This window comes from Capsicum annuum, chromosome 8, assembly GCF_002878395.1.
Source record: "Capsicum annuum cultivar UCD-10X-F1 chromosome 8, UCD10Xv1.1, whole genome shotgun sequence".
NCBI classification, from domain to species: domain Eukaryota; kingdom Viridiplantae; phylum Streptophyta; class Magnoliopsida; order Solanales; family Solanaceae; genus Capsicum; species Capsicum annuum.
Genome location: NC_061118.1, coordinates 147140743 through 147199074, shown reverse-complemented (window position 1 = coordinate 147199074; position 58332 = coordinate 147140743). Strand labels below are relative to the sequence as shown.

Genomic DNA, 58332 nt, shown 5'->3' with positions numbered 1-58332 from the left:
ACGGGTGATACATATGATATTAATGAGTGATACATATTGTATTATGGGGATTTATATGATAGATACAATTATTTATTTTAATTTTTGGGTGATTCATATGATATTAATGGGTGATATATATATCAATTATTTATTTTAATTTTTGGGTGATTCATATGATATTAATGGGTGATATATATGGTATTATAATGATTTATATGGTAAATACAATTATTTATTTCAATTATTGGGTGATTCATATATTTTGGTGATTCATATGGTAGATACAATTATTTATTTCAATTATTGAGTGATTCATATATATGATATTACGGTGATTCATATGGTAGATACAATTATTTATTTCAATTATTGGGCGATTCATATGATATTAATGGATGATATATATGGTATTATGGGCGATTCATATGTTATTAATGAAAAGTAATGGTGTAGTCAGTGTAGGAAACAAAAATAATAATATTTAAGAAAACACACTAAAAGCAGAATTGAAACATAATTAAAATTAAATCTAAAAAAGCAAACTAAAATTAAAGACCAAAAAGAGAAAAAAGACCCCCCAAAAACATATCTTTCATAATTAAAGACGAAAAAAGAGAAACATAATTAAAATACTTAAATTAAATCTAAAAAAGGAGAAAAATTAGATGTCTTTCCTTAAATAAAAGAATACAATGAATAAAAGATAATCTATTATTTCTTAAATAAATATCTTGTTAGTTTCAAATGTAGCATTTTTTTATATGTATCACCATATAACATATGTATCATATTTCAAAAAATTGAGATAAAATGTAATTAACAAAATAATCGAAATTTTATATAATATCACTTAAAGATTCAGGCATGTATGTAAGTTACCCTTAAATGAAAGGGCAAAATAGCCCCAATAGGTAGATGAGGAGGCATTTCCGGCCCAATAAGTATACGGAGGACATTTTTGCACCATTTCACATAGTTGAAGGGTATTTTAGGCCCCTTTTCAATTTATTTATTTATTTGGTTTAACTTGACACATTTCTTTATGATCAAATACTACTTCCTTTGTTTTAATTTATTTGTCTGATTCTTGACACATTTCTTTATGATCAAATACTCCCTAGTAATAATTCCATTGTTTTAATTTATTTGTCTGATTTAACTTGACACATTTGTTTAAGAAAGTAATGAAAAATTTTGAATTTCGTTGTTTTAAACTAAAAATATGTGAATCGGAATTATATCAAAATATCATTTAATTTTGTGATTTTAAATATATCAGGAGTAAATACTCCTTCCTCCCAATTTAAGTGAGTTACTATTCTTTAGTTTGTCACAAAAAGAAAGTTTCTTTCAATATTTAATAAATTTCTAACTTTGATATCATACATGTTTAAATCACAAGATTTAATAGACTACAGAATTAAAAAAATTCCCTTTATGTTTTAAAGTTCATCTAGTCAAAGTAAGACACTTAAATTGGGACCAGGAAGTAACATATTTTTAGCCAAATAATTGAATGCACTCCTCAAAAAAGGCATAAAACTAAATCACAACTTTGAAATGTGTAGGAATAGCAGCATTTCATAATCTATGTGTGTTAATTAACTGCCCATAAAATTAAGGCAACAATCCTTAAGCTTTCCTCTAACAATACAATATAAATAGTACTCTTTAGTCCTCCTTTTAACAATCAGAAAGTACAAAAAAAAAAACTATAGTCCAAACACCAGTTAAAAAAAAAATGTTGAAACTGATGTATACAGTGATCATTCTCTTGCTTGTTTTAGCAACACCAGCAATGGCAGCCAAGCCTTATTCTTATAAAACTGTTCAAAAAAGGCTAGCACCTTGTATTAAGTTCATTCAAGGGAAATATTATTCGATTAAGCCATCGGGGAGGTGCTGCAGAGGACTGATAGATATAAGTGACATGATGAAAATTGGCAGAAAGGATTATGTAACTGTTTGCAAGAATATTAAGAAAGCACTTTTACATATGAATTATGATCCAAATCTTATAAAAACTGGTTCACAGCAATGTAGAACAGGGTTTACTTTGCCTCCTGTTGGCCATACCACTAATTGTGCTTGAAGGCAGTGGAGTTAAACTCTATATGTAATTGATGGCATTTGAAAAAAATTGGATCTTTATACTAAGTTCTACTGAAACACACAAATTTAAAATAGTAGTGAGTGACTGTATTAGTACTAAATCGTATCACTCTTGCTGAGTAATCATTTATCCAAGGCATTTCAAGAAAAACAGGAAAATCCTAGTTAGATATTGTATTTTATTTTATTCCTTTTTGTTGTCATGTTGAATACTCCTATAAGAATTGTTGTCATGACTTGTGTATATAGCAAAATGAAGATATATACTCCCTCCCGTTTTTACTTGTCACAATTTTTTTAATTATATTTCAACTTTAACTAGTCATTTTTGACATATCAAGAAAAAATATTTTTTTTTTTTCTATTTTATCCTCACTATTTATTATTTTTTCTTTAAATTAATTTCAACACACAATGTAATCATCATTTAATAGGGATACTATGATAAAATAATTATTTTATCAATTATTTTTCTTAATGAATTTGTCAAATCAAATTATAACAAATAAAACCTAACGGAGGGAGTATTACAGAAGGCCAGTATTATTCCAACATCATCAACAACCTTGTTCACAATATATAAATGAAAAATGATAATGCAACTGCTAGAACTCGACAACTTAAACTACTTGTAGTCTCATCTTATAAAAGTAATTAATCTGTATGAATTTATTATGTCAGAATTCCTCAAGCTTCATGAATATAATTGACACCTGTTAAAACAATTGAATGTATCTCAAAAGGAAAGTGTCATCGACTACGAATATGTCCAGATTCATTCTTGGATGTGAGTGTGAGAGAAATGTCTACATTCAACCTTCTTTATATCATAATTACCATATTAAAGAGCCTTTGTCTCTACTTCCTCCCTGAGTTTTTACTTGTCACATTTTGACTTTTGACTTTGACACACTTAATTAAGAAAAACAATTAATAACATTATTATTTTATCATAATAGCCATATCATATGATGTTACATTGTGTGTTGAAATTAATTTGGAGAAAAAATAATTAATGCTAAGGGTAAAAAATAGGAAGAAAAAATTACCTTTTCTTGATACGTCAAAAATGACAAGCAAAAGTAAAAATACAATTAAAAAAATTGTGAAAAGTAAAAGCGAACGAGGAATAGTTACTAGCCGCTACTCACAAGGCTATGTAAGTCTTTTCACAATTGTGGCCAAATTTAAGCCAAAAAATTATGGTCATTTAGCACTTCCCTATTCACCTATTACTACTGAATAACAATATGTTCGGCTGCATTTGTTTTTTTTTAAGATTCAGAGGTCTGAAACTGAATGCACATCTGAATGATTAAGATGTTGTCTCTGAATCTGAAAGCTGAATGATTAAGACTGTTTGTTTTTCAATATCTGAATGTTCAAAAAAAAATTATTTGTGTATATAATAAAAAAAATACAATTCAAATAAAAAACTAATTATATATCAGAAAAGTATGTAATTTAATACAACAAAATTATTATTTGATTGAAAAAATATTATGTTTGTTAGTGATAGTAGAGATGGTTTATAATGGTAGTTGCAGTGACAATGATTGATGTTAGTAATTAGTAATGTTGGTGGTGATAGTTGTGATGGTTGGTATTGTAGTGACTGTTATGATGGTGGCGGTTGATAGTGGTGGTGGTGGTGTGATGTGACGTTGCTTGATGTTAGTAGTTGGAGGTGTTGATTGTGATGGCTGAAAAAGGAATGTATGATGGTTTGACAATGTGTTAGTTGTGATGATGGAGATGGTTGTTAGTAGAGATAAATTGTAGCGATGATAGTGGTTGAAGTGACAGTAGAGGTGGCATTACTAGTGAAAATGGTGGTGGCGGCCAAAGAATGTGTGGAGGTTGTGATGTATTAGTGGTAATTAGCGGTGGTGCTAATTGCGATAAATGAGTTGGTCGATAGTAGGGATTGGCCGATAGTGGTTGATGATGGTGGTGCTGTTGACGGCGGTGGTGGCGGTGAATATAATTAGAGTAATAGAGGTAGTAGGTGTGGTAGCGGTTGACAATAGTGGTTGGTAGCGATATCTGTTATCGATTGTGGTTGTGATGGTGGAGGTGTTTAGTGGCGGTTGACAATGATAGCGGTGATAGAGGTGGTTAGTGATGGTGATTGATGATTATGAATAGAGCGACGATGAATATTATCCAACACCAAAATTCCTTTTCAGACCTATTAAGACTTGATTCTTGATTTGAATGATTAACCCCTATTCAGACTTATTAAGAGCTGAAATCTTAATAAAAAACAAATGCACTTAATGATCTGAAGTCTGAACCATTCAGATTTAGACCTCCATTAAGTGCAAACAAATGAGCCCTAGTCACCATTACCTCTTAATACTCTTTAATTCCCTTTAATCTGACGCTGCTTTAATTAAGTGATTTAATGAATTGAAATTATACATTTATTAATCATGATTAAGTGCTAGTTGTGTATATCCCAACACATATCATACATTCATTAGTTTAGTGTAAACAACACGAACGGATAAGTTTTTACCCTTCTCGAAAATATTCTAATAACAACAATGGCAAATAAGTACTTCAACTTTGGGAGTGCACATTAGATGCCTCAACTCGTCCCGGCCTGTGTTAATTGAACATTGGCCAACTTACAAAATGATCTCGAGACACGTCCAAAATTTGTCATATCAGCATCGGGTGTCCACAAGACACAATGAAAATGATTTGGTGTTTGGTTGTCCGTTGAGACCAAGTTAAGGTGTCTAGATGTGCACTCTCAAAGTTAGAGTGATGAGACCAACTTTGAATGCTTGTTTACGTAGTATGCCTATTTATTTTGTAATATCTTTCTGTGTGACTTTCTAAAATTAGGTTAAATCTTTACTAACACTGCTAGATGTTCAACAGTTTATAAATTGTACGCCATTGTTCTACTAAAATCGACCTTGTCAAAATACAAAATACGATTTAAAACCCTTTTCTCAGTAGTATCAACTCACTGTTAATAAATGAAATGCCATATGGTTGCACGCGTTACAACAGTCATGATCAAATTTGTTCGAAATAATGTGTGTATCTTGATATTCGTGTATCAGGAAAATATATTGGACAAGTATAGATGAATCGGTAACAGACACTGCATTGGATTTAAAACAAATGACAATCAATGTATAGCACTCACAGAGAGTTAAAGATCATTCTAATTCCCTTATGTTCATATTATTGTGCTGGATTTTCTTCTATGATTCAATAACCTTTTTTTAGATTTTGATTTTTAATTTATATGAGAAGAGCTTGTTGATCCTGAAGAATACACATACACTGGATGAAATATTTTTAAGCACAGTTTCATCTGACATAACTCAAGCTATGAAAATTTCCTACAAGTATTTTCTGCAAGAATTTCCAGCAACACCTTGCCTCGGAATTTTAAAAAAGCGGAAGGAAAGATCCAAGCTCAGATAGCTGCTTGGTACTAAGGGAATGGTAAAATTAGTCAAAAACAAAAAGCAGATGCCTCTATTGCCCTCAATTGTTAAAAAAAGAAAAAATATCGACTCATTTTTTGTTGTCCCGTTTGTCAGATTTTGCTTCTCGACAGTTAAACTATTGGGGTTTTAAGGTGTAAATGGTACATAAATAAGAAAAGATATAGATACACCTTCTGAACTAATACCAAAAGGGCACCTTTTAAGTTGCACTTCACCACCTCACACTTTTATTGTTTATAAAATCATAAGCCTTGCCTCAGATTTTAGACATCAATACAATAATACTGAAATATGAATTCTTTCTCCCCTCTAAACTGTTCCCTGCAATTGCTTTCCAAAACAAAAGTGATTTGAATTTAGAGTTCTGTAATTTGCATTGTCGCTATTTCAGAACCCTTTTCCCGTTTTATCCTGTGATGATTTAGCCCATGTACTTTGACAACAGTGAGGGCTAAATTCCCTAAAGACATACAAGCAACTTGTGGGCTCGAAATCATTTTCTGCTTCTTATACAGTTTTGTTTAAGTATTTTCTATACCCAACTAACACCAAGTTGTGATCTTCAAGTTACTTAATCTTAATATATATTCGGAATCAAGCTCAAAGAATTGTGCTTTTAAGTCTGTTGTTAAGTGGAAATATGGTTGGAGCCTTTATGTGTTTTTAACTTATATTAAATGAGGTTAATATAAATTTTGTAATATTTCCTGATTTTTTAAATTTAATTGTTAAATTAAAAGGAGACATTTTCTCAATATTTTTTATAAATGAAAGTAGTTGACGGGAAGAGATTTAATGAAACAATAAGATGGGATGGATCGAGTTCTCTTTAAATCTGAAAATTGGGATAATTTTTTAGCCAAAGAGTTGCTATTTTTGTTCTTAAAGCATATATATTGAAAAAGATACTGTAAATCACCAGAGAATCCATTAGTAATATATCCATCGCCAAAAGACCTGAAATTCTACCCTGTAGCATTAGCAAAGTGAACGGCGGAGAGGTCTCATCACACTATGTTGTATGAAATATGACCTTATATCTTTCTCATCTAGACCACGTATTATTTTCACTTTAATTTGGTTAGTTACACAAACAACCAGGGTAATTTTAATCTTTAATTTGTATTCTGATCTAATATCGTGAGATACAAATTGATCATGAACAACAACCTAAAAAAATTACGTAATAAAATTTCTAGCAGTACTTCATGAGAATTGCATGTTATAACAGCTAGCTAATTAGGGGCAGAAAAATAGGTATATATGTCACTATTTTTCACATGCAAGAACTGGACACACACAGAGACACCCAAAAAAAAAAAAAAAGTGTTAGCTATGGCTCATTTTCTTGTGCCTCTCTGTTTAATCCTACTTATAAGTATCCAATATGTCTTGAGTGCTCCTTCCTGTCAAACAGTTACATCTCAGTTATCTCCATGTCTCCCATACATCAGAAATGACAGTGGTAATAAGGGAGGTAACAGTCCAACAGTACCTTGTTGTACAGGAGTGAATAACATTTACAAACTTCAAAAATCAAAAGGAGATAGAGTTGTTATCTGCAACTGTTTAAAAACGGTACTTATTAATCTGGGAAATATGGTCATTCCCTCTCGTGTTTCTGAACTTCCTAAGAAGTGTGGCGTTTCTTACAACATGCCTCCTATTGATAAAAACTACGACTGTAACAAGTAAGTGATTTATGTATTCAAATTTTATGTATGTAGCCAATTATTTGGTACTGCGGCCTATGCTTGCTTGTTTTATCTAATTTTTTTAAAATTTTATTACATGCAGGGTTTCTATGTACTGATGATGAAAGGGGTTGTGATTGATATCTAGAAAGCTGCTGGAACATGGATTGATCGATATAATTATGATTAATAAAATTTAATTAGAAGTGGTTATTGTAAAGCAAGATCGATTCGTTGTAATTTGTAAACCTAACTTCAAATATTTGAGTACGGTTGATTAATGTTAATGAATATATATATGATAATTTAAATTTGATTAGTGCTTCTGCTTTTAGTAGTTCTGGACCAGATCAAGTCTGTTGATTTATTCCAGAGAATGGGAGAAGCACATGGAATTTCTTTTTTAATTTGATATTGGGTGGAGGTGAGAGTTGATCCTAAAACATTTATCTGCGAGTATGTGATCATCTCATCTAAAAGTTTAAGTAACAATTAGAATAAAAAAGTATAATCAATTATTATATCATTTTTCTCTTAATTATAAATAAATAAACAAAATCATGGGGGGGGGGGGGGAGGGGGAGGGGGCAGATGCCCTACAAATCATGTTGAATACTCTTATACGAATTACTTATCAAGAAGTGCAAACTACATGCATGCATCAACTTGTGTAGCAAAATGAAGATATACAAGTCTAGTTTAATTTACAACCTCATCAACAAACTTCTTCACAAATCCAGTTTCAATGTGAATAATATATAGATGAAAAATGATAACGTAATTTAATTTCTAGAACTCGTCCAACCAGTCATGTAGTAATTAATCTGCGTGAAATTATACTTGCGTGGCTTACCAAATTTCTGAACTGTTGCACATTTCTCTTCAATAGTACTATCATTTCATTTGTTTTTGTTGTTAAAATTAACATTAAAATGGAAGAAAATGAATAGGCTATTATATGGAGCTTGGCTATAGTGTGTGATTACTTTAAGATCAACCACGTCTGTATATAGGGTATCTTCAATTCATGATATGTGTTGAATTAATTTTACATGAACCTTCACTTGGAATATGAAATCTTCATATAAAAAGCTATTGTTTGAAATACTATACTTGAATGACCTTCCATGAAATTTATTCATTCAACAGTTCAGTCAACTTACTTATTATTTACCCTACTACAACAAGTTGCGATCTTCAAGTTACTGAAACTTACTCAATATACATTCCGAATCAAGCTCAAGGAATTGTGCTTTAAGTCGATCGATCTGTTGTTAAGTAGAAATATGATTAGAGCCTTTATATCTCTTGAATTTATATTGAATGTCGTTAATATGTGATTTTTAATATTTTCTAATTCTTTTTATAATTGTCAATTAAAATGAGACATTTTCTCAATTTTTTATTATTTTTTTTATAAATGAAATTAAGTTGACTGGAAGAGATTTAGTGAAACAATCAGATAAAATGGATCGGCTCTTACATCTGAAAATTGGAATGATTTTTGAGCCAAAACTCAGGAATTTTATTATTAAAGCTTGAAAAAGATATTTATTGAAAAATTTTAATAGCTCAGTTGATTAACTATCTGAACTTTCAGCTTGTTGGTGAGGGTTTCATTCGCCTCTGTAATCCTCTCCTCATTTTTCCTTCCTTTTCCAGCTTAAAGAAAAAATATATTCATAACTTAGAATCATATTGTATAAGATTTTGAAAAAGAGCAATTAATTAAGTAAAACTATAACTTTTTATATTCTGTTAAAAGTTTCAAAAACATCAAAATTAGACGGCAAATTTTGTGTGGAGGGCTCTAAAACTATCACTATATTGTAGTAACATATATTTCAATCTAGACCACGGCATATATTTTTTTTGCTTTACTTCGTTCTGATATACATAATATCTTGTGAAGAGAAAATTAAATATTTTGTTGTGATTACATAAATTTTAAATATATTAGTTTAAATAAATATTGTGAGTTAATATAATTAAATTAATTATTTAACTCAAAATAAACATGAATTTAATTAAGGTTTGATTTTTATTGGGTTAGTCCATTGATGTGGGTTACAAATGACGAGCTCACTTTACTAAGTGCAAAGTATCATCTTATTCTATAGGCCCAATTTGGTGTCGCATGGCAAATGACGTGGCATGTCAGTCAAGGGAAGAAGTCATCCCTTATTTCAAAATGACGCAATATGCCCAATGAAATCAAAACTCATAAAAATGCGTCATGTGTACCAGTGACATGTTCCGATTAATTAAATGTCGTTATGTCACTTAAATCCGATTGGTCAAAAGAAGTTATCTTCACCTTTGACTCTTCACTGCTTACAAATATATAAAAAAATAGGGGTAATAAGAAACAAGAGAGAGCTCGTACATCAAACACCACAATTTCTTTACAAAGTTCAAACATTCAAATACATTCAAATACAGTTTATCAAGATTCAAAATCAAGATCACAAGATACAAGAACAAGCCAAAAGTTCTTGAATTCAAGTACAAGTCAAGATCAAATACCTTAAATTCACAAATCAAGTTCAATGATCATCAACAATAACCTAAAAAGATACGTAATTCAGTGGCCGTTTGACCATGAAAGCTAAAATTTTTAAAGTTGGAATTTGAGTTGGAATTGTGTTTGTCCATGAACATATTTGGAGTTATTTTAAAATTTTTGTGAGGGAAGAAAGATGGAAAAAGGTGAAAACAACCTTTTCTTGTTTTCTTTATTTTTCCAAATAAACTCTTAAGTTGCATTTGAAATTTTCATAGCCAAACATCAACTTGGAGTTGTATTTGAGAGCTAAAAGAATTTCCAGAAAAATGGAAAAGATCTCATGGCTTGGCCCCAAATTTCCAGTAGTACTTCATGAGAATTGAATGTTATAACAGATAGCTAATAAGAGGCTGAAAAGTAGGGTAGCTAATTAGAGGCTGAAAAATAGGATAATATATGTATATATGTCACTCATTTTTCACAAGAACTGGAGACAGTAGACACACAGAACACAAAATTATTAGCTATGGCTCATCATTTTCTTGTGTTTCTCTCTTTAGCTCTACTAATAAGTAGTCTCTCAATCCAATATGTGTTGGGTGCTGCTCCTCTCGATGATCCTGTTTCGACCTGTATAACAGTTGCTATCAAGCTAGATCCATGCCTCCAATACATTATAAAAGGTGATGGTCCAACAGAAGCTTGTTGTACTGGTGTAAGTGACGTATCCAAACTTGGACAATCAAAAAGAGATAGAGTTGTTATCTGCCTCTGCTTACAAAAGATGATCATTAATCTTGATAGTAAAGACATCCCCCCTCGTGTAGCTGAACTTCCTAACAAGTGTGGTGTTTCTTATAACATGCCTCCTATTGATAAAAACTACAACTGTAACAAGTAAGTGATTTTTTGTACTATTCAAATTTTAATTTCCAGCAGTCAATTATTTAATTTAGTAAATCTGATTGCTTGCTTGTTTCATCTGACGTTTTGTTTCTATTATATATGCAGTATGCCTATGACTGATGATGAAGGGGTACTAGTGATTAAGCTGCCGGAACCGGTGACGGAGCCAGAAATTTGACAAGGATGTATAAATTTTTATTCTGAACTATATTAAGAGTGTACAAAATTAAATATACACTCACAATAATTATTAACATTTAATTCCTAATCACCACATAATTTACCTACAAAGGGTGTGCATCTGACTACCCTTCGCTAAAGGTGGCTCCGCCCCTGGCCAGAACATTAAAATTATGAATAAAGTTATAACGATCTTAAAGCAAGATCGGCCCGTTGTCGTTTGTAAACTTAACTTCAAATGTTTGTGCATAGGTGAATGTTGAATATATATGTGTATAATAATATAAATTTGATTAGTGTCTCTTGGCTTTTAGTAGTTCTGGAACAGATAGAGTTTATTGATATATTGCAGAGCATGGCCAAACACGTAGATTTTTGTTTTTGTTTTTTGCTATATTAGTCTAGTGTACTTGTTTTGTATGTGTGTTATGTCGAACGAAAAATATTCTTTTTAAAAGTTTTTCAAAAGGCTAAAATAGGATTTATTTTGAGTGTTTTCGTTCAGATTGAATATCTGAATAATGAAAAGTTTGACATCACTCCATATCTGCCACCATAAATTTTGTGGTAACAATGTGCAATGGAATTTGAGTTACTGGGTTCAAAACTTAATATTTAGAAATTTAAGAGATATATAAACATTCAGTATTCCCTCGAACTATGACCAAAGTTGCTACGACACACTCCAACTTCACAGGGGTCCTATTACTCCTTTGACCTCAATTTTAGCGTATTTTTGTCACCCTTTTGTGTTAACGTGATACCTTTATTATATAAAATGGGATCCAGTCAAAGGCGGTACACGTCGGCTAAAAAGGTTGGCAAAAAGTGTCACGTCAGCTAAAAAAAATCACAAAAATACGCTAAAATTTAGTAGGAATAATAGGATCCCTATGAAATTGTAGTGAGCCGTAGCAAATTTGGCCATACTTCAATTGGACACTAGATGATTTACTCTAAGTTTAAGATAAAAATTACAAAATTGGGCTAAACTCCTAATTTCAATTGTACATTGATCCTCTCTTATATGCTTCTTTTCGTAAAACTTCTGCTAGTTGTTTGAAAGTGGCGACGATGTGGAGGATTGGAGGTGGTTAGGGGGAGGAGGGAAGTGGAGCTGAGGGGGTGAAGGACAGAGAAGGAGAAAAAATAATGGGAGGTTTGTATAAATAAAAAAAAAGTTTATGAATGTTTAAAAATATGTGTTATTATCACTAATTAAAAAGATATCTCTTTTACTACATTCTTATGAGTTATATCCTATTTTCTTTATTTCATTCTTGAGAATAAAAAGGGCCCGTCTTACGGTTCTTTATCATGAAGTCATTTGCTTGTGATCCTTTGAATTTGCCAATATACTCTCCAAGCAAGGATATTGATGCAAAACTATGAGATATTTTGATATTATTATTTTATTATATTAATTTTTTTATAATGTTTTATGTATTTTAGTTTATTTTATTTATGTGATGATTATTTATTTTATTTGATGTTGAGTAAAATTTAGATAACATTTTATTGAGACCTTTAGTCAAATTTATGTTTTTTAATGCTAACTTTTGTTGACTTTACTTTGTTTAACTAGTTACTCGTATGTTGATTATTAAACATTCATTGACATAATATTATATATTTTTAGTCAGAAAGATTCATTGATATATCGTAATAGTCATCTGAAATAATTGCTACGAGCGAGGGAATGCGAATGAATCAAAAGAACGTTGTCAAGCAGCCCCAACACATGACACTAATTAATAACTAGTTGACTAGCTCAATGTATGTATTTTAATGGGTGTTAACCGTGTAGTCCTCAAATTAATTTAAGTTTTTCTTTTTGTAATGTTAGAACCCAATAATGTTCCTTCAATTTATTTTCATTATTTATCATGTTATAAAGTAGCAACAACTAATTTCCTCATTAACACCAAAGTATGGCGCGTCTTACAATTCTTCATCACGAAGTCATTTGTTTGTAATTCTTCGAATTTGTCAATATACCCTCCAAGTTAGGATATTGATGCAAAACTGTGGGATATTTGTATATTATTATTTTATCAGATTAAATTTTTATAATATTTTATGTGGTTTCTATTTATTTTATTTTATTTTATTTAATTCGATGCTGTGAGAAATTTAGATGACATTTTTTTAAGAAATTTTAGTCAAGTTGATACTTTTTAATGCTAATTTTTGTTAACTCCACTTAATTTAAACAGTTATTCGTGTGTTGATTATTAAATATTTATTGACATAACATTATATATTTTTAATCGAAAAAATTCATTGATATATCATAATAGCCGTCTGAAATAATTGTAGCAAGTGAGGAAATGAGAATGGATAAAAAAAACGTCAAGCAGCTCCAACACGTGATACTAATTAATGTCAAGTTGGTTAACCATTTAGTCTTCAAATTAATTCAAGTATTCCTTTCTGCAATTTTAGAACCCAATAATGTTCCTCCAATGTGTTTTCATCATTTATCGTGTTATAAAGTAGCAACAACTTATTTCCTCATTAACACTAAAGTGTGGCCCGTCTTACCCTCCAAGCAAGGAAATATACAGTAAGGAAGAGATTTATTTTTCTAAAATTTTTATAAATAAAATAATATGTTGTCAAGATTGTGGGATTACAACGAATTTTAAAATTAAATATATAATATATTTATTTTCTAAACTATAATTAGAAATTTGTTTTAGTCATTAATTAAATCTAAACTTGTTAAATATAATTTATGCCACATGTCATTGATCTAAGCAATAACTTGGGGAAATGAAAGAAAGGAAAAGAAAAGGAGGTAAAGCCTCTCTATATAAGTCAGTCATTTTCCCACAGTACACACACAAAAACAAAAAGTATTAGTAATGGCTCGTTCTATTTTGTTTCTCTCTTTGGCCCTACTAATAAGTAGTCTTTCAATCCAATATGTGTTGAGTGATTCTCCTTCTTCGACCTGTATAGAAGCTGCTCTCAAGCTAGATCCATGCTTGCTATACATTATGAAGGGAGGTGATGGTCCAAGTCCAACAGATGCTTGTTGTACTGGTGTAGATATCCTATCCAAACTTGCAAAATCAAGAGTAGATAGAATTGTTCTCTGTTACTGCTTTAAGAAAATATTCTGGACTCTTGATAATGAAGACATTCACTCTCGCGTAGCTGGACTCCCTAACAAGTGTGGCATTTCTTATACCATGCCTCCTACTGATAAAACCTACAACTGTAACAAGTAACTGATTTATTTAATTTGTACTATATAATCAAATTCTCCAGCAGACAATTATTTAATTTGCTTGCTTGTTTCATCTGACGTTTTGTTTTTATTACATATATGCAGGATTTCTATGTTTTCTGATGATGAAGGGGTAGTACTGATCTAAGCTAGGAAGATGTTGGAACATCCAAATTATGAATAAAGCTTAGAATTCAAGCGTATAACGATCTTAAATAAAGTTTGATCCATTGTAATGTGTAAACCGTTTGCGCACGGTTGAATGTTATTATTGAATATATAATTTGTAATTTGGATCTAGCTCTGGACCACATCGAGTTTATTGATTTACTAATGAAATTGTCCGCACTTCGTGCGGTTATAAGAGGTCGTAAAGCATCATTATGCAATCAACAGACTTTCAATAAGGTCATAAGTGACTATTTTGAACCAAAAAAAATTATATACTTACTATAATTAGGAATTCATATAACATACAAAATAAAGAGAAATCATATGGAGAACATATAAAAAGATAAATAATGCAACGTCATTCTAATGACCTTAGTCATTAAAAGATAAAAGAAAAAAAATGAAATAAATGCACAATCGTTCGAGCTCTTGTCGACATTATTCGCTTCCATAAGCCGATCACCATTCAATAACTTTCATCTTATTCTGCAAGTCAAACTAAAGCATGAATATAATAAGCACCAAAAACATAATAGAAGTAACTTAAAAGACTGATACGTCATTTGTGCAAAATCTTTAAATGTCTTTGTTAATAGGACTATGATATGGCATACCAAAATAATGTCATGAATATTACAATTAATTATTTAAGTAATAAAAATAAAGATCATTAAATTTTACATTAAAGAATATGAATGGATAATTAATCGACATCTTTATTACTATTTTACAATAAAAATAGAGAAGTAGGAAACATTATCTTAAAAAAAAATAAGAAAATAAAATTCTTAACCAAAGATTATAATAAAGATGAGAAACTAACGAGACTCAAAACATTATTATTTAGATTTTTTAATATTCTTTGAAGCTTACGCAGAAGGATTTGTAATGAAAAATTCATGCAAAAAAATATATCTACACATTTTAAGTATATTAAAGGACAAAAAAAGGATAAAAAAAAATAATTACTTCCAACAAAGTTATAAGTTTTATTATTTTGAATCAGTAGAAATTAGAAAGTTACAAAAAAAAAAATCATATATAAAATATAAAATAAAGATGAAACATATGAAAAATAAAATATTTTTTTGGTTATTTTTGGTGATTGGTGAAAAAACTCAAATGACAAGATGCTCTTACAAAAATCCCTTCCAAGTCTCCTCTATACATGCATCGACAATCAGAGCACCTGTATAGAACAACATGTCAACTTACAAAAATAATCATAACTTTTTCTCAAAAGTAATTACCATATATCCTATGAACATTAAATTGTATTTAATACAGATATTCATATTATGAATTCTTTTATAATTTACACATTTCCAAAATAGAACAAACAATATATGAGAAAATATAACTCCGTTAATTTTCTCTATTGCCTAACTTTATATCGATATGTTCTCCGAAGTCATTTGCTATTTCAAAGTAATAATATACACTTGAGAGGATAAAATTTATTCCAATCAACGTTTAGATACAAATAAATTTTTATTATCACTATTTTGAACATCTAAAAAAAAGGATATAATTGTGACAAAAAAATTAAGTTTTTACCTGTACTTTGTTGTGTCTTTCTTTCTTTCGTTCCTCGAATTAATTTATCTGAGCATTTGGAGTAAAAACTGAATTATATTCTTGAAATTTCAAAAGATAAATATTAAATAGAGGATAAAGAAAGAATCTATAGAACTGAAAGAAGAAAGAAATGGAACTTTTTCTACATTAGGTTAATCACAATTGAGGAGAAGAGTTGCAAAATAAATATTTAGACTTCAAAAGTTGTAAATTCTTATTTTTACACAGTTAAGGAACATGAAACGATTGATTAATAATAAATGATAGTTATTGTGGTATTTGCTCATGCAACAATTGCATTGAACATGAGAAAGAAAAGAAGATAAAATAAATATATTGTATTAAAATGAGAAAATCTTTTTAAAAAATTGAGAAAAAAGATAAATATAAATGAAGTTCATAGAGGGTGCCACATCACCTCCTCTGTGATCTTCCTTTATATTATATATAGATTGGAGAGCATTAGCAAATCAAAATGAAATTTTTATTTATATTTTATAATGGATGGAAATGAGATTTGATCTTAAAACCTTTGTCCGCTCTGAGATCCTGTTAAAGTATGTGACTATTTCATTTAAAAGTTTAAGCGGTTAGAAAAAAATGCATTCTTATTATTTAATTATAATCTTAACAAAAGATTACATTATCAATTTTTCTTTATTATAAATAAATAGAACAAACAAAATGCAAATAGCAAAATCATGTGGAGGGAGGCAGTTTGGGAGGAGGCGGCACAGTATAATACTCTTCACATCAACACTAATCGATCGGTGATAATATGCAGTATTGTTCAGTTCATGATGATTAAAATGAAAGGGAAATGATGAGTAATGACAATCGAACCAATACTATATATTTTGGTAGATCCATTAATATCATTATATCATAGGACTTGGCCACATAGTTTAGACTTTAAAGAACGTCGTATTTTGTTTCTTTGATATCCTTTCCATCTCTTTTTGTTTGGGGTATGTACATTCTTATTTCATTTGGAGTGTTTGATATATAGAAGTCATTTTTCATAAAAATATATATTTTCTTTTCTTCTTCTTCTTCTTCTTTTTTTTTTTTGTGTGTGTGTTAGGCTCATGAGTTAATAATTTAATTGAAAATATTTGCCAGACGAAAGGTTGAATAATAACGTTAACAAATTGGAGAGTGTTCGGCTGAAATCTTTGAAAAAAAAAGTTATAATAATGTCTAAGTAATACTTGGAACGAATAATGTGAATTTAAAAGTTAAAAATTGTTACAAGGAAATAACTTTTGCCGTTAGTGAAAATTCATTTTCCACCTTATAATTAAAAAATAAAAACAATATTTTTAATGACTAGACATTGAAAATAATTTTCTGGAATTAACTTCTATCATATCGTAGTCCTCATGAGTATTGTTTCTCCCATGTTCGGCCAGCCAGGTATGGTAATTACTAATTAGTGGTTCTTGGTTTTATTCTTGAGTTGTCTTCTTCCAATTCTCTTTTTTTTTTTGAAAAAAAAAAAACCTTTTTCATAGTAATAATATTTTTTAGAATTCCATGGATAAAGATAGTTGTACTTAATCAATTTGTTATTTAAGGTATCATTCGAAAACAAGCATAAGATGACAACTTGATAGGACGAATTAGGTGGAGGATAAGCTCTTTTTAAATACACCATTCGATCTACTAACGTCTTTTAATTAAGGAAGAAATAATTTTCTAGCCTTTTATTACATTTTCATTCTTACATATGACATATCTAAATCTTTCAGACCTTTTTTTTTCTATATTCAAATTGTACGAATTAGCCATAAATATTTCATTTACACACGTGCATGAATTGTGAAATAAGTTACGTCAACCGCGTAAAGCATATATTACAAAAGAATACTTACTGTGACTTCATGGAATTTGGTTGTCAACATCGAATATATTGACCACTCCTTCCATAAATTAATTATTTTAATCGACAGATATTAATTATTATTACTGCTCTAATCACTCTTTAGTTTCTGTTATGATATATATCAATTATAGTGAATGTCTATCAAGATCTATTTGATGACTATGAGGAGGTGATGCATTTGTCTTTTAGTGTGAAACTAGGAGCAAATTTCCTCTATAAATAGAATGACTTCCTTTATTGTAAATCATCCCTCAAGAGAAGAAATAAGAATTACTCTCTTTTCTCTCTACTCTTCTTCTTTATTCTTTCTTGTTTTATAACACGTTATCAGCACGAGACTCTACCGTCTCAAATTTGAAGGTTAAGGCTCAAATTTGAAGGTTAAGGCTAAGATATGAATAATTTTCAAGAAGATGTTTATTTGATTGATTCCGGCACTACACATACGATATTCAAAGACAAGAAATATTTCTCTCATCTAAACATGGGCAAGATTAATGTTACTACAATTTTCGGTAGTACTAATTTGATTGAAGGCTTCGGAAAAATCATTATAATCTTGCCCAAGGGAACTAAATTCATCATAAATAATGTCATGTTTTCTCCTAAGTCTCGGAGAAACTTGATTAGTTTTAAAGATATCCGTGAAAATGGTTATCATATCAAGACAATTGATGAGATGAATCTTGAATATCTTGGTATCACCAAGAATGTCTCTGGGCAGACATGTGTTGTTGAAAAGTTTCCTGCTTTATCTTCTGGCCTGTATTAGACAAAGATTTGTGCAATGGAGACACATTCTATAGTAAACCGGAAGTTTACTGATTCCAATATTTTCGTACTTTGGCATGTCCAGGATCAATAATGATGAGACGAATCATAGAAAATTCAAATGGGCATCCATTAAAGAACTTGAAGGTTTTTTTAAATGGTGAATTTTCATGCAATGCTTGTTATCAAGGCAAGCTGATTATGAGGCCATCGCCAACAAAAGTTGGAATTGAGTCCCCGCGTTCTTGGAACGCATACATGAGGATATTTGTGGACCCATTCACCCACCTAGTGGGTCATTTAGATACTTTATGGTCCTAATAGATGCTTCATCTAGATGGTCTCATGTGTGCCTTTTGTCATCTCGTAACTTGGCATTTGCAAAATTATTGGCACAAATAATACGATTACGGGCACAATTTTCCGATAATCAAATTAAGTCTATTCGCCTTGATAATGCTTCAGAATTTTCATCCCAAGCATTTAATGACTATTGCTTATCGATTGGGATAAGAGTGGAACATCCCGTACCCCCATGTTCACACTCAAAATAGCCTTGCTGAGTCATTAATTAAACGTCTGCAATTGATAGCAAGACCATTGCTTATGAGAACTAAGTTGCCCACTTTTGTTTGGGGTCATGCAATTTTGTATGTTGTAACACTTGTTCGTCTTAGACCGACAAATTATCATAAATTTTTTCAGTTGTAATTGGTTTTGGGTCAAGAGTCTAATATATCTCATTTGAGAATTTTTGGGTGCAGTGTTTATGTGCCTATAGCACCACTAAATCGCACAAAGATGGCCCCCAAAGAAGGTTAGGAATTTATGTTGGGTTTGAATCACCCTCTATTATTCGTTATCTTGAACCATTAACGAGAGATATGTTCACTGCTCGATTTGCAGATTATCGGTTTGATGAGATAGTTTTTCCAAAATTAGGGGGAGAAGATAGTGACATCAAAAGAGAAATTTTGTGGAAAAATTCATCACTATCTCATCTTGATCCACGTGCTTCTAGTTGTGAGCAAGAAGTACAAAAGATTATTCATCTGAAGAGAATTGCAAATCAAATGTTGGACGCATTTACAAATTTGAAAGGATCACTAAATCACATATTCCTACAGAGAATGTCCCAATTTGAATTGATGTCTCTAAAGGACCATCCACTAGTGTCATAGCTAATGAATCTAAAGCACACTTGAAGCGTGGCAGATCATTAGGTTCTGAGGATCAAAATCCTAGAAAAAAAAATAAATGATCAAGATGACACTACGAAAGATCCTTATATGAAAACTCAAGATTTGAGCAATATTGATACCCCTGAAGGGATCAATAAGCCTGAAACTCAAGAAAATGAAGAAATATCTATAAATTCAAGTGATGTTGAAACTAATTTGAATCGATCTGAAATAGTAGTGGATCATGTCTTTGCATACAATGTTGCAACGAAAATCATGCAAGATAGCGATGATCTTGAAACTCGATCTGTCATAGAATGTCAATAAAGAAATGACTGGCCAAAATGGCAAGAAACAATTCAATCTAAATTGAATTCACTTGCCAAACGTGAAGTTTTTGGACCTATAACTCAAACACCTAATGGTGTTAAGCCTGTTTCCTATAAATGGGTATTTGTGTGAAAAAGAAATGAGAAAAATAAAATACAAAGGTATAAAGCACGCCTTATTGCACAAGAATTTTCACAATGGCCTGATGTCGATTATGATGAGACACATTCACCAGTTATGGACGCAATAACATTGCGTTATCTTATTAGTTTCATTATCCATAAGAGACTTGAAATGTATTTGATGGATGTGGTAACAGCCTATCTATATGGATCACTTGATAATGAGATGTACATGAAGATTTTCGAAGGATTTAAAATGCCGAAAGCATATAGTTCAAAGCCTCAGAAAATGCATTCCATTAGATTGAAAAGATAATTGTATGGTTTAAAGCAATCTGGACGCATGTGGTATAACCGTCTTAGTGAATATTTATCTAAAGAAGGTTATACGAATGATGAAATTTGCCCATGTGTTTTCATAAAGAAAACAACATCGGAGTTTGTTATACTTGCTATCTATGTCGATGACATAAACCTTATTGGAATACCAATAGAGCTTTAAAAGGCAATTAATTACCTAAAGAAAGAATTTGAGATGAAACATCTAGGAAAGACAAAGTTTTGCCTTGGTTTGTAAATTGAGCATTTGACAAACGGTATCTTTGTCCATCAATCTGCCTACACAGAAAAGGTGTTGAAACGATTCTATGTGGATGGAGCATATCTATTAAGTACTCCGATGGTTATTCGACCACTTGATGTGAATAAAGATCTATTCCGACCTCAAGAAAAGAATGAGGAACTCCTTGGTCCTGAAATACCATATCTTAGTGCAATTGGTGCACTAATGTATCTTGCAAATAATACAAGACCTGATATTGCCTTTTTAGTAAATTTGCTTGCAAGGTATAGGTCTTCTTTTACTAGGAGACATTGGAATGGGATCAAACACATATTACGATATCTAAAAGGGACTACCGATATGGACTTATTTTAGTCTAAAGATTGCAGTTCCGATCTTGTTGGTTATGTTGATGCTGGGTACTTATCTGACCCGCATAAAGCTCGATCTTAAACAGGCTATATATTCATATGTGGGGGTACTACCATATCTTGGAGATAAACAAAGCAGTTTATCGTAGCCACTTCATCTAATCATGCTGAGATTATAGCTATTCATGAAGCAAGCTGAGAGTGTGCATAGTTGAGGTCCATAATACATCTCATTCGAGAAAAATGTGTCTTGAAATGTGACAAAGTACCTACGATTTTATATGAAGATAATGCAACATGCATAGCACAACTTAAAAGAGGATTCATAAAAGGAGATAGAATAAAGCACATTTCGCTAAAGCTCTTCTATACACATGAGCTCCAAAAGAATGGTGATATTGATGTACAACAGATTCGTTCAAGTGACAATGTGGCTGACTTATTCACCAAGTCTTTTTCAACTGCAACTTTCAAGAAGATGGTGCACAAGATCGGAATGTAAAGGTTCAAGGAAGTTCTTATTAGGGGAAGCTAATACGCCCTGTACTCTTTTTTCCTTACGAGGTTTTGTCCCACTGGATTTTTCTTGTAAGATTTGTAATGAGGCAGCCTATATGCGTATTGTTAGACATTCAAGGGGAGTGTTATGATGTATATCAAATATAGTGAATGTCTATCAAGATCTATTTGATGTCTATCAGAATTTGATGTATTTATCTTTTAGTGTGAAACTAGGGCAAATTTTCCCTATAAATAGAAGGGTTTCCTTCATTGTAAATCATTTCTCAAAAGAAGAAATAAGAATTACTCTCTCTTTTCTCTCTACTCTTCTTCTTTATTCTTTCTTGTTTTATAATAGTTTCTCAGTATTTCACTATTTTATTTTACTAAACTAATAGTCTAATAATTAGATCCGTCGAACTTAGACTACTTTTGTCAGCATGGAAGCTATCACCAAAGGATGTGGTGCACAGGGGTGGCTCAAGCACATTGGTGGCCTAAAGCGAGAATTAAATAGAGGCTTTAAATTTTTAAGAAAAAATATTTTTGTTAATAAAGTTTATATTTTAAATTTTGAGATGCAAAGTTATAAATATTATAGACCATTCTATTAATAACTAGATAATGATGGGCCCGTAAATACTACAGTTTTAAATATATTTATCAGTATTTAGTTATTTTATCAAAAAAAATTAAATTAATATTTTTAACTAAATATGATAGAAAATGATAATAGAAATAACACTTTAAAAAAACTGTTTTAATTTTTATAAAATCAAATAATATCTAGCTTACAACTTATTTAAATTGTCCTAATTAAACTTAAAATATAATATGTTTCAATGCTTATTTTAACACCAGGTTAAACACATATTCTTGAATTAAGTAACTAATTTTAATATTTTTATTTTTCAATTTTATTTGAAAATTATACATGCGGGTAAATTAAAATTATAAGTTTCAGTATATTAACATTTTAAAAAAAAATCTTACGTGCAATATTTTCTTATAATATGATATTTTTACCTAATATACTATATAAATAAAAGCAAATAATGTGTTTATATTAAGGAGATAAGAGATTGTTCTTATCCATATAAATATATCAAATATTCATTTTCATAATAACATAATATGAAATAGATACGTTATTGATGGTTGAAAATTATCTATAATACAATAGAGCACAAATCAAATTAAGATAATATTGGTGGAGTTAAATTTTTTATTAAAGGTATTAAAAAAAATATATGTTACTTAATGTTAGTTTAAAGTTATTTTACATGCGGGTTAATTTATCTGTCATATCGCACTCTCTTTATTCCTTTTTATTTGCTCTCTTTGGGTTAGACACACATTTTAGTCTCTTATTCCTATAAAATTAAAAGCAATTTCACTAATATACCCCTAATTAAATTTTATATCTCTTTCCAAACCAATGATGATTACATTTATTGAACAAGGGCATTATAAAAAGATTTTGTTCAAACTATTCTTGAAAAATAAAGAACCAAATGTTGAGAAATATAAGCACAACTCAAATGGTGCAAATAAAAAGAAATGAACGTGAAGTATAATATATCTTATTTTGAAGATTACAAATCTCAATTTTTATGAAAGCTTACATATAAATATATTTATATAATATAGTAAAAGTTCTTTACACTGATATTTATATTTACTTAAAATATTACTTTGTAAATAATGTGATTAAATAAGTTGAAACTTGTAAGTAATGGTGTGCAAAAATCGAACCGACCGATAAACTGAACCGATAAAATTTTTATTGGTTTATTGTTATTGGGTTATTGGGTTAACGGTTTGTTAATAGTTTTATAAAAAAAAATTACTGGGTTATTGGTTCGGTGTGATTTTTTCTTTAATTACTGTGTGAGACTTATTATATAGTTCTCTTAATTTCTCTTTAATTTCTACCAATTAACAAACCTATTATTTCAATCATACAAACTCTTAATTTCTCCTAACAACATTTAGTTCAAACTTGAAGATTCTTTTAAATTAAAACACATTATGTAGGATTTTTGGTTGCAACTAAGATTCAATTTTTTTTCATGTTAGTTACTACTATTTCTATTTTATGAGTACTTTCTTATCGGTTAAACCGAAAATCGAACCGTTAAGGACTAAAATCGATAAACCAAAAACCGATAAAAAATATCTTATTGGTTTGGTTATTGGTTTAGCATATTTAAAAATCGAAAATCAATAAATCGAACCGATAATATATAAAATCAAACCGAACCGACCGATGCACACCCCTACTTGTAAGTAAAAATGTTGTTAGCCACATAAAGGATCCACTTAGAAAATATAGACAAATAACCTAGAAAAAAAAGTGGCTAATGGAGTTCATAATTGATATGACTATTGACTAATGGTTGTACCATTTAAATGTGAAATGACAAATATACCCTTCGTCGCTCTCCAACTCACTCTTCTATATAATATAATTTTTTTAGTTAATATAATTGATGCATCTAATTTTTATTGAGACATACTTTAAATATATCAAAATTCTTCTAATAATTTTTTACTTTTATATAAGAAGTTTCTTTTTGCTATAAATAATATTTAATAATTTTTTAATAAAAGGCTATAATTTATTATTGCTAAAAGAAATAAGACCCCTTAAATTTGGGGGCCTTAGGCGGTTACCTATTATTAAGAACCCGCAACCAAAATATGCCCTACAACTAAAAAAAAGTACCAATCTATGCCATAAAAAGAAGACACCAAAATAGGCTTTGTGCACTTAATAAGTGCACAATACCTTTACAATTTAACGGCAAAACTTTGGAAGGTGTTACAAAAGATCAAACTTAGATTGTGCACTAAATAAGTGCACAATCCATTTTTTATGGATTGTGCACTTATTTAGTGTATAATTCAATTTTTTATGAATTGTGCACTTATTTAGTGCACAATTTTTTTAAAAATAGATTGTGCACTTATTTAGTGTACAATCCATACAAAAATAAATTGTGCACTAAATAAGTGCACAATCTATTTATATACTATCCTCACGGCAATCTATTTATATACTACTTATAACTTTTGTATATCTAAATATTAATTTTAATGTACAAATCACATTGTTGTGACAATACTAAAATTTTAAATAACTACAAATTTCAAACAAGCTTAATCATGTTTAGATAAACTTCTACATGGTATAGAAATGAAAAAATTAAATTATACATGCTTAAAAAAATTAATTAGTAACATTATTCGAGGGTATATATTACTTACACAAATTTTTCTTACAACTAGAGATAGTTGAACAGAAGGAAATTTTTGGAAAAAAAAAATAATTTATATCACTATTGGCATTTGATAAACTGATATGCTTAAGACACATATTGAAGTCACGCGTTAGCATATGCAGGGGTGGCTCAAGTACATCGGTGGCCTAAGGCGAAAATCAAATAGAGGACTTAAATTTTTAAGAAAAATTATTTTTGTTAATAAAGTCTATATTTTAAATTTTGAGATGTTAAGTTGTAAATATTATAGATGATTCTTTTAATTATCTTTTTCGTTAATATAACTAATGCATTTAATTTTTATGAAGACATACTTTAAATACATCAAAATTCTTCTAATAATTCTTTACTTTTATATAAAAAGCATTTTTTTCTACAAATAATATTTAATATTTTTTTAATTAAAACTATGATATATTATTGCTAAAATAAAATGAGGCTCGTCAAAGTTGGGGGCCTTAGGCAGTTGCCTTTTTTTTTTAATTAGGTAGAATCGGCACTGAGTATATGTTGGTTAACAAAAAATAATATATTGTACACTTTTTTAAATAGCTTAAACTAATATAAATGACTTAAAAAATGAATTGCTGTGAGAATAGTATGTAAATAGATTGTGTACTTACATAGTGCACAATTCATTTTTTTATGGACTGTGCACTAAATAAGTGCACAATCTATTTTTAAGAGAATTATGCATTAAATAAGTGTATAATTCATAAAAAAGAATAAAAATTGTGCACTTATTTAGTGCACAATTCATAAAAAAATGAATAGTGCACTTATTTAGTACACAATCTAAGTTTGACCTTTTTTAACACCGTCCAAAAGTTTGTTGTTAAATTGTAAAGGTATTATGCACTTATTAAGTGCACAAAGCCTATTTTGATGTCTTTTCTTTTATATGGCATAGATTGGTACTTTTTTTAATTGTAGGACATATTTTGATTTCGGGTTCTTTTTTTAACTAGGTAGAGCCGTCCCTAGTGGTGCAGTGGATGAGGTTGTTCCTCCCTTAAGCAGAGGTCTCAGGTTCAAGCTTTGAGTATGAAAAAAAATTTGAATTTAGATTAGTCGGACTTCAATGCGGAAAAAAAATAAAAATGGAAGCTCCTTTATTAGGAAAATATATAATTAGAATTTTTTTTTTCTGACACTTGTTTTTTGTTTACTTTCCGTTTCTTCATAAACTTTGTCGTAATGGAGGACTAAATAAAAGCCAAAAGGTCCTTCTTTGACGATTAAGGTCAATTAAAACCTCTCACTCATTAAGGTCAATTAAACAACTGACCATGACACGGCTTCAAAAGGAATATACTACTAGCGTATTTGGCCTAATTAGTTTTTAAAATCAATTCGATGAGAAGCAGTTTGAGTTTGACTAATCATTTTACATGACATTTTTGAATAACTTTTGGTGTCTGGCCAAACTTTTAAAAGATGAATTTAAATGTATTTTCTCAAAAGTATGAAAAACTAGTTTTAGCCTTGAAAGAACAGTTTCTACTACTAATATTGTTAAAGAAATAATTACTTCTTACTCAAAACTAGGCCAACTCCTTACTTTTTTTCAAGTAAGTATTTTTGACTGACCAAAAGCTTGGCCAAAACAGGCCATATAAGTCTTCTCTGTATACATTTTCCTTCTAAAATTTTCAAAAGGTTCATTCACATTTCTTTTGAAAAAGTTAATTAGTAGTAATATATAAATAATGGGAGAGGTTGATGTAAGGGTTATCCATGAGGTATATTATATGTTGAAATAGGAAAGCATTTTTCCTTCTTAGCAGCTCTTCATTGACTTGCCACTACATTAGTCTTGAGAGTTTCTGCTGCAATGATTCAATTGTACTTTATTTATAGCAGCAATCTCCAGGAACCTTCTCTTCTATCACTTTCTTATATAAATATTCCCCTCACCAAAGTACATTATTTGTTTCTCTTCACTCCCACTTTTTCAAGGTGTCAACTTTTTATCTTTCTTTTACATATATATTTTCTTGAAATTTAGTATAGTATACTAATAAGGTATATGTTTTGAGTTGTTATGTTCATGTTGCATGATATTGCATTTGAGGTTTTATTCTTGGAGTTTGTTGAAATAAATGGCTGAACTAGCTTAAAGAATCATCTTATAGCCAGGGGAACTAGAACTCTAGTTACAGATTTGACAGAATCCAGCAGCTTTTGCCCTGTGTTTATGTTAAGAAATCCACTTAATTGTTTTGTTAACTAGTAATCAATGTGATACAATTGTTTTGTTCCTGGATAACCTGTCTCCGAAAAATTAATGGATTGTACTTATTCGAACTTAATCTCACTGTTGACCTTTGAAGTTCAAGTGTTCATAGTATTTAATTTTTTCTAAGCTGGTTTGCATTTTCTTTCAGTTGGAAGAGTTGAGCTTCATGCAAGGAAAGTAGTATAGTGGAAGTAAGGAATTGATCTTGTCTGAAGCTGAAAATGACGATTCTCAACGAAGAAAAATATGTGAGGTTAGTTTGATAATCAGCATCCTCTACCCTGTCTGTTGCAACCTTTGACAAAATGAATTGTGTTATCATAAGTAAATTGCATGATTTTCAAGATACCTCAGGATGAACTACTATCCTGAATGTAACTATTGTAGTGTTGTAGAATACCTAAGAACATCTGATATTGCTCTGCTATATTTGCTTTTGTTTGCCAACTTAAAGTTATTTCCATAGTACCTTTTGTATAAGTACTCTATATAATTAGATGGAAATATTTGTGCTTCAATCCTACAGCATTCTTTAAATTTTCTATCTAATATGACCTGTTCTACTCAGGTTTGAGGACTGCAAGTCAGAAGATAATTGGATGTTTTCAGTGAGAAAATCATCAATCAGCTCATGGATGGGTACTATTAAAAGAGGATTTGAGAGGGGTTCTGATAGAATAAGTGGCTTAATTTTAAAATCGCTGTGCATCGGTTCTCTAAGTGGCAGTCCAAGGAATAAAATTCTCGATCCTCAGGAACCATTTCTACAGTTCTGGAACAAAATATTTGTCTTGGCTTGTATAATTTCAGTGGCAATTGATCCATTGTTCTTCTACATTCCCGTCATTGATAGCAAGAGGAAGTGCCTTGATTTGGATCGTACATTAAAGATCCCTATTTCTATTCTTCGATCAGTCACCGATCTTTTCTATGTCTATCATATCATCTTGCAGTTTCGTACTGGATTTATTGCTCCTTCTTCTCGAGTATTTGGTAGGGGTGAGTTGATTGAGGACCCCTACCTTATAGCCAAGAGATACTTTTCATCTTATTTCTTCATTGACATCCTAGCTGTTCTTCCACTCCCACAGGTTTGTGTCTAATTCCACTGACATACAGTTAACTCGAGACAATATCATATGGAATGTATATATATTTACATGTACTTACTCGTATGTTGGTACAGATGGTGCTCTTTATAGTCGCTCCTTACATGAATCGTCCCATTTCTCTGGTGACAAAAAAGCAGTTGGTGATTGTTATTTTGGTACAATATGTTCCAAGAATTTTTAGGATATATCCATTGCACAAGGAAGTAACAAGGACAACAGGCTTTTTTACTGAAACGGCCTGGGCTGGAGCTGCTTTCAATTTATTCCTATTCATGATTGCCAGTAATGTATGCTTTCTTAACACTCAGCGTATATCAATTGTACTTTGATTTGTGGCCAGTATATGCAGACCTTTCTACCTGTTTGCAGCAAAAATGAATCATCCTTGCGAGGCTGATAGAATAAATTATGTTGGAAGTGGAGAATGTGTCATGTTTAACAAAAATACTTGGAAGGGAGACAAAATTATCTACTGGAGTACTATTTAATATATGAACCACATAATTGATAATTCTACTTGCATGTTCTATTCCACTACTAAGAAACTGATTTCACAGTTATACAGGAAGATCAGTACTGTTGTAATGTTATGTATATATGTTACTTTTTTCACTTCACATGTGTAATGATATGCGCAAATGTCTGACCTCAGGTAGTTGGAGCCCTTTGGTATTTGATCACAGTGCAAAGACAAAATGACTGCTGGACCAAAATATGTAAGGGTATAAAAAAATGTGTGTTGGACGACTTATGTTGTGGACATCAAGGAAAACTTAACGCGCAATTACTAAAATCTTCTTGTCCTCTCCTGAAACCGGAAGCTATACACGAGAAGGACTTTGATTTTGGGATATTTCTTGATGCTCTTCAGTCTCGAGTAACAGAAAAAAGAAACTTTTGGTCCAAACTCTCCTATTGCTTCTGGTGGGGGCTGCGAAATTTAAGGTCTGTTGTTTTGCTTTTTTTTTTTTCAATTATCCTTACATTCAACTACTCTCTCTCAGAGGCCTCAGCTGAAAAATTCTTCTGTCTTATGCATCTCAGTTCTCTTGGCCAAGACCTTAAGACAAGCAACTTTGTATGGGAAATTCTCTTTGCCATCTTCATCTGCATCGTTGGGCTGATTCTGTTTTCCTTGCTTATTGGCAACATGCAGGTATGCATTGATGGAGCAACTATTCTTATCTTTAAGAGTCTTGAATAAGTCAATTCTGTTTTAAATATGAATCGTGTAATGTTAATCATTTCCTCCTAGTTTAATAGCTATTAAGATAGTTTAAATAAATCATTGATTTGACAATGCCAAGCTTCAACCCCTTCTATTTTCAAGATGAAGTTGTGAGTTTCCATTGGCCAAACAAGAGAACAGATGAAAATTTTTTACATTGGAGAATTGGAGTCAACTAATGTTGCATTAGTTTCTGGCTACAGGAATATTTGCAGTCTATCACAGTAAGAGTAGAAGGGATGAGATTGAGAAGACGGGATGCAGAACAATGGATGTCTCACCGCATGCTTCCCGACAACCTGAGAGAGCGCATTCGAAGATATGAGCAGTACAAATGGCAACAAACTAGAGGCGTTGATGAAGATTATTTAATTTCTAACCTTCCCAAAGACTTGAGAAGAGACGTAAAGCGCCATCTATGTTGGTCTTTGCTCAAAAGAGTGAGTGCCTATTTTTGTTCTCATCATGCCCTTTCCTGCATTCTTGAAACTGCTGGTCTTATTTAATGTTTAATATGCAGGTTCCCATGTTTGATAAAATGGATGAACAGTTACTGGATGCGCTGTGTGATCGACTGAAACCAGCTCTTTTCACAGAGAATAGCTTCATAATCCGAGAAGGCGATCCAGTGAATGAGATGCTTTTTCTCATGAGAGGTACTTTGTTGACTATGACCACAAATGGTGGAAGAACTGGTTTCTTCAACTCTGCATCTCTTAAGGCTGGTGATTTTTGTGGAGAGGAGCTTCTTACATGGGCTTTAGATCCCAATGCTTCCTTGACTCTTCCCGCCTCAACTAGAACAGTGCAAGCTGTCATAGATGTTGAAGCTTTTGCTCTCACAGCTGATGATCTCAAGTTTGTTGCCGCCCAATTTAGACGCCTCCATAGCAAGCAGCTTCGCCATACTTTCAGGTATGTACACCAAGTCTTATACTGACATCAGTTTTGGAGGATGTCCTTAACAATTTCAAGGTACTTTGGGCTGTTTCAGGTTTTATTCACAGCATTGGAGGACATGGGCAGCCTGCTTTATACAAGCAGCATGGCGCAGACACTGCAGGAACAAACTTGAAAAATCTTTGAGAGAGGAAGAAGATAGACTACAGGCTGCATTGGCAAATGAGATAGCAACTTTACCAAGTCTAGGAGCTACCATTTATGCATCAAAGTTTGCTGCTAACGCGTTGCGCGCCTTGCGGCGCAACCACCCAAGGGTTTCCAAATCATCTACCAGATTAAGTCCCTTATTGCTTCAGAAGCCAGCTGAACCTGATTTTAGCTCCTCAAGCTAGAAAATATTGGAAAAAGGCTCATCTATGACTGGCTGTTTCAGTTTGGATTTTAGTGTATAGTTTCTTTACAGCTAGTTAGATAGAAGAGTCTGCTAAATCTTGGTAATCTATAAAACCATGAATATAAAACAGGCACATCGCTCCTGCCTTGTAAATTGTTGTATTCTACTAAACTACGACTCGATAGATTTTGGCTATTTTACATGTGGTCAGTTGTCACTGTCTAGGCAAATTTAAACTCTTAGAAGCAAAATGATTGACATATTCTTAGCCAGGTTTAATGATTATAAGAATTCCATGATACTTGTGTGCTAACCGACCAAGAAATTCAGGCAGCAACCTCTTGGCTCACATAATATACTTAAGTTTTCCCCTTCTCAAACCTAACACCAAATACAAAAACTATACACCCACTCGAGGGCAGTCCAGTGCCCAAAAGGCTATGCGCAGAGTTCGGGAAAGGGCCGGAACCATAAGGGTCTATACCGTCAAATGTCAATTTAAGTAGAATAAGAAATAATGGCTAGGCCACTCTGTACTGTGATCATTGATCATTCTCTTGCTATAGCAACATCAGCAGAGCCTCTCTATGAAATTGTTTCAAAAGGGATAGTGCCTTGTTTGTCTTACACTAGATTCATGGTGTCTTTGTCGAGTCCACTTAAGTACATGGCATATACTTACTAATTAATTGATAGATACAAAAATAACTCAAGCATAACTAATTCCAGCACTACTAATTCCAGCATTACTGACATACCCCCATTCAGAACTATTCTTATACACTCTACCAAACGATGTCTCATTGTTCTATTCTGTTTCTCATTCCAGCTATATTAATATTTCCATTTAGGCGCGTGCATGAATTGTGAAATAACTTTTGTTTAAACTGTTAATTTTTACCGCGTAAAGCATGTATTAAAAACAATACTTCTGCGACTTCATGGAATTTGGCTGTAAACATTGAATCTATTGACCATACCTTCTGCAAATTAATTATTTTAATATGTTATTACTGCTCTAATCATTCTTTAATTTCTCCACTACTATTTTTTGTACTTAATTAATGGTCTAATAATTAGATCAATCGAACTTAGGCTATAAATTGTCTTTTTTTCCTGACCCTTCATTTTTTCTTACTTTCCCTTTCTTCAGAAATTTGTCATAATGAAGGACTAATTAAAAGACAAAAGGTCCTTTTTTTGCCGATTAAGGTCAATTAAAACACTCACACCTTAATTATTAAACTAATCGCATAATTAATTTTATAACTATCTTATCACTCGTCACTCGTTATAGGACTTGATGAAACATCTGATCATGACACGGCTTGACACAACCAAACGACACTTGTGTTTCGAAAGGTATTTGGCCAAGATTTTAAAATCAGCTTGATTAGAATTAGTTTGTGCTTGCGTTCAAGTTCAACTAATCGATTTAAAAAATACTTTTAAGCAGCTATTAGATTTTGATGAATTTTTAAAAAGCGAAATATAGTGTATTTTATAAAAAGTGTTTTTCAAAAGATTTTTGTGAGAAACTATTTTTAAGCTTCTGAGCTGCTGCTCAAAATTGCTTATTTTCTCCCAAAGCTTGATTAGGCTCCTTTTCTTTTTAAACTAAGCATTTTTTGGCTTTGGCCTCCCAAAAAGTTTGCTATTAAGTACAATTGAATATCCTGTTTTCTAGATCTGCATACATTTTCCTTGTAAAATTTACAAAAGGTTCACTCACATTTCTTTTGAAAAAGTTAATATATACTAAAAATAATGGGGGGAAGTTGGTCTAAGTGTTATCCATGAGGTATAATATTATATATGTTGAAATAGGAGAACATTCTCCCTTTTTAGCAGCTCTTCATTGACTTGCTGACTATATTAGTCTTGAGAGTTTCTACTGCAATGATCCAATTGTACTTTGTTTATAGCAGCAATCTCCAGGAACCTTCTCTTCTAGTATCACTTTCTTATATTCCCCTGACCAAACTACACCATTAGTTTCATTCACTCCACTTTTTTCAAGGTGTGTACTTAAACCTCTCTTTTACATATAGTCTTTCTTGAAATTTAGTGTAGTATATGTTTTTAGTTCTTATGTTCATGTTGCATGATATAGCATTTAAGGTTTTATTCTTGGATTTTGTTCAAATAAATGGCTGAGAGCTAGCTTAAAGAAACATCTTATAGGCAGGAGTGGAACTAGAGTTCTAGTTACTGCTTTGGCAGAATCCAGTAGTTTTGGCCAAATCTTGTATTTATGTTAAGAAATCCACTAAATTCATGCAGAATCTAGAAAGCTGTCTGTTTTCTATAAACTCAAAATTTTGTATACGCCTTTGCTTATAACTAAGTAATCAATGTCATACAACTGTTTCATTCCTGGATAAACTGTCTCCAAAAAATTAATATATTGTAGTACTTATTAACTCCTTACTTAATTTCACTGTTGACCTTTAGTTCGAGTCATCATAGTTTATAGTATATAATTCTCCTAAGCTGGTTTGCATTTTCTTTCAGTTGGAAGAGTTGAGCTTCATGCCTAGGAGAGTAGTATAGTGAAAGCCTGAAGGAAGGAATTGACCTTGTTTGAAGCTGAAAATGACGATTCTCAACGAAGAAAAATACGTAAGGTTAGTTCAATAATCAGCATCCTCTACCCTGTATTTTGCAACATATTACCTGTGAACTGACTACATGAGTTGTTCTATCAGAAGTAAAATTGCATGATTTTCAACTACCTCAGGATTAACTACTGTCCTGAATGTAACTATTGTAGAATACCTAATTACTTCTGATATATATTTGCTTTTGTTTGCCAACTCTTAAGTTATTTTTGCATAGTACTTTTTGTGTAAGTACTACCATATGATGTTTGATAAAAATATCTGTGTTTTCATCCTGCAGTATTCTTTAAATTTTCAATCTAATATGACCTGGTCTACTCAGGTTTGAGGACTGTAAATAATGGGTATGTTTTCAGTCAGAAAAACATCAATCAGCTCGCGGATGAGTACTATTAGAAGAGGAATTGAGAGGGGCTTCGATGGAACAAGTGGCTTAATAAGAAAATTACTGCTCATCCATTCTCTAAGTAGAAGTTTGAGAAAAGTTTCTGGATCATCAAGAAATAAAATTCTTGATCCTCAGGAACCATTTCTTCAGTTCTGGAACAAAATATTTATCTTGGCTTGTATAATTTCAGTGGCCATTGATCCATTGTTCCTCTACATTCTTGTCATTGATAGCAAGAAGAAGTGCATTGATTTGGATCATACATTAAGGATCCCTATTTCTATTCTTCGATCAGTCACCGATCTTTTCTATGTCTATCATATCGTCCAGCAGTTTCGTACTGGCTTTATTGCTCCTTCTTCTCGGGTATTTGGTAGGGGTGAGTTGATTGAGGACCCCTACCTTACAGCCAAGAGATACTTTTCATCTTATTTCTTCATTGACATCCTAGCTGTTCTTCCGCTCCCACAGGTTCGTCTCTAGTTACATTATGCTTCAAAGACAATATGTCTGATATATATATTCAGTTGATTAAGACAGTCTGATATATATTTGACATGTATACTTACCCTTATGTTGGTACAGATTGTGCTTTTTATCATCACTCCTAACATGAATCGACGCATTTCTCTGGCGACAAAAGAACTGTTGGAGATTGTTATTTTGGCACAATGGATTCCAAGAATCTTTAGGATGATACCATTAAACAAAGAAATAACAAGGACAACAGGCTTTTTTACTGAAACGGCGTTGGCTGCAGCTGCACTCATTTTATTCCAACTCATGATTGTCAGTAATGTATGTTTTCTTATATCACTTATCATATATCAATTGTTCTTTGGTTTATGGTCAGAATATGTAGACATTTCTTACCTGTATTCAGCAAAAATATGACATCCTTGTGAGACCAGTAGAATGAGTTATGTTGGAAGTAGACAACTTGTCATGTTTAATGAACATACTTACTCTATAACTTTACCTAAGTATAAAATTACCATATAACTGCTGGTTATTTGAAATCATTCGTCATACTGTCAATTTTAAAGAAAAGAGGAAGACATTATCTACTGGAGTACTATTTAATCTATGAATTGCATAATTCATAAGTCTACTTGCATGTTCTATTCCACTAAGATACTGATTTCCCAATTATACCGGAGATCAGCACAGTTGTAACGTTATGCACATATGTTCTTTCTTTCTCACATGTATAATGATATGCACAAATGTCTGACCTCAGTAGTGGGAGCCTATTTGTATTTGTTCACAGTGGAAAGACAATATGACTGCTGGTTCAAAGTATGTAACGGTATCAAAAACTGTGTGGACAGCTTATGGTGTGGACACCAAGGGGAAGCATACTCGCAATTTCTAAATTCTTCTTGTCCTCTCCTGAAACCAGAAGGTGTAAAAGAGAATGACTTTGAGTTTGGGATATTTCTTGATGTTCTTCAGTCTCGAGTTGCAGAAAAAAGAAACTTTTGGTCCAAACTCTTATATTGCTTCTGGTGGGGGCTGCGAAATTTAAGGTGTATGGTCCTGCTTTTCTTTTTCATTTGGCTTATAAATCATTTGATAACTCACTCTCTCTCAGCTAAAAGAATTCTTCTTTCTCATGTATCTCAGTTCTCTTGGCCAAGGCCTTAAGACAAGTATCTCTGAATGGGAGATTCTCTTAGCCATCTTAATCTGCATTTATGGGCTGTTTCTGTTTACCTCTCTTATTGGCAACATGTAGGTACGCGTTGATGGAGCAACTATTCTTATCTTTGAGGCTCTTGATCAAGTCAATGCTGTTTTAAAGTGAAAATTCTTCACATTCAACAATTCATTATATGAATTGAGTAATTTTAATCTCTTCTTATTAGTTTTTGAGCTATTAAGAAAGTTTGAATAAATCATAGATTTGACAATGCCAAGCTTCAACCCCTTATATTTTCAAGATGAAGTTGTGATTTTACATTGGCCAAACTTTTTTAAATTGGAGAATTGAAGTCAACTAATGTTGCATTAGTTTCTGGCTACAGAAATATTTGCAGTCTATCACAGTTAGAGTAGAAGGAATGAGATTGAGAAGGCAAGATGCAGAACAGTGGATGTCTCACCGTTTACTACCTGACAACCTGAGAGAGCGCATTCGAAGTTATGAGCAGTACAAATGGCAACAAACTAGAGGTGTCGATGAAGATTATCTAATTTCTAACCTTCCTAAAGACTTGAAAAGAGACATAAAGTGCCCTCTATGTTGGTCTTTGCTCAAAAGAGTGAGTGCCTATTTTTGTTCTCATCACGCCCTTTCCTGCATCCTTGGAACCGCTGATCTTATTTAATGTTTAATATGCAGGTTCCCATGTTTGAGAAAATGGATGAACAGTTACTGGATGCGCTGTGTGATCTACTGAAACCAGTTCTTTTCACAGAGAATAGCTTCATAATCCGAGAAGGCGATCCAGTGAATGAGATGCTTTTTGTCATGAGGGGTACTTTATTGACTATGACTACCAACGGTGGAAGAACTGGTTTCTTCAACTCTGCGTCTCTCAAGGCTGGTGATTTTTGTGGAGAGGAGCTTCTTACATGGGCTTTAGACCCCAATGCTTCCTCGACTCTTCCCGCCTCAACTAGAACAGTAAGAGCTGTCATAGATGTTGAAGCTTTTGCTCTCACAGCTGATGATCTCAAGTTTGTTGCCGCTCAATTTAGACGCTTTCATAGCAAGCAGCTTCGCCATACTTTCAGGTACGTACACCAACTCTTGTTCAATTTGAAAACACAAGTCTTATACTGGCATCAGTTTTGGAGGAAGTCCTTAACAATTTCAATGTACTTTGGGCTGTTTCAGGTTCTATTCACAGCATTGGAGGACATGGGCAGCCTGCTTTATACAAGCAGCATGGCGAAGACACTATAGGAACAAACTCGTAAAATCATTGAGAGAAGAAGAAGATAGATTACAGGCTGCATTGGCAAATGAGACAGCAACTTTACCAAGTCTTGGAGCTACCATTTATGCATCAAAGTTTGCTGCTAACATGTTGCGTGCCTTGCGGCGCAACCACCCAAGGGGTTCCAAATCATCTACCAGATTAAGTCCCTTATTGCTTCAGAAGCCAGCTGAACCTGATTTTGGCTCCTCAAGCTAGAAAATATTGGAAAGAGGCTCATCTATGACCTGGCTGTTGCAGTTTGGTATTTAGTATTAGTTTTACAGCTAGTTAGATTGAAGAGTCTGCTAAATCTTTGTAATATATGAAACCATGAACATAAAACAGGAATACCACAATTATCACTCCTGCCTTGTAAATTGTAGTATTCTACTAAACTATGGATTTCAATAGATTTTGGCTATTTTACATGTTGTCACAGTCTAGTGAAATTTCAACTCTGAGCAAAATGTTTGACATATTCTTTGCCAGGTTTACTACCTTTCTCCCAACAAAAGATGTCAACAACTGAATTCAGTTGACAATCAGTTAGTAGTTTCTCTTTTTGTTCTTTTTACATTATTCAATCAATTCACAATCTTAAAATGTGGAGGATCATAACCATTCCATGATACTTGTTTGCTAACCGCCCATGAAATTCAGGCAACAACCACTTGGCTCACATAATATATAAATAAGTTTTCTCCTTACACCAAATACAAAAACTATACAGTCGATAACTATCAGTAGCAATGCCAAGGCAACTCTATACTGTGATCATTCTCTTGCTTGTTATGTCGTCAACATCAGCAGATCCTTTTTGTAAAATTGTTTCAAGAGGGATCTGGCCTTGTTTATCTTACGTTAGAGGGAAACATCATCATAAATCGGAGAAGCCATCATACGAATGCTGCAAAGGAATGAACAGTATAGAGAACGCGTTAGAAAAGTATCAGCGGGATGACAGGGCTGCTTTCTTGTGTATTTCTTCACGTATCCATTTTAGTTCCACTCGTTACACACATGCTTTATATCTATGTATTATACGTTCATCTCTGCCTTCCGTTGGCCATAGCATCAATTTCAAGGTATTTTTTTGCCATTCCATGGTCCATGGATGTGTATACAAACATCTCTTGAAATACTGTATACGGCTAATTAATCATTCCAAAGATATTCTTAACATGATGCCATATTGGACGAAGCATTATAATTATTCTTTATTTGCATGTGGTGCAGGAAAATCTGAAAGTTGCAAATGGATGTTGACTAATTATACGAAGGCGCATTTGATAATGCTGTTGATTGATGTGAAAACCAAAACATAACAAATGGCAAATAATGATGTATAAGCTTGAAGAAACTAATAATATGTATAGAGATCCCTTTCTTGTGGAAAGTGCAAGTATAAATGACTTGTAGCAAACTGAACACACATGTATGGCAAAATTCAATTGAACACACATGCGTATAGCAAGATTGCATCAACTTTGTCTAGTGGCTACCTGGTCAATATCAATTATCAAGTAAAAACTTACTCTCATGCGATATGTACATCAAATAATATAAGCTAAAATGCTAATCATGATTGAGTGATTTAATGATGTGAGAATATATATTAATTTTTTAGGGTTAAAATGTTGTAGAAATTTACATGCAAACACACGTAATGAATCATTTTTTTGGTGCGATACCAAAGAAATTTTTGATAAAGTTGTCCAAAACCTGACCAGCTAAAAATAAATAATTAGATGTATGACTCCTTTCTTATTCTCTTATTCTTTTTTCAAGTCTTTGAAGTGGGTGAAATCAAGCTACTCTTTGCCGAGTCTAATTAATTACATGGCTCAAATAACTTGTAGTATATCTTTACGAATTAATTGATAAATACAGAAATAATATTATATCACGATCATGGAGTTATTCATTTGGAAACAAAAATTAAAAAGGGAGAAACTTTCGTGTTGACTAATTTTACAATTTTTCAATTAAAAACATGAGGCTTATAAGCTTAGAAAAAAGATCATTAAAAAGCAAGGTTGGTATGACCGAATGACGACCAAATGAATTATTGGCAGCAGCGTTCATCAGAATGAGACCTAACTTATTTAGAATAATAGACTATTTATCTAATAAGACATATTAAAATTCCTTAGCTTTACGTAATCAATTTATTCAGTAACCATGCATAAATACATAATTTAATTAAAAGTAATAGGGCGTTATATTCTTTGTTTCGGAAACAATTGATAGTTGTCCTAATCAACGTGGAGGAGGTATGTTTCAGGTAGAAAAAAGTAATAGCTTATATAGTCGGGCATGAATTTCGCGAAAAAATTATAATTTGATCGAGTCATTTTTTTTTTATATACCACTTAACTCTATTAATTAATTTAAACTGAAAGTCAAAAAGCTTGTTGAGAGTTGGTTGAGATCGAGTAAATAAAGTCATAATCCCATTAATTGGCCACCAATACTGGAACTTGCATGAATTTCTTTCAGATCAGCTGTCATTAACTTCGTACAATTAATATCCTTTATATAAATATCATCATCAGAAGTATAGTTCTATTCAGAAACTTAATTAGCTTGTTATACCAAAAAAATGGAAGATCAAAAGAAGTATGTAGTTGAAGTTGAAAAAGCTAAAGAAGGCAGAAATGGAAGGCCATCAAGAGGACCTGTTTATCGTAATGTGTTAGCCAAAGATGGTTTCAGGCCTTTATCTCATGGACTTGAAAGTTGCTGGGATATTTTCTGGTTAGTTATTAAGAGGGTTCACGATTTAATATATATATATATATATATATATCAAGTTACGGGTTAATGTTTGTCATAGAGATGTGCATATAATTACTTTATTATAATTGACTTGGTTAGGTGAATAATTTTACTCAGAGGCAATGCATAGGAGTGTTATTTAACGATCTTTTTGTTTCCTTTCGGTCTATAGATTTCAGCGGAAGAAAATTGAATGAACATTCTTCCGGAAACTTATTTTCACGCTGGTAAACTTTTTTCCGACATTTAGGCAAAGTTTGATAAATTTTTGTTGCTTATAAAAAGAAAGTGACTTTCTTGATGATTAAAGTTGATAGACATTTCCGTTAAAAAAAAAAAAAAAAAAAAAAAAAGGAGGGGAGGCTAATGACTCACTTTTCTTTGCCTTGGAGTAACAGTTAGTAAGAAAAGTATTTTTGAGCTAGTTGACTAACAACAATGACATTCTTAAATAAAAAAAACATAGCAGAGGATAAAATTGAACTATTTCAATATCCATTTTCCTAAACAAAATAGTCCATTAGTGCAGTAAAATGAAACGTTACCACACTAAAATTTATCTTTTTTTTTCTTCTTATAATCTTTCTTAAGATAAAAGATGAAAATGTAGAGGATCAAAATCTGAAAATTGGAAATTACAGACTTGTTCGAAAACTCCGAGGTCTCATTTGGGCCGGATTCAGGCCCACTGGGCCACTACTATTGCCTTCAACTGCTCTCAGTTCCGCCGAAAAAAGAGAAGTTAATACCAACCCTTTTAGAAATAATTACATTCTTTTTCATTTTTTTAATTACTTTACTCCCTGCGTTCATTTATATTAAAAATAAAAATAAATGTAAAATAATATTTATCAAAGTTTGGAAAGCTATTAAATATTAATTATCCGATACTATAGTAAAATTATTTCTATTATTTATTATTGTTTTTAGGCGTGTGAGTGGACACGTAATGATATAGGAAGTGAGTATCTTCATTTTCCCAAAGTTTTCTGCTTTAGTTTTCTCTTATTTCTCGTATAGCCAAGCGAACAGTGATGTGCTAGTGTGGAAATTTTATTATTAGATGGGTTAATTCAGGACTTTTGCTTAGTTAAATTGGGTAAACTTTTTTATCTAAGAGTTTAATTTCCAGTTTTTCTTGGTTTATAAGAGCTGCAGTTAATCTAAACTTTGATTATTGTTATGGTGATGGTGCAGTGAGTCAGTTAGAAACTTTCCAGATAACCGAATGTTAGGTGAGCGTGAAATGTTCAATGGTCAGGTATATATTCATCCTTTTACTAATTTCAACTCACTTTTTCATTAACTTATAAAGCCACACGTGTTTACGCACAAGGTAAATCCGCTCTAGGGCAACATTAGGCAAGTCCAGTGTGGTGAACTCGACCGAGAAAGCATGCAGGGAGTTTTATGAACATGACACTATTTAAATTAGTGAATGATCGACTTTTATGAACTTCAAGTTTCAAGTGACATAACGAACCTCATGACTAGTTGTTATTAAGATCTTAAGAATCTCCTCGGGTTACATATTTTTTTTTAGTGGAATTTTCATTTCCTGTTCATTAAAGCTAAGGTTTTTGAAGAATAGTTTTATTCCTTTTACTGTTGCTGGACATTTTGCGTGAATTCTCTACGTTTTTTTTTTTGTATCTTTGTAGGCAGGTAAATACATTTGGTTAACTTACAGAGAGGTGTATGATCTAGTGTTAACAGTTGGAGCTTCTATTCGTGTCTGCGGTGTTAAGCAAGTAAGTCTTTCATAGTTTAAAGCTAAAGAATGACATGACTTCATTCAATAGTGAATTTTTGTGAAATTTTTGAGTTAATGTTAATGTTTAATAAGAAATTCTTGCAACCTTTATTCAACTTCAACAATTAAGATTCTCATGCCAAGACAGCAAGAATAGCAGCGCACAACTTTTTCTCATGTTACTTAAGAAATCCAATTTACAAATCATATCTATTGACATGCTTTGGAAACATTCTTTGTCGTACCTGTTAGAGAAGAGATGCATTCTTTTCACAACCCATGCATTGAATTCTGTTGCCTGATGAGTTTTTATCTGATCACTTATATGCAGGGTGGAAAATGTGGTATATACGGGGCCAACTGCTCGAATTGGGTTATAAGCATGCAGGTATATAACTTCCAATATACTTAAGTTTCTGAACATATCGCTACATTTTTTTTTATTTGTCTACTAATATGGTACATGTTATATGTTGGAGATAGAGTATCCTGCATTAGTACACACTACACAGATCTAGTGAGGGTTTTCACCTTCTCTGGCTCCGAGACTGAGGCATCAGTGCAATATAATTTGAGGCCCTCATTGACCATTTTCTTTCATAATTTTCGAGATCTTTTTTCATATAGTACATCAGCTTACTATATGGTGTCCGATAAGCAAAGTAAGTAAACTGGTCTCTTTTTCTTATTGCAGGCCTGCAATGCTCATGGTCTTTATTGTGTCCCCTTATATGACACTCTAGGTATGTGTGTCACCTCTCTAGAACCTCTCCCTTTCCTTTCACAAAAGGAAACACAAAGTTAAAGAAGAACCCAAAAGAGCATAATAAATGTTAGCATGAGTTAGCACGTTGAGAGTATTGTTTTTGGTGCATCTCACCAAATGTATGTATCATGACATAGCGTCACAGCTACAAGAAAAAATATGTTTAAACTATATTAATATTGATGACTTAATGGAGATAACCATGATAGAAAATCTAGATAGTCAATTTATGCAGAGTTGTAAGGACTTGTTTGAGCAAGCCTGAATGTGTTATGTCTGTGACTGGTGAGCAGCATGTACACATGTATTCACATATCTGTTCTGTTCTGTCTAATACTTTTTGGAATAGGTACAAGAAAGATAAAGTAGCAGTCTAGCAGCAGACACATCAAACATAGTTAGGTCACTTCAAATGACTTGGGCATTGTTTTACTAGCTATAGGAGTTACCAGTGAAGGGGAGCCTTGGAGTAAACTGGTAAACGGGTTCAAGCCTTGGAAACAACCTCTTGTAGAAATGCAAGGTAAGGTCTATTGCGGTAGACCCTCGTGGCCGGGCCCTTCCTCGGGCCCCACGCATATCGGGAGCTTTAGTGCACTGCGCTGTCCTTTTTAGGAGTTACCAATGTTCCGCGTCATATTTGTCAGATTGTGTACTCAGATCAATCTAAACTAAACATAAAAATGTATGGAGAGAAATGCAAGAAAAGCATAGGGTAATCAATATTTTCGTTTGCCTATCCAAAATATGAAAGTGTTCCCACTCATTACTGGAGGATTATTATGGCTTCAGGTGCTGGTGCAGTTGAGTATATCATTTGCCATGCAGAAGTTTCTGTTGCTTTTGCAGAGGAAACTAAAATTTCTGAGGTAATAATGATCCAACTACATCTCGAAGCTTTATTTAAAATTTGATTTATTTCATTAGTCTACTTGTCTCCTTTCTTTTTTCTTCATAGTATAGTCTATTTGTTCATCTTCCTGAAGTTCATTCCATCAGCAACTGACTTTTTACATTAAAGGTGCTGAAAGCTTTTCCTAACGCTGGAAAGTTCCTGAAAAGTAAGCAACTACTGTTTTAACATCTTATGATTAAAGCAAGAATCAGGCTAAAGGCACTAAGTTTGTCTCTCCTTTATGTAGTTCTTGTAAGCTTCGGTAAGATCACGCAGGAACAGAAAGACAAGGCTGGAAATTTTGATCTGAAACTGTATTCTTGGGATGAGTTCCTGTTGCTGGTAGGTTTACTTGGAGCTATTGTTACAGTCATGTCTTCCTCTTTTTTTCGTGTATCGCGGAGAAACTCTCTTCACTTGCTGGAATTGTTCTTGGATGTCTCTCTGCCTAGCTTTTGTCGTTCTTAATAACTTTGAGTGATTTAGTAGTATATAATCACACAAGGAAGTTCTACAGTACCAATTTCTACAGCTTTTCTGTCCTTTTTGCTCCGATTCACATTTGAACTTTGAATTATTTTCTGGATAGCAGCATGTCCCAATGGGTTCTGTCTTTTGTCTGAAATTATAGCTGTATTTTCATGCCTGTACCACACAGAAAGGGTAGGAAAATGCTAGGGATATCAACCCTCGATCAGTTTCCAATGGAAGGCCTGAATCCAATTCCATTTTCTGGAACGTGATTATCTTCTTATATTATAAATTTATAACTGGGAATAATTCTATCTAAGGCAATGTTGAAGTCCATAGTTTTATCTAATGACATGTCTTTATATATCATCAACTTCTATTCCTCTTATGGCCATTGAACTTTTTTATGTATATCAGTTGTCAGCTAATAAAAAGTTCCTACTTCCTATTATTGGATACTAACTTCAACATATTAATTTATGCAACTTATATTCCTCTTCCATTTTCTGTAGTTTATATTCATACTCAGCACTAATCTGCAGGGAAAGCAAGAGAAATTTGATCTTCCGGTTAAAAAGAAGACAGATATCTGCACAATCATGTACACAAGTGGGACAACTGGTGATCCGAAGGGAGTCATGATTTCCAATGAGAGCATTCTATCCCTTATATCTGGAGTGAACCACCATATGGAGACCATGGGTGAAGGGGTAAAATTAATCACCCTTATTCTGTTTTCCAAGACTGTAAAAAGTTATGAAAGTCGTCAGTAATTTCCTCAGTGTGTCATTCACGATTTATGCATGTAGAAGTTTCATATACATATGTAAACTGTACATACTATTACGTTTCAGATGGTTTATTTTTCTTTTCATTTAACTTTTTTATTTTTCATTTAGGCGTGTTCATTTACTAATTTCTCTGTGGTATACAGTTCAATGATGCGGATGTATATTTGTCATACCTTCCTTTAGCACACATATTCGATCGAGTCATTGAAGAATTATTCATTTCTAAAGGTGCCTCAGTAGGTTTTTGGCATAAGGTAAGTAAAGAAACACGGTGGATTACTTTTGCATACATACACTTGAAATAATGATGCTTTATTGATGGAAACTTCAGGACGTTAAACAATTGATTGATGACATCAAAGAGCTAAAGCCAACTGTATTTTGTTCAGTTCCGCGTGTGCTGGACAAGATTTATTCAGGTGAAATTACAAGCTAACAATGAGTATTGAAGTCCATGAATACATGTTTTAAGCAGAAACTTTTTCTTCAACTGCCACAGAAGATTGCCTTTTTAATTGCTACATAAACATCTCCGTTTTTCCTATATCAATGATGCTATCATCTTATAATCAATATTCACAGTGTGAGATTCTTTCATTTTTGTGCACAATTAAACTAAGATTCTTAAACGGTTAACCATTTCCACTTTCAGGTTTGGTGGAGAAGACTTCGTCTGTTGGTTTCCTTAAACATAAAGTGTTTAACTTCTGCTACAACTAGTAAGTGCCCATGTGATCTTGTTTGCAAGGGATAAAGAGAAGTCATCTTTGAAACATACTTTCTTCTTTTCATCGGTACTATTTTCCTTATTATGGAACAATTGGTACTTAAATGGTAGAAGCTTTTTACGTTGACGACCTTTCCAGTTTGCTGTCTGCTTGAGTCCATGTCTGTGCATGTGGTTACTAAGCAATCTGATACGCATGGAAGTCTTCGGGCTGTTAGGTCATCGTCATGCTTACGATCTTTGCCATGTTAAAAAGTTTTTCACCTGCAGCATATATACCTGTATAACTCATATAAGTGCATGTGTGAACAGAAAGAGTTAAAGCTTAAATATATGTAGACTGTAGAGACTCTTTGCTGTGTAAAATTGCCAATGTGCATATATACACCTCTCAGATAAGTTATGGCACGTGTAACTCAATTAGGATTGCTCAATGGATATCTCGTGCTACATTGGAAATTTTATCAACATCTATATCATTTGTATACTGAGCATGGATAGCAGCAGTGGATGTAGTTAAGGACGTATGGTTCATCTTGACCAATTGTTTTGGCTCACTTTGTATTTGTGTTTAAAAAATCCACTAAATAAGTACAAATAGTAGGTTTTGAACGAAGGGGTCGTGATAATATTCTGAACTTGTAACTCATGATGTTTGATTCTTCGATCCGCCTCTAATGCACAACACATTGTTTGCAGCAAATTGGGTAACATGAGTAAAGGGTATAAGCATTCAGAGGCAGCTCCTATTATTGACAAAATAATTTTCAGCAAGGTATCTTGTTTCATCCTTGTTTCTCCATATTTTGGTGTCACAAAGGACAGTGTTCTGAAGTGACTGACTAATGCCTTACGGGATGCTTCCTAATTTAGGTGAAGGAGGGTTTAGGAGGAAACTTGCGTCTCATTCTATCGGGAGCAGCACCTCTCTCTTCCACTGTTGAAACCTATTTACGAGTTGTTACATGTGCTAATGTTCTTCAAGGATATGGTACTCATCATTACCAATCAATATTTTCTACAACGAAGGATTCTCCTAAATTATTTAAGTAATAATTCGCTAGGAACTACTACTTAAGTTCTTATTTAAACAAGTATGAATAAGATTCTAACTTTTATCTGCAATTCTTTGAGTATCAATTTTTTCTTCTTTGTTCTCAAATTTGTCATCAGACAACAAACCTTTTTCTGATTTTTATGGGTATCAGTCAGTCAGAAGCTTGATAAACTGTTCCCTTTTGACCCGTATTTACATCAACAGCTTCTTTCAGGCATAAGTCATAAAAAACTTGTAATTTCAACACATACAATTGTTCCCTCTCTTTTGCTGTTTATTCAGAATGCAGGCATGATTACTTTCTTGAGCTTGGTAAATGTATTTTGTACAGAGTTGTTGATGAAGTTCTGATTTGAAAACCACGAAATGCTTTGAACCAACTCTAATAACTTTGGGGTATGTGCTGTAGGTTTAACGGAGACCTGTGCAGGCTCATTTGTTGCAAGACCAGATGAACTGGCAATGGTGGGCACTGTTGGTCCTCCTTTACCAATTATAGATGTGTGTCTAGAGTCTGTTCCTGAAATGGGGTACGATGCCCTTGGAGATACCCCTAGTGGAGAGATATGCATAAGAGGGAAGTGCTTATTCTCAGGATACTATAAGCGTGAAGACCTCACCAAGGAGGTGTTGGTCGATGGATGGTTCCACACAGGTGTGACTGAACAAATATCCGTGTTCTCAACCCAATTTCTTGGTTTTTGGATAGGTTGCCGTTTTGCTTACTATATAAACTTGAACAGGTGATGTTGGTGAATGGCAGCCGGATGGGAGCATGAAAATTATAGACCGCAAGAAAAACATTTTCAAGCTCTCCCAAGGAGAATATGTTGCTGTTGAGAATCTGGAGGGAATTTATTCTCTTGCCTCTAGTGTGGATGCGGTATGTTTCTTGTATTTTACAGATGTACTGAATATCATCACCCTTAAGTTGTGTTCCTTCTGTCCTTCACTATTAAATGATCAAGCCCACACTAGATATAGTTGCCTTGTCACATTTTTTCTTGAATACTTTTTCTGTCCATTTGAAACAGACATGGATCTATGGCAGTAGCTATGAATCGTTTCTTGTTGCTGTTGTGAATCCCAATATGGGAGCTCTTCAGTCTTGGGCCGATGAGAACGAAATAACTTGGGATTTTGATACTATATGTGAGAACCCAAGGGCAAAAGCATATATCCTATCAGAACTAACCAATATTGCGAAGGAAAAAGAGGTCATTCTTTATCCTGTATCTACATATATACAGCGGAGTTCTTATACTAAATGACTGATTTACTGATTTTTGAATGATTAAATGTGTGATTCTGCTTACAGCTGAAAGGCTTTGAATTTATCAAAGCTGTGCACCTTGACCCTATACCATTTGACATGGAGCGTGAACTTATAACCCCGACTCACAAGAAAAAGAGGGTCCAGTTTCTCAAATACTACCAGGTTTGTTTATCTGCTTCACCCAAGTTAGATTTAGGGTAATAATACCCATATAGCGAAAATTCGAGTTCTTTCTACAATGGGGTCTGTTAACAAGATTTTTTTTTTTCAAGTTGGAAGCCAGTCTCTTGTCCATTTCTGACACAAAACTAACATGAAATTGCAGGACAACATTGATACACTGTACAAAAGCACAAGATAAACAACCAGACATCTCGACTTCAAGTTCGAGCTGGAGAAAAGTAACAATATATATGATGTCAAACTCTACATGCAGTTTTATCTCAGCTCATATTTATCAATTGTAATTCATTCTTGATCGTACCTTATACATGTCCAATTATTATTTGCTATTTCTTGACAATTGAGTGTCTCAGACGTCCTTTTTAATTCTTTTTTTCCCAAAGATCAACTCATCCATTTGAAATGTGAGGAGTTGTCAGAAAATCCAACCTATACAAGAAAAGATTTCTTGATTTCTTGACAGCCTGCTCAGAATTTCAGCTTCTCTTTTTAGTAGTACACTGCTCTCTTAGCACGAAGACCACTCTTCTAACTGAAAGATAATGCTAAATAGTTAAGAAAAATTAGTACACTATAGACTTGAAAGTTTGGACTTAATAAGTACAATGCATTAGAAAAAAGTACGATCCATCAAATTTGTATAGGACACTAGTTACCTACATGATGAACTCAACAACAAACTGTAATTAAAATTTCCAAAAATACTACCATTAAAAACAAAGGTCAGTTACCAACCTTTCGATATTGGTGGTCTTGGGAGAAACTTATATGGAGAAATATACAATTTTCTGGTGCTTCTATGGAGAAAACACTTACAGCATCGATCTGGTATTTATAGGGTAATTTCACGAATAGTCACTCAATCTTTTACTTTATAACACCAAAATTATTAAAAAAGAAAAATTGTAACAAAAAAATCACTCAAATTTCCTAAGCATAAAAAAGAAGTCCTTAAACAATATCATGTAACCCTCGCTCGGTTTTCCTACAACAACGGCAAAATATCCAAATGAGACAACGTTCAACTATCTACTGACCTTCTACCCTACAGCGATATATCTCCATACCCTCATCTCTAAGGATCATTAAAAACAAAAATAGTTCAGCGAATTTGGAACAATAGTTTACACTAACATGAACATGCATGTATAAGGTCATAACGGACTAGCGAAGGCTCTCATCTGAATGAATAAAATAAAAAGGGTACGTGTGTTTTAATATTTTTAGAAGAAGATTCCTGGATGTTGCTATAAATAAATTAAGCAGTGGCAGGCCAGTGTCCTAGAAGATTATTGTTCCGTTTCCTAGAATCGCATAAACTTTTATGACTTGTATTGTGGTACAGCGATAAGCATCCTTTCATCCTCGATCGAAAATTTTGGGTTTAACCTTGTGTAACTTGGTCGTGATACGATGTCGAGGTAATGGATGGCAAAGGAAACGTCAAAAACGAAAACAAAGTACGTACACTCATCTTTCCCTAATAGATAGAGAGCTTACCGTGTTAAGAAAATGTGAAAAAAGAAGAAGAGTGGGTGGAAGTAGGGGGTTGATGATGCATCAAAATTAAGTAAATGGACTCACTATAAAAGCGTCAAAGAGATGAATGAAGTCTCACACAACTAATGTTGGTTGGACCTCTCCTATAATAATTCTTTTGGGTGGAAGAAAGGGTGATGATGCATCAAATATAAGCAAATGGATCAAGAGATGAGTGAAGCCTCACACAACTAATGTTGGTTGGAACTTTCCCGTTATAAATGTTTTCACATTTATAACTATCTATTAAAATCTAATTAGTCCAATAAATTTCTAGTTCTCTATGATTGTCAATATATGGATTTGTCAATATCTTTGAAAAAAAATCAACATACCCAATTAAATTTCAAAAGTGAGATCGGAAGTGGGTAGAGTACACACAAACTTTACCACTAATTGACTGTGTGGATAAACGAAAAATAACAAAATTCTTGGGACCAAATTGAATACAACACCAAACACCAAGTACCCATGACGTAATTTATCTTTCTTGTTTCGCAGTAACAAAACGTCGTCGTATTCTGACATACAAATATCTCCCTCCCAATCTCAAAACAATTAAGGGTTTAGCCTTAAACCCTAAAAACCCTATCCCCAATTCTTCTTCTTCTTCTTTACAAAAAAAACCCTAATTTCTCCCCCCCCCCCCCCCTTTTCCATTTTCCATGCCGCTCAAGTTATTACCACAGCTTCGTTTCTTCAATTCTACATTCCCATTTTCCCATTTTCCAACCATGAAATGTAATTCAACTTTAAAGCCTAAAACTACACCAGTTTTTTCTAGAATGTTCCCACACAAGCTCAAGTATAGGTCAATTGGGTTTCCAATTTTACCCTCCCAAGTACAAGAGGTTCGTAGGTTTTCGAGCCGGTCAGGGAGACCAAGAACCGGGTCGGGTGATGGGGTCCGGGTATCGAAGAGCTTGATTGAAGATGAAGCTGAACTTAGTGATTGGGTTAGTGGGTTGCGGTCCGGTTCGGAGTTTACGAAAACAAAGGTGTATAGTGACAGTGATGATAATGAGGGGGATAGCGAAAGGGGTAGGGGTAAATTTGGTAATAGGCGTAATGGTGGAGAAGAAAGAGGTGAAAAGAGAAGGAGAGATGATGATTTTAGCGGGCCCGGTAGGAGAAGTGGAGGCTCAATGCGGAATGGAGGAAGGTTTGGAAGTGAATTGGCGGGTGGAAGAAGTGGAGGAAGGTTTGGAAGTGAATTGGCGGGTGGAAGAAGTGGAGGACGAGGTGAAATGCAGTCGAGAAATGGAGGGAGGTTTGGAAATGATAGGGGGAGTAGAAGTGAGGGTGGAAGAAGTGGTGATAGAGATCGAATGGAGTGGTCTCCTAAGGGAGGAAGGTTTGGAAGTGAGGATAGAAGAAGTGGAGGGCGAGATAAGATGGAGTCATTTTCGAAGGGAGGAAGGTTTGGAAGTGGGATGGGGAGAGAAAGTGAGGGTAGAAGAAATGGAGGCAAGGGTCGGATGGAGTCATTTCCAAGGAAGGGAGGGAGGTTTGGAAGTGAAATGGGAAGTCCGAGGGATAATAGGAGGGGTGAAAGCAATGCTGGTAGTGGATATGGTAGAGATATGGCAGCACAAGGTGGTAGTGGTAGGTTAGGGAGGAAAGAAGGGACAGGTATGGCGCGAGGGAGTTCCATGTTGTTGGATGAAGATGATACAGATAATGAGGAAGAGGAAGAGGAAAATGGTTATAAGGGGTTCCGAGATTTGATTGACAGCGAGGAAGAAAGTGAAGAATCTGAAGAAGACGATGAGGTTGAGGATGAAAAAATGCTCTCTTTGGAAAAGGAGGACAGTCCAAGGGCAGTACGCCCGAGTTCACCTGGAAAAAGTGATTCCCACCTTACGGAAACCAGGTTTTTTATGAACTCATGACTAACTACGTAATATGCAGCATGCTGATTGTTAGAATCTTTTGAATAGCTTTCTGGAGCTACTAGAAACTGTCTGTTAAAATAATAGCACTCTCATATATGATAAAGGCTTCTGAATCTTTTGCTAGAAAAGCAATGGGGATTTTGGTTGGTGCTGTTATTCGGTACTTCTAACTCACTTAGTTACGATTTAGATATGTGATAGTTATTATTAGGGAATATGTTAAATGAAAATAGAAAGTAATAATCCAGGAAAATTTAGTGGATTAGCTATGATCAAATATTATGGGAAGAATAGACACTGTATATGTTTAATCATTGACTCATTGTGTAATAAAACATAAATAAAGAGGACTGATGAAGGAAAGTAGATGAAGGAGTTGACTGCATGAATGATACCTAATCAACTAGTTGAGAGTGTATCTTTTGCTCGGCTCTTTACAGTCAGAGGAATTTTTCCCAAGAATGTGCTAAATTAACCAGTTAGATGGACTTTCTGTAGAATTTCTAATTATCGAGGCAGTTATAATGAAATATTTTTGTTCATGCTCTAAATAAGCCGAAGGAAAATTCAATTCTTCCGTTGATTTAAATATCTCTATTTTATTAGATAATATTTGCATCCTTTTCCCTGCAGGTTTGATCAGTTTCCACTCTCTCCCTTGTCTCTGAAAGGAGTTAAAGATGTTGGATACAAAACGATGACTGTAGTGCAGGAGGCTACCCTTCCCGTTATTTTAAAAGGTTAGCTATTACATTGAAGGTTGAAGCATGTGGTGGGTTGAGATGAAATTCACCAGTTAGTATACAGAGAGGTTGTTGGATTTGTAAATGATAGGTCCAATGGTTTTACTTCAACCAGTCTGAAACTACATGTCGAAACGTACTATATATCAGAGTGCTCTCACATCCTTCTCTGTTGCAAGATTTTTAGTATACAGAGAGGTTGTTGGATTTGTAAATGGTAGGTCCAATGGTCTTACTTCAACCAGTCTGAAACTACATGTCGAAACGTATTATATATCAGAGTGCTCTCACATCCTTCTCTGTTGCAAGATTTTTTTTTGTGTTATTCATTTGTTGTATGTGTTATTGATGACAGTGCCTGTTGTAATCAATTGTATTTGGTAGGCAAGGACGTTCTGGCCAAGGCAAAGACTGGCACGGGGAAAACTGTAGCATTTTTGGTAAAACACTAAATCTTTTCCTTCAGAGAGTACCTATTTATTTATGAATAAGAAAATAGCTGTCACACACAATCCCTCAAATAACAGATGGATTTGACACACAATCCTATTGATTAATGTCATCTGTTATGATTTGTGTTACATTTTGTTATTAGTTCATAATTTCCTTGGTGACTTGTGTAATTGAACATCCCTACATCCCGGATCTTGGAACAAGACTGACGTCAACACCATTATTTGAACTGAGGGATGAATATCTTCTAGTTGTAATGTTTCCAGTATGTGCATTCTTTTGGTTTGTAGAATGTGAATAGAAGTGCAAACCACTATTCCCTAAAGTTTCTTAGAATATGGCATTGCTCTACATAAAGACAAAAATTTGAACCCCACAAATCTGTGCCCTTGCAACATAGAAATTTTTCCTCACTGGTTTAGTTTGTTATTTTTGGTGTTCCATTTTCTATTACTTCCTTGGTAACTTGTTCTATGAATGATGAGTATATTTCTGTTGTTCTATCACTAATATGCGGAGTCTTTCAGTTGTTGAATGGGAAGTAAAATGTAGTTCGCTATCTTTGTCTTTGTTTAAACATGGAATTGCTGTGCTTAACTATCACGGGGAGAATTCCTAAACTTGTTTTTTACTAATTGCTACGTGAATCTTTCCCAGGAGCTGCATGTTGAAAAAACTTCCCTGATAATTCTCTTTATCAATATTGGATTGAAGCATAAAAATCAAAACAGAAAATAATAACCTCCATTCTTCCAAGTTACATCTCCACCTGTCCTTTATTTCTTAACTCTAATTTCAATAAAATGATTTAATAAAACATTTACCAAAGTTGATATCACTAGATAGTTTTTTGATAACCAGATATCACAAGATTGGACCTGTTTAAAGTTTTGAGTAACTTTTTCATTTTTTTCGTAGAAATTTATAAACTTGCTTGTATTCCATGAAACAACCAAGTTGTATACAGTTGTGACTTCACTATTTTAAACTGTTTAGTCCAATTTTGACAAGTTAAATCATATTTAGACGTGAAATTTCTTTGGTGAACAAAAAGGTGATGATAGTCTGCTAATCTTGAGTGTCAACTTTACTTTGTTTATATATGACATGTTTCTCAATATGCTGGGTGGTTATTGTTCTTTTGTAAAAGTATATGCTGTTTTCACTGTTACCTTCTCAAAAAAAAAGTATATGCTGTCTTCGCTCTCTGCTTCACACTTAAGAAAAAGCATTATATATAACAAGAAATGGACAAATTAGAGAAAGCGAAAACACTTTAGTACACATAATACTCAAGGACAAAGTTGTGTCTATCTTGGGTCGTGGGTTTTGCCTTTCAATATTTTTTAACTTTAGATATTAGGCATACTGCAGATAAGCAACATTCAGTAATAATTAGATTTTCTGGTAGTGAACTTATCTCATTTGTTCATGGCTGCCTTTTGCTAGTAAATTTCTTTCATATTTAAAGAAAAAACAGAAGAGCTCAACACTTATTTTGTGATTGAGTTATGGCTTTGAAATGGATTAGTCTAATCCTTTTAATCAATAAAATATCAACTCTGTTAAATTAATTATGTTAAAGATTCTCCAAAAATGATATCAAGCTTGCATTGTCATTTTAAATTTTGTCCAAGAAAATGACTGGAATCTTTGAGATCGCGTTGGCCTAAACCCGTCTAATAATTTGATTTCAGCTTCCTTCAATTGAAGTTGTGGTAAAATCACCCCCCACCAGTCGTGATCAAAAGAGACCACCAATTCTGGTGCTTGTGATATGCCCTACCCGGGAACTTGCATCTCAAGCAGCTGCCGAGGCCAACACCTTGTTGAAATATCACCCTTCAATTGGGGTTCAAGTCGTTATAGGAGGAACACGGCTTGCACTTGAGCAGAAAAGGATGCAAGCAAATCCATGCCAGGTAATTATTTCTTTGAGAATCCATTTCAAAAAAAAAAAACATTGTGAAGGTTAGCAAAAGCCATATCAGGTGGAGTAACTTTTAATATATACTTATTCATTATAAAGTTCCTGCTTTATAAATATATATACATGGCTATTGTGATGAATGAAGCAAAGGTCTCTAGCTGAGAAGAGGTATTCATTTAGATGAAAATTCTGAAACTTTAGTAAAATGTTTGGCTAGCTTAAGTTTTTGACGACTCAACAAAGGTTTCACTGTGTTTAATTGTTGGATACCAGAATCTAGTGCAACTGCCATATAATCTATAGCAGTAATGATATGCTTGTGTATTTGTTGTAACATTGCAGGGATGGGGTTATAATAAGGGAAAATTAGGCCCTACATGATGAATATTAGAGGTGCTTCTCTCCTTATGATTCCTTATTGATCTCGCAAAGCACCTTGTTATGTCAATAGTTCTGTCATCTCAATGCATCCTATCATTGAGAATAAATATTTTTGTAATTTAGTCATGATCACCCCTCTCCTCCCAAGCGAAAATGGGTGTAGTTGCAAGTCAGCATTCAACGAATGATCAGTTTATAACTAACTAGTGCGTCTTGGTTGCTTCTTTATGTTTCTCTGTTGCCTTTAAATAATTGATACTGATTGAATTTTAACTTCCGAAATTAACTACTAATGCCACTTATCAAAAAGGAAAAAATCACTAATGTTTTCCAATATGTGACTCAGATACTTGTGGCGACACCTGGGAGGCTCAGAGATCACGTAGAGAATACAGCAGGATTTGCCACTCGATTGATGGGGGTTAAAGTGTTGGTGCTTGACGAAGCCGATCATTTGTTGGATATGGGATTCCGTAAAGAAATTGAGAAAATCATCTCTGCTGTTCCAAAACAGCGCCAAACACTTCTCTTTTCTGCAACCGTTCCACCGGAGGTATTTTCTTTAATTACTCTCCTGAAGTAGTGTAAAGAGATGGAAATGAATTTACCTTTAACTTTGCAGGTCCGTCAAATTTGCCATATTGCTTTGAAAAGAGACCATGAATTTATCAATACTGTTGAGGAAGGCAGTGAAGAGACTCATGCACAAGTAGGTCTTGGTTATTTCTTGGAGTTCCTAGGATTGATACCTTTGTTGGATCTGACTTGGTTTTCTAATACTTTGGAAATCTTCAGGTTCAGCAGATGCATCTGGTTTCTCCTCTAGAATCGCACTTTCCATTTCTTTATGCTCTGCTAAAAGAGCACATTGCTGATGATGTTAACTATAAGGTACTATACTTATAAATTAGGATATTTGTAGGCATATTTTTTTTCCTGGTTTCTTGAGGTGGGGAAAGGAAAAATAGGTCAACTTTGGTAGCCTGGAAAGTGTAACGCTCAAGTCACATTTATTATGCTACTTTTCTGGTTCATGTTATCGATCTGCTCTTTGACTTTGTATCCTAGAAGCACCCCAAAAAACACATTTGAATCCCTAGTAACAGAGAGTCTCCCTTAGCTTACTTATCATATATGCTATTTTGAACTGAAGTTCGAATAACAATCATTTGCAGATGTCACCAACTACCTTGTTTTTGGTTCTTGAGTGCAGGTTCTTGTATTTTGCACAACTGCCATGGTAACAAAACTCGTTGCTGAACTTCTTAGTGAACTGAACTTGAATGTTCGGGAGATTCATTCTCGTAAGCCACAAAGCTATAGAACAAGGGTTTCGGATGAATTTCGCAAGTCAACAGGTCTTATTCTAGTTTCCTCAGATGTTTCTGCTCGTGGAGTAGATTATCCAGATGTTACCTTAGTTGTACAGGTATGTCTTGTCTGGCAGTCTGGGTTATATGTGATATTATCTGCACAATATTAAATGTCCTTAGTGTAAAGTCTAGTGTTTTAATTTCTCTACCTAGCAAGGCTGATATGTGTTTTTGTAGACGTAAGTTTTGTCTAAACTCTCTCTCCCCTGTGATGAAATTAATCTTGTATTCTGGCATGCAAAAGCTAAGTCATGCATTTGTTGCGAAGTTGGGTTTTGTTCCTAGAGTTATTTAGGACTGATCCCCTTAGAAACCAAGTGTAGCATATGTCATCTTTCATCTGCTTGCTAATGAATATCATGCCATGGGCTTAAGTCGACTCCTTTCTTTTGTAGATTGGAGTGCCAGCTGATAGACAGCAGTATATCCACCGTCTAGGTAGAACCGGGCGGAAAGGAAAAGAAGGGCAAGGCATTTTGTTGTTGGCTCCATGGGAGGAATATTTCTTGTCTACAATAAAAGATTTACCCATATCAAAGGCACCTGTACCTCTGATTGATCCAGAGACCAAGAAAAAGGTTGGTGTTAACTTCATATGAGCGATGTTTCCTTTGTAGGTAGTGGCATAATCTGAAGTGTGAAGCTGATCGTGGAGTATTCTGTTCTTGAACTTGTTTAATTCCTTGGTTTTCTTTTTCTGTTTTTCAAATAACATTCTTTGGTAGTAGGCTAATAGCAACATTAAGCTAACATATGTGCCTGTGTAGGTGGAACGTGCGCTATCCCATGTAGATATGAAAAGCAAAGAATCTGCATACCAGGCATGGCTTGGTTACTATAATTCCAACAGGTCTGTTGGTAAGGACAAGTACAGACTTGTCGAACTTGCAAACGAGTTTAGTCGGACAATGGGGCTTGACAACCCTCCAGCAATTCCGAAGCTTGTTCTCGGGAAAATGGGATTGAAAAACATTCCTGGACTACGTTCCAAGTAAGTTGAGACAGCGTTGCTTCTTCATATATGCATACAAAGTGTATATATACATGGTGCAGGCCACGCAATACAACAATTATTTTAAGCTGATTTTGCCATTGTTTGTAGTTTAGTTATTAGGAAGAATTTGAGTTCCCTTTTGCTTACAGGGAACTTGGCCTTTACTCTTTCTAGTTAAACTATTTTGACTCATCATTTAGTGTGTGGGAATTACAAATACCCCCAGTTCTCAGGTATCAGCAATTGTCAATTCTAGATATTCTATCAATTGACTAAAATTAATCATGTGACCCGTCAATAAAAGAAAAATGAATGATGCCCGATAAGAGTTCCCCTGTACGGATCAAGATCATTTAAATTGCACGGTTTGCCCTTCGAATGGGTTTGTACTTTTTAACTTTTCAATGGGTTTGTATTTAATGTTTACTCTTCAAAATCGAATTTATGCTTAGTGCAGTGAATTTTCTTCAAAGGTGTGGGTCATGACTTGTGGAATATTATATGCAAAAAATATAAATTTATGGCTCGTAAAAAAGTTTTCTTGGCTTGGGGGATAAAAATTAAAGACCAAACACAAACTAGAGGTTGTGCAAATGGCTCACTGAAGATCGGATTTTTTTTTGTTTTGTTTTGTTTTCCATCTTGTTTTCGGTACCGACGTCGGAATTTGATTAATTCGGATTCGTGCTGGGTGGGGCCCATATGGGGGTAGCACTCCCTACCAAGGTTTTTTTCATACTTAGGGTTCGAACCTGAGACCTTTGGTTAAAGGAGGAGCAACTCCATTCACTACACCAAATCCTTTGGTGGTTCCTATTCAAGATCGATCTTGATACAAAACAAATATGGCGCAACAGTAGATTTGATACAGCAGGCACCACACAATAAACAGAACAATTGAATGCATAAATCAACATGGATAAATATTGTGGATGTGCTTTGAATTATGCACTCAATACCCTAACTTCACAATAAGGGCGATTTTGAATCTTCATAAATAGAACATTTCATGTCGTTAATTGATTTTTGAGCGGTTTAAATAGGTTGCAAAATAGCCTCTGGGTCAGAAGTTGAAGTACGGTTCCCACTTCCAAGCAGATCGCCAGAGGACTTGCTTTGCTGCATATCATGGCGATTGGCGAATAATTAGGACTAAAGTATTAATTATCTTGGTGAGCTAATGAAATTTGGGGGGATAAGGTTGGCACAAATCCTGGTAACTTCTGAGTTTAGTAGTATAAATTAGGGGCAACTTCGAAACAAACTGTTCACTAATTCAGGTGAATGAATCACCAGGAGTTTCTATTGATTGGGCTTATCACAAGTCCAAAATCTTAGTACAAATTTTGTTGCAATTTTCAGAGCTAATTGCTTATAAATTCTGGCTGGAGTTTCTAAGACATTTTATCAAAATATGCATTCTGCCTCAAATTGATCAAGATGGAAGAAGAGCACAACTTGTGGGGGAAGCCTGTATTTGCTAAAATTTTTTCAATCGGGACCGAAAATTAAACACCAACCCTTAAGAATGCCTGTGAATTTTCACGTTAGAATAACACGTAAAAATGTAATTTTAATAAGTGTGCCGGTGGTTACCAGCTACCTCCACCGACGCAAATACTAGGCAACTCTCTCCCACAAGACTGGCTAGACATTTCTGGACTAAAC

At 33.3% G+C, this 58332-nt stretch overlaps 7 protein-coding genes and 1 pseudogene across 11 annotated transcripts; all 8 read left to right on the top strand.

The window, feature by feature from the left end:
• Nucleotides 1–1723: 1723 nt before the first annotated feature.
• On the top strand, nt 1724–2074 carry LOC124886660. Its single transcript, XM_047395544.1, has one exon. It carries the CDS (start codon nt 1724–1726, stop codon nt 2072–2074), a length of 351 nt encoding a protein of 116 aa, XP_047251500.1.
• A 4780-nt stretch (nt 2075–6854) lies between these two features.
• On the top strand, nt 6855–7583 carry LOC107879760 (non-specific lipid-transfer protein). Its single transcript, XM_016726705.2, has 2 exons — nt 6855–7261; nt 7368–7583. Exons 1-2 carry the CDS (start codon nt 6906–6908, stop codon nt 7381–7383), a joined length of 372 nt encoding a protein of 123 aa, XP_016582191.1. The 5' UTR covers nt 6855–6905; the 3' UTR covers nt 7384–7583.
• A 2640-nt stretch (nt 7584–10223) lies between these two features.
• Nucleotides 10224–14457, top strand: LOC107879759 (non-specific lipid-transfer protein 1). 3 transcript variants are annotated; one of them, XM_016726703.2, is made up of 2 exons: nt 10224–10667; nt 10782–11157. In XM_016726703.2, the coding sequence occupies exons 1-2, from the start codon at nt 10297–10299 to the stop codon at nt 10852–10854; spliced, it is 444 nt and encodes a 147-aa protein (XP_016582189.1). In that variant the 5' UTR covers nt 10224–10296; the 3' UTR covers nt 10855–11157. The 3 variants fall into 3 exon arrangements, with proteins under 3 accessions (XP_016582189.1, XP_047250467.1, XP_016582186.2); XM_047394511.1 differs by lacking the exon at nt 10782–11157 and adding an exon at nt 14197–14457 and having other exon boundaries at nt 10249–10667; XM_016726700.2 differs by lacking the exons at nt 10224–10667; nt 10782–11157 and adding exons at nt 13699–14088; nt 14197–14457.
• A 12179-nt stretch (nt 14458–26636) lies between these two features.
• LOC107839320 (cyclic nucleotide-gated ion channel 1) lies at nt 26637–30953 on the top strand. Of its 2 annotated transcripts, none has more exons than XM_016682755.2 (9): nt 26637–26806; nt 27235–27339; nt 27655–28177; nt 28273–28485; nt 28851–29143; nt 29243–29354; nt 29630–29866; nt 29947–30341; nt 30421–30953. In XM_016682755.2, the coding sequence occupies exons 2-9, from the start codon at nt 27308–27310 to the stop codon at nt 30719–30721; spliced, it is 2106 nt and encodes a 701-aa protein (XP_016538241.2). In that variant the 5' UTR covers nt 26637–26806; nt 27235–27307; the 3' UTR covers nt 30722–30953. The 2 variants fall into 2 exon arrangements, with proteins under 2 accessions (XP_016538241.2, XP_047250466.1); XM_047394510.1 differs by having other exon boundaries at nt 26637–26872.
• A 1274-nt stretch (nt 30954–32227) lies between these two features.
• On the top strand, nt 32228–37095 carry LOC107839319 (annotated as a pseudogene).
• A 194-nt stretch (nt 37096–37289) lies between these two features.
• On the top strand, nt 37290–38110 carry LOC124886406 (non-specific lipid-transfer protein 2-like). Its single transcript, XM_047394513.1, has 2 exons — nt 37290–37744; nt 37896–38110. Exons 1-2 carry the CDS (start codon nt 37409–37411, stop codon nt 37923–37925), a joined length of 366 nt encoding a protein of 121 aa, XP_047250469.1. The 5' UTR covers nt 37290–37408; the 3' UTR covers nt 37926–38110.
• A 1018-nt stretch (nt 38111–39128) lies between these two features.
• On the top strand, nt 39129–47696 carry LOC107839318 (long chain acyl-CoA synthetase 4). 2 transcript variants are annotated; one of them, XM_016682752.2, is made up of 19 exons: nt 39129–39416; nt 40635–40698; nt 41099–41188; nt 41522–41578; nt 41885–41933; nt 42749–42825; nt 42978–43017; nt 43099–43193; nt 43865–44032; nt 44257–44367; nt 44445–44532; nt 44766–44832; nt 45540–45615; nt 45714–45831; nt 46307–46552; nt 46641–46780; nt 46932–47114; nt 47216–47335; nt 47499–47696. In XM_016682752.2, exons 1-19 carry the CDS (start codon nt 39262–39264, stop codon nt 47532–47534), a joined length of 1980 nt encoding a protein of 659 aa, XP_016538238.1. In that variant the 5' UTR covers nt 39129–39261; the 3' UTR covers nt 47535–47696. The 2 variants fall into 2 exon arrangements, with proteins under 2 accessions (XP_016538238.1, XP_016538239.1); XM_016682753.2 differs by lacking the exon at nt 39129–39416 and adding an exon at nt 40381–40536.
• A 1747-nt stretch (nt 47697–49443) lies between these two features.
• Nucleotides 49444–56900, top strand: LOC107839317 (DEAD-box ATP-dependent RNA helicase 31). The gene is made up of 10 exons (XM_016682751.2): nt 49444–50768; nt 51424–51530; nt 51918–51973; nt 53684–53908; nt 54644–54850; nt 54920–55006; nt 55093–55188; nt 55511–55726; nt 56066–56248; nt 56438–56900. The coding sequence occupies exons 1-10, from the start codon at nt 49561–49563 to the stop codon at nt 56663–56665; spliced, it is 2613 nt and encodes an 870-aa protein (XP_016538237.1). The 5' UTR covers nt 49444–49560; the 3' UTR covers nt 56666–56900.
• Nucleotides 56901–58332: the final 1432 nt, after the last annotated feature.

What these genes read in the sequence shown, in the direction of transcription:
- LOC124886660 (XM_047395544.1), top strand. Translation starts at nt 1,724, where the DNA reads ATGTTGAAACTGATGTATACAGTGATCATTCTCTTGCTTGTTTTAGCA.
- LOC107879760 (XM_016726705.2), top strand. Translation starts at nt 6,906, where the DNA reads ATGGCTCATTTTCTTGTGCCTCTCTGTTTAATCCTACTTATAAGTATC.
- LOC107839317 (XM_016682751.2), top strand. Translation starts at nt 49,561, where the DNA reads ATGCCGCTCAAGTTATTACCACAGCTTCGTTTCTTCAATTCTACATTC. An exon ending in TCCCACCTTACGGAAACCAG is followed by an intron (nt 50,769 to 51,423) that starts GTTTTTTATGAA and finishes TTTTCCCTGCAG; the next exon opens with GTTTGATCAGTTTCCACTCT. An exon ending in CTGATGATGTTAACTATAAG is followed by an intron (nt 55,189 to 55,510) that starts GTACTATACTTA and finishes TCTTGAGTGCAG; the next exon opens with GTTCTTGTATTTTGCACAAC.
- LOC107879759 (XM_016726703.2), top strand. Translation starts at nt 10,297, where the DNA reads ATGGCTCATCATTTTCTTGTGTTTCTCTCTTTAGCTCTACTAATAAGT. An exon ending in AAAAACTACAACTGTAACAA is followed by an intron (nt 10,668 to 10,781) that starts GTAAGTGATTTT and finishes TTATATATGCAG; the next exon opens with TATGCCTATGACTGATGATG.
- LOC107839318 (XM_016682752.2), top strand. Translation starts at nt 39,262, where the DNA reads ATGGAAGATCAAAAGAAGTATGTAGTTGAAGTTGAAAAAGCTAAAGAA. An exon ending in AGTTGCTGGGATATTTTCTG is followed by an intron (nt 39,417 to 40,634) that starts GTTAGTTATTAA and finishes GTGATGGTGCAG; the next exon opens with TGAGTCAGTTAGAAACTTTC. An exon ending in CGATGGATGGTTCCACACAG is followed by an intron (nt 46,553 to 46,640) that starts GTGTGACTGAAC and finishes AAACTTGAACAG; the next exon opens with GTGATGTTGGTGAATGGCAG.
- LOC124886406 (XM_047394513.1), top strand. Translation starts at nt 37,409, where the DNA reads ATGCCAAGGCAACTCTATACTGTGATCATTCTCTTGCTTGTTATGTCG. An exon ending in GCCATAGCATCAATTTCAAG is followed by an intron (nt 37,745 to 37,895) that starts GTATTTTTTTGC and finishes CATGTGGTGCAG; the next exon opens with GAAAATCTGAAAGTTGCAAA.
- LOC107839320 (XM_016682755.2), top strand. Translation starts at nt 27,308, where the DNA reads ATGACGATTCTCAACGAAGAAAAATATGTGAG. An exon ending in AACGAAGAAAAATATGTGAG is followed by an intron (nt 27,340 to 27,654) that starts GTTAGTTTGATA and finishes TGTTCTACTCAG; the next exon opens with GTTTGAGGACTGCAAGTCAG. An exon ending in GTTGGTCTTTGCTCAAAAGA is followed by an intron (nt 29,867 to 29,946) that starts GTGAGTGCCTAT and finishes TTTAATATGCAG; the next exon opens with GTTCCCATGTTTGATAAAAT.